General features: G+C 42.0%; 2 gene segments (V, D, J or C); one reads left to right on the top strand and one right to left on the bottom strand.

The window, feature by feature from the left end:
* Positions 1-9,014: 9,014 nt before the first annotated feature.
* Positions 9,015-9,691, top strand: LOC103255702. The segment is given in 2 exon segments: positions 9,015-9,051; positions 9,279-9,691. Coding segments are annotated over 2 exon segments (450 nt in total).
* Positions 9,692-11,739: 2,048 nt separating this feature from the next.
* LOC103255681 lies at positions 11,740-56,639 on the bottom strand. The segment is given in 8 exon segments: positions 11,740-11,997; positions 13,910-14,023; positions 14,391-14,456; positions 15,034-15,312; positions 21,202-21,246; positions 50,930-50,944; positions 56,132-56,443; positions 56,594-56,639. Coding segments are annotated over 7 exon segments (876 nt in total).
* Between the last annotated feature and the right edge of the window lie 15,450 nt (positions 56,640-72,089).

Below are 72,089 nucleotides of genomic sequence, written 5' to 3'. Positions count from 1 at the left end.
GCTTTGGGGACAGACAGTCTTGGGTTTGAAACTCAGGGCATGTTCCTTAACTTGCTGTACCTCAGTTTCCTTATTTGTGGAGTGGGGAAAATGATAACCGCTTAATGATGTTGTAAGGATTAGGACTACTGGGACACAGTGGTCCTGTCAACTGGGACACAGTGGTCCTGTTGATCAATCCCTGGCTTTATTTGCTGACAGTACAATTCTCTAGGGATTATTGACCTTAAAGATCAAAGCATCAGTAACTTTCTTCCCAGACATAATCTCTGCCTTAATAAGCATATAGCTCTTGAATCTGAGTGCTAAGAGTTAAATTCCAGGTCCTCTTTCTAACTGCACCAACTTGAACAAATTACTCAACTTCTCTGTACTTCTATAAAATATAAAATATAAAAGTGTAGAAAGTTCTCATCTATAAAAGGAGGATAATAATAGCAACAAACTCACAGAGAGAGTATAAGGATTAGATGTGATAATGGATAGAAAGAACGCAGCACATTGTCTAGCATATAGAAAGCAATTAATAAATCATCATTCTTATTTTTTTCTTAAGAAGGCAAACACATTGCCAACATTCCTCTTTACACAATGACCTAAAAATCTGAAAGTCCTTGGGCACTTCTCTTCCTCTAACTGATAAACCAGCAGGGCTATGAAGGCATAGAAGAACCAGCAAGCAGTTTAATGAGGGGGTTATGTAATTTTGTAAGAATTTAGACAAAAATCACCTCATTTAACCAGGCAGGACTTGAATATTGGTAGAGGTGGGGCCAAAAGCCACATCCCAGTTTAGTTGGGGTAAAATGGATCTCAAATCACATTCAGGAATAGGGTTCAATGCTCTCCTCCGCTTACCGAGATTCACTGTGAGCTGTGTTCCTTTTCCAAATGTCAAACCAGAGCCACTGGTTTGCTGAACACTGTGCTGAGGGGCTTTGCAAAAACCTGTGGTGTCAGCTTAATGAACCCAGCTTTGCAGAGCTTTCCAAGAACTATAATTTTTCTCCAACCTCTAAGCTTCAGAGGAAGGATAAGTAATGGTGTCTTTCTTTCTGGTAGCCTAGAGCTTCAGGTCTGGGAGATATGTCCAGAGATATCATTTTCACTTCAAGACACCAAAAAGCTCAGCAGGCCAATTCTGTATACACATTCTGTGGTCCAATGCAATCATATAGCTGGTGCAATCTATCATAGAATATAAACTCCTACTGGGAAAGAAATTAGCTATGCAAAATTTATAGGTAGTGTCTGATGGTCATATTTATTGTCTGAAGACAGGACTAGCATTTTCGTTCTTTTTTTTCCACCCCGCCTCAGTCTGCAGATGGTTGTGCCTTTTCCCTAATATCAAGTTAGATTATTGTTCTGCTTCGATTAGCCTTTTCCTTCAACAGGCACAGAATTGTTTTTTCTTCCTCTGGAACTCGAGGTTCCTTTTTGAGTTTACTAAGTCTTGGGTAAAGAATGTTTGGAATGCACATGATGCTGCTATACATGACCAAGGGCTAGGATGTTTTTTCTCCCTTGGGTCTGAGCTGGTCAGAGCTATGCATTGTCCAGGCTTTGTCCTGGACCCTGTTATCAGGATCAACTGTGTGACCTTGAGCAACTTCACAACCTCTCTGAGGTTCGCTGTCTTCATTTGCAAAATTAAAGAGGTGGGGAGGAAATCTTTAAGAACTTTCTGAGCTGAGAGTCTTTGATTTGGTTCTCTGGATTTAATTTATCCAAAAATGCTGTGCAAATGTTTTTTTGTTTCCTAGGGCATCTAATCCTCCTTCCCATTTCATAAACAAAATAAAACAAGCAAACAAAAGTAGGTCTCTACTTATTACACAGGGAAATACGGTTTTCCAAGACTACCACCTGCCTTAACATTTGTTCTTTTTAGAAGTTTGAAATCAGAATTTTGCAATCAAATCCTCAGGGAGAAGCAGTTTTGTTTTGGAACGTCCAGATAATTAAAAAAACCAAACTAAATTATCTGATACTTTTGGTTTAAAGATTTTACTTACTAAGCTTCACTCTTACTTGAGTCCCCGTTCCAAATATAAATTTCCTGTTTCCTTCCTTCCCACAGGAGCTGCTACCTTTACATAAACTACACTCTTGCTTACCCACAGGAAAGGTGGGTGGCTTGATCTTTACAGCCTTTTCCCTCTCGGTAAGATAATTCAGGATCTAGCCAAGTGTTTCAGTCATCTGATTGCTAGGTGATAGGTCCAGAGGGGTTCTGCTAAAGTTACCTCTGCGTGGAGATACTCACCCAGGCTTACAATTAACTGAGTCCCCTTCCCAAAGCTGAGCATATCGGTGCTCTTCACACCATGCCTAGGCCCTTTACCGAAAGTCCCTCTTGGTGCTGGGCTGCAACTTCCTCTCAGACCCTAGTCATGGCTCCGGTGTGGTTAGGGGTACAGGGGCAGGCTGGCTTCAAGAGCAGTCATTTGGGGTTGCCCTTCTCCTACTCACGCATCCCAGAACTCAGGCCGTGAGGACAGCAGGACCAACCATGTCAGATGGTCCAAAGTTTTCTGTCTTCACATAGAACCCATTTCCCAAAAACCTAGCAGGACTTTCCTTGTGGTTCACCCTGGCATCCAGATTTATAAGACTGTAACTGCCTGGTGGTTTGCTGCTGGATCTGACCTAGGGCGGGGAGGTAGACCGGGCGGGTTATCAAGTACACGAGGGATGACAGGCTCCCCTTTTCATTACTGGAAAGGCAAAAAGTGCCACTTCTCCTTTGTTGACTGCTGGGAGCCTAATTTCAGAAACAAGTAATTTTTAGAATTCCTTTCCCCTATAGACTTTACAGATCAGCTTACAGAAACTTACAACCGGGAAGATAAACCTGCCCTGCGAAATAATGAAATACATGCTAAAGCCAATCATAAAATAGCATTTTTGATTACTTGGTATTTTAGGTTATCTATGATGTTGCGCACATTTTTTTCTGAAGTTAAGCTACTTACTCAAGACTGTGGTTAACCATGTCTCAGTCCCAAAGGTAAATCTGTTGTCATTGTTTATCCAGTCTCTAGTGCATTGAAAAATCCCAACCTCCCTCAGCAGCCACAATGTCTTCTCAGAAACTGGCTCAGATGATCCTTAGGAAAAACAATAGACTCTTAATAAATATTTGTTAGATGGAATTGTATTAAGCATTCATTTTTTGTTCCTATTTGTTAAGGAACACTTGAATCTCTCTGACAATTTTCAGATAGAAAAAAAATTCTTCCAGATATTACTTGCTGAATTTCAAAATTCCTCTAGTCTGACTCCAAATGTCAGTTTTCTATTAACCTCATCCCCACAGAAGTGAGGACCTTTACAAAAACCAGAGGTGTCAGCATGGTTGAAAGGGATGTGGTGTCAACTTTGCTGAGAGAGACACCACTCTGTTCTCCACAGGTGTCCCATCTTGTCTGGGAGAGGGCTGCCCTCCTCCTGTCTTTCAGAGCAGAGATAGGAGGGAGCAGAGTGGATTTCAGGAATGAAGATGATAAATAAGATATCAAAATGTTATCACACTAAACAGAGCCTCTTTTTTGTGTGTGCCAAATTGATAGTTTCCCAAGAGCTGTTTTCAGCACTTTTCTTTCTCCTAGATGCAATAATAACTGAATTCCAACTTGGCATCTGGGCATGAACCTCCAGGCTGTGATGAGTCCCACGCATTACACCAAGAAATTATGCTACCCTCCGTGAAGAAGCATGTTTCCCTTTTTCCTCTTGCTGGGCAATGAAGAGTTCAAGCAACATGCACAGGGGAACATAAGTGAATAATTCTTGGGTTAGTGCTATAGCTTTATGTATTAGCATCCTAGAATGTGAGATCTGGAAGGAAATACGGCAACTGCTTGGACCAAAGCCCCCATTTTAAGGACAAAAATACTGAAGGACCTCCAAGGGGTAAATTTACTCAAGGTCATGTAGGTAGGTGGAGGCAGAGCTAGAACTAGAACTCAGGAAACCAGAGCTCCAGTCCCACCTTTTGCTGCTCCCTTCATGTGACTCAGAAGAGCAAGGACCTTCCTTCCCTGGGTGGTTTCTGTCCAAGGACTCTGTTGGCTGGCTTAGGGTATGATTATCCTGTTAAACAGAAGATAGGCCATACAGGGGAGGTGTTTGGCTTTGGAACACATTTTATGATTTTACAGAGAGTTATAGAACCTTCTAATTCTTTTAAAATATTTTATTTCTTTGGCTGCAGGCAATAGCAATTGATAGTGGGAGAAATGGCCCATGAGATCTCTGGGAAGCCAAGACAAAGATAGAGATTGAAAAATTTGCCCTTTACCAAAAGGATAATCCAACAGGGAGTTGGCTCTGATTATTCCTTCTCTGCGGGGTTCATGACAAGGAATGACATCTAGAGCAGGGACGGCAAATACAAAACAATGTGGTGTTACCTTCTGCTCCTGCTCCTGTGGTGGATATTGCTAATAGACACATCACTTGTTTCCTCTGAGTATAGATGTGGCTTCAGAATCCTACTTACCAGAGGGCTCCAGATAGTCTCTACCGATTGTCAGCTCTTGGTAATTGATATATAACCTGCTTGCTCCCCCTCCCTGGAGAATAATTGCAGAGAAGACCCTACAGATAACTTGAGAAATCTAGTTGGCATGAGTCAGGCCAGGTCCCACACAGCCCCCTCATGAAAAGTGTCACTGACCTGGTTAGACCGAGATTGTTCTTTCCATAGGCTGCTCCAGAGATGGCAACAGCAAAACCACCAATTGCTCTTTCTTCGTCATAGCTTTTCTTCAAACGCTGGCGTTGTAGAGGGAATTGGGCAAGAAACCATGGTAGTTCTTCATATTAATTCTCGCCCACCCGCAGGGCCTTCAGCAAGGTCTTTCCCCGAAGCAGAGGCCTTGAGTCATCATTGCACTGCCCCTGCCTGGGGACAGAAGTCATCTGCTGGACCTTGTCCCTCCCTGGTATGCTTTCTGCTATCCATCAGGCCAGGTTTGTCCCAGGGATCCTGGAATGGAACGTGACACAGGAAGAAAGTGATGCAGAAATCCTTTCTCTAGACCTCTTATCCCATTACTACACATTCAATTTTTCTAAGCTTTTCCTTTGTAATCATGTTTCTATTCTTTCATAAGAAGGAGATGCACTTGTCTGTATCCATCCAAAGACATTTCCCTATGTCCTCTACTGCTGCATTAGGCTTTTTGTAGACAAGAAAATGTCCATTGTCCTCTTAGGGTGATATCACATATCCTTGAGACAGTCCTCTTTGGGTGACTGGCAGGGAATGGTCTCTTTAGGCCGACAGAGAAGCAGTTGCCAGTCTCAGGGCTGAAAGGGGAATGGAGACAGAAACAGCAGCTTTGACTTAAGTAGTGAACAAAGAATGTTTTCCTTCCCTGACCTATTTTCTGTCAACCTCCAGTATGACCTACTTATGGTGATGGGATAATTAGAGCAGCAGAGGGCGCTGCAAGGTCAAAAACAAAACTGCCCACCACAAAGGAAACTGGGAGAAAAGTCCCTTACTTGAGTGGTCTGAGTGATCAAAATTCAAGCTGTGGGACAAGGGTGGCTTTGTTGCCAAATTCCTTGTCCCCCACCTGGTCTGAGGGCTCCTCTTTAGTGTCGTTTCAGGCTAGTGAAAGGCAGCCTAGCTTCACAGGTGGGTGGGTGGTGCCTGCAGGACACTCAGTGCCTTGGGCAGCTGGACAGGCCACTGACATCAATAGGTTTAAGGAAGATGGGGTGTAGAAACTCAGGGGCAAGACGTCTTTCGTGGGTCATGACATCTTGAGGTTCTCTCCTCTTCCTAAACTTTGGGGTCACTCGGTCTACACTGTGGTCTCTCATGACCAAGACTGTTACAGCTGTTGGAAGACATGAACAGTGGGCTAGAAGTTTCATTTCTCAGGTTCCTAATGCTCTTAGGGACCTAGGGGAAGCCCAGCTGGCTTGGGCATCAGGGGAGTGCAGTGCTTGCAGCACTGACAGTAAATTAAAGACATTAGTCTTTTTTTTTCTTTAACCATTGATTGCTACTACATATTTTTTTGCCAGATTTCATAACTTAAATTTTTAGATTTGCTCAGCATCTTTTCTCTGAACAGTTTTGATGAGAATGACACTCTTAGGAACTATATTCATCTGTCTATTTAATAAAAATGACGTTTTAATTAAATATGCAACAGCAATAACTGCCGTTCATAGATTGTTTATTTAGTTGGCGGATTGCACGTATTGCTTCATTACATTTTCCAACAGTCCCATGGAAAAACTATTGCTGTCTCCATTTGACAGATGGGGAAATTGAGGCTTGGGGAGTTAGGTCATGTTTAAGGTCACACAGCAAGTAAACGCTGGAGCTGCTAGGAGCCCAGGCAGACTGACTTCAGAAGCCCACTCTTAGCCTTGAGACTGCACTGCTGTTCTGAGAACTGCGCTTCCTGAAGGGATGGCTTTCAAGGAATATTGGAAGAATCCCATGGTGGGAAAGTTGGATTATGCTGCCCCAAGCAGGACTCAGTGCCTGCACCTTCTGTGTGAAGCATTAGCAGGGAGGATGTGTCCCTGTGTGTGAGGGTGAGGTAAGATGTAGCTGAGGTGGCAGTTAGAAGAGGAAGAGCAGTTTAACTTGAAGACTGTGGAAGAGTCCTTGGACTTGGGAGACCCGGATGCTCTCAAACAGACCCTCACCAGCAGGGTCTGTGGATAGAGTCCCTGCCAGCAGGTGGCAGCGCAGGCCTTGGCAGCCTGGCACATGGCCCTGAACCTTTCCTCTTCCACATCCAGGCACCCTGGAGATGCTTATGTGGGACTTTGGCCCACATAATGTTTACTTTTGGTATTCTCCATGCTTTGGGTTGCCCTATAAAATACAGGATGCCCATGAAATTTAAATTTCAGATAAACAACAAACACTTTTTTTAGTATAAATATGCTCACTTTTAAAAGTGTATGTTCCAAATATGACATGTCCCAAATACCTGTATTCCTAAAATTTTTGTTGTCATTATTTGAAATGCACATTTAACTAAGTGTCTCGTATTTTTATTTGCTAAATCTGGCAACTTCATCGTGTCAATGGTCAATTTTTAAGTGAAGAAGCTTACATTTCTTTATTGCACAAATATTTATTGGTTATCTGTGATGTGGCAGTGAAAGATAAATAATGTTTCTGCCCTCATGGAGCTTATATTATGGTGTGTGCGTGCATGTGTGTGTATGCGTGTGTGTGTGTGTGTGTGTGTGTGTGTGTGTGTGTGTGCGTGTGTGTGTGTCGAGGAGGGAGGGGAGATGAGAGAGACAAAAATAAATGTGTATAAATCAAATGCTTTCAGATAGTGATGCAAATGAACATAAGAACTGAGATGCAAATGAGGGAAGTTACAGGTGGGGTGGATGGCTAATTCAGTTGAAGTGGCCAAGGAAAGCCTCTCTGGGCTGAGATTTGTGAAAAACTTGGGCCAGAGCTCCAGGCAGCTAGAAAAAGGAGGCATAGAGAAGACTAGAAGGAAGGCCACTGCTCTGAGTGGGAGATGTAGGCAAGGCTGAGGAGGAGGTAGGGTCTGATCCTTTGCCGGTGTTACGGGGTCGGGACCAGTTAGGGGGTTACCACAGTCCTGGTCCTGGTAAGAGACGAGGGTGTTTGCAGGGGATGGCGACTGTGGAGATGGGAGAAGTCGATGGACTGGAGATATATTTTCACAGTAGGACTGACAGGTCTTGCTAATGAGTTGGATGTAGGGGAAAAGAGAAATGAAGGAACTTCCAGAAGTACTTCTAGAAACACTCCCGGGTTTTGGGGAGTGAGTTGGTCAGTTTTCTGTTTTTTACAGCAGTGCTTCCCAACTGTTGTCTTGTTGTGGCTCACATAGGAAACCATGTTTATGTGACTAGTGGCTCAGAGGGGCAGGCTTACACACACCACTCTTGGCGCCATCTTGGCAAGGTTGTAACCCACTCGTGGCAGTTCACCCACTGGGAAGCTCTGCTTCAGGGCAGAATTTTCCAGCTGGAGCCAAGTGTGCAGTGCATAGGCCCAGTGAGAAATGAAAAGTCATGGTGACAAAGTGCAAAAAACACTCTCAGGATCAGGGCACTCCTTCAAGCTACTGAGATCAAAGATTTCTAGAATTTAAATCTAGGACAGGTTTTTAGAAACAATCTTGTCTAGTTCCCTTTCCTCCCTCTTTACACAGAGGAGCAAGGGACTTGTCCATGGTGTGCATGCATTCATCTATCCTATTTACCGAGTATGACAAAACACGTGGAACTGTGCTAGATGCTGTAAGACAGTGCCACTCAAAGTGGGACAAGTGTGGCCTGGTGTGATGGCTCACATCTGTAATCCCAGCACTTTGGAAGGCCGAGGCAAAAGAATTGCTTGAGCCCAGGAGTTCAAGACCAGCCTGGGCAACATAACAAGACCTCATCCCTACAAAAAAAATAAAAAAACTAGCAAGGTGTGGTAGTACGCACGCCTGTAGTTCTAGCTACTTGAAAGGCTGAGGTGGGAGGATTGCTTGAGCCCAGGAGTTTGAGGCTGTGGTGAGCCATCATCCTGCCCCTGTACTCCAGCCTGGGCAGTAGAGTGAGACCATGACTCAAAAACAAAACAAAGAAAAAAACCAAAGTGGGATGTGTGATTCTGAACTGAAGAGCAGTCTGCAACCAGAGAATACAGAATTGGAGGGTGAACTGCTTTTATAGCAATTGGATATTCCAGAATGCCTTCATTGGGCTTTTAGTCTCCCTCCTTCCCTCCTTCCTTCCCTTTCTTCCTTTTTTTTTTAAAAGGTAATTCATTCTCACTGTCAAAAGTACTCGTTTAAGATGGATTGAGGACCCAAATCACAATAACAACAGCAGCTTTCTTGACTGGAGATACTGGCCTCAGGAGTCACAGCCAATTCAGTCACATGACTGTCAGGGCCGCCCCTTCTCCCCCACTTCCTCAGAGCCCTAAGGTGAGACCTCAGGAACTCTGTTTTACTGTATATCCTCTGTCCTGATATAAAAAGAAGATGATTCTTGTTGTGGGGTTTAGCCTTTTGTTTTTCTGTAAGTAGATTCATTTGTTTACATTCCTCTTGTTCTGTAACCCCATTTCCCTTTTTCTGACTTTTGAAGCCTTGGCTTCTTTCTCTTGCACGCTTGGCTTTTCAGTTATTCTCTGCCTTTGCCTTTATTTCTGTGTCCTTCTCCTGCCTTTGCCCTTTGAGTTCCTGTGAGCTGGGCATGTGCTGGGAGCGCCAAATTCACTATTTTCTCATTTATCCTCTTCACAGACAAGGGCATGTTATGTGTCAAGATGACTCAGAGTTCCCCGGACCAGACAGTGGCAAGTGGCAGTCAGGTGGTACTGCTTTGCACTTATGATGCTGAATTCTCAAATCCAGATTTATACTGGTACCGAATGGGGCCAGATCATTCTTTTCAATTTGTCCTTTACAGGGATATCAGTAAATCTCTAAATGCAGATTTTACTCAAGGTCGGTTTTCTGTGAAGCACAGTCAGACCCAGAAAACCTTCCACCTGGTAATCTCCCCAGTGAAGACTGAAGACAGTGCCACTTACTACTGTGGCTTTAGCACAGTGACGCAGGTGCCCGGGAAGTCTGCACACAAACCCTTGGGTCACAGCTCAGTGGAGCTGCCTCTTAGGGCAGGTCACTTCCTGGACCTGGCATCCTTCTCCTAGCCATTTTCTGGTCTTAGAGGTGCCCTACAGTGTCTGCTTGGTCACATTCAAGAAGCACCCTGCTGCAGGGGAGCAGAGCATTCCCCCACTTCTGACTCAGTGACTCAGGGTAATCAAGGGAGAGCTGCACATTTGAGGAAATATTGTCTTGGTGTCCCCAGTGCCCAGGTGGCACTTGATACAGAGTGGGAGTCTGTGCTGAGTTTGCTGTGAGGGTATCAGAATTGTTCAGGTGGCCCAGTCTAAGCTGAGGCCATCAATAGTGTCTTTATTTTAGTTTCCATCATCATTTATCCATTATTGTGACTTGGACTGTTTTTATTTTAAGAAAATTGAACACAAGTTTATTTACTCAAATTTTTCCCCTGATTTACATTTTTTTGGTGTTTAAAAAAATATCCAGCTACCTTATTTCTCTGACACTTCCATTTTATTTACTTTATGCGGTGAACACTTTTCTTTCACTGAGATCTCCTAGAAAGTTGTCTGTGAGTCCCAGAATCCCAACTTCCATGTCCCTGTGTTTGGAGCTTAGTAGTGTCTCCAGCTGAGAAAATTTCCTCTAGGGAAATTGACTGTGTGATGTTGAAATAGATACACCCTCAGCCCCTGGGACACAGTCCCTCCTTCCTCTATTTCTATTCACTGCCTTAATAGAACTATTAGAGTTATTAGATGTAATCTTAGAAAGGAAAGAGGCCTTAGATGTTATTTTATATGAGATACATTGCAGCCCAGAGAAGTGGAGGACCTTTCCATGGTCGTATAGCTGGCTATTGATGGAGCCAGGGATGCGGTGTCGCACTTCTAATGCTCTCTCCTGCAGCTGTGCCCCAAGAAGCCTTCTCAGTGGGTAGTTTGGGCAGCAGTTTGACTGTACTTCAGAAAGCCTTGGCAGAGAGTAGCCACGATATGGAGCAATGGAAATAACATGGGGTGAGGGAGCCAGAGACCTTGGACAAGTGATTCACCCCCCCCGGGGGTGGGGCCTCTGTCTGTTGCCTGCTGTCCCGTGTTCATCACAATGTCCTCATGTGATGGCCCCAAATCAGAAGGCAGCCATGATTCCCTTGGCGCTTGCCTTAAGTCTTTCCTGGAGGCTTCTTTTGGTGGAAGAAATTCATGGTCTTGTGATATGCTAGAATGTTTTTTTTCCCAGGCAATCAAAGTGGGCCAGAGAATGGCTCATTTATTTGCAAAATATAAGACAATCCTGAAGTTCAGTGTAGTTGGTATTCACATGGGCACCTTGTCCTCATGTGGGGGGTACAGTGTACTCTCGTAGCATGAGCTTTGGGCTGACAGTTTTGAGAACTTGGTTCTGGTCTTAGAAATACCCTGACTCATTGAATGACTTCGGATAAAGAATATACTTTTTTGAAAGATGGCATGATTTTTTTTTTAAATCGGAAAAATGAGGATGTGATCTTTTTGTTCTTAGCAACTTCAGAGAAACATTCTAATGTTACACAAGATAACAGATGTGAATGTTTTAGAAAAAGGCATTCTTTAGCATCCAAGGTGAAGTTATATGGAATCTTTCATTGTTGTACCCTGGAGGGACCTGGCTTATCCATCTAGATTGTCCTAAACCTATTGACTCTTAGTGCTGCTGCCTCCTTTCTCTTGTAGAGCGGTGAAGGCATGATGTGGGAGTTTGCAATTAGTGATGGCAAGGGGAATTGTTGGTGATTGTTGCTCTTTCACTTGTAACCCCTAATAACTCTCCACAGGACACCCCACATAGGGCCTGAGGAAACCACAATAATGGGTAGCCAGGTGCTACCTCCACGGGTGCTGGGCGTCGGGGGAAGTTGTGGCCTTCCCCAGGCAGAGGAGCAGAGATCACGGCCAGATAGAGGGTGCTGCAGGAAGCCTAGAGCTGGGTCCCCAAGGCAGGCGCTGTGTAGGCCTGGGGCTCAGGAAGCTGAGGTGTGATCTGTAAGCTCAGTTTAGCTTTTGGCTGACTCATCTCGAGTTCACAGAGCTAACTTTCCCCCTGCTATGGTTTGTGACAGGTAAACTCAGAGGCGAGGTGCACACAATGCAGTTTAATAAATGCATCAGAGACAGGGGCTGAGAAGAAAGGCAGAACACCTTCAACATCAAAGACCCACACAAAAGAATCAGTGTCCAGGGCTCTCAAACTCTCTGTACGCAGATTGGCAGGCAAAAGACAGTAAAATATTGTTACAGAAAAAGCTAGGGGTCTCATTCCTATCCCTCCCTCCAAAAACACTTGCACGGTGAGTTGCTTGAAGGCAGGGCCCATGTCTTCTTTGTACTCTCAGGACAGTGCCTGAAACCTAGAGGGAGTCAATTTATGTAAATCACTTAACAGAAAGAAGTGCCTTTCCTCTGCTTTTTATTCTGATCATTGCTAATAGATTGGAGAGTATTTAGATGAGATTTTAGAAACCCCATTGCCTGTTCAGAGAGCATTAGGGAGTTCAAATATAATCTCATTTGTGCTGAAACTTTGTCCCCCTCCCTGCCGGCAAAATCTCTAGTGTGGCTGCTGCAGTGAATATAGAGGTTGGGACAAGCCACGGGCAGGGAGGAAGAGGATGATGCTGATCTGGGGCAAATCTAGTGCTCAGTTGAGCAGAGAGTTCTATGCTCACATAAAAGGGTCTCTGCTCTTCTTCCCCCAGGGTCTATTTTCCTCATGAAGAATGGAGCTGGAAACCTGTTGATTCTCACTTTCTGCTTTCTAAAGGTAAAGAAAGTCAAAAGGAATGAAACATCATTTTCGAAGTGTATTAGTTGTAGAAGTGAAGAATAAAGTCCCATATCCTTTTACATTCCTCTATCTCTTTATAACGGAGAATATAAAGCAGTTAGGACCATAAACCCCCCTACTTCCCAGGAAGATAAGATGGGTTTGCTGCTTTCCAAGAAACACTAATTTGGCTAGCAGCCATTTAAATAAAGGCTGTAACAGGTCAACTTGAATCCCTACAAGTTAGAAACCCAGGAAACTGCATCTTTGAAAGCTTTTGTTTTCTTTTATGGAGTGTAGACTTCTTGTACTGATCAGCCTGTAAGTGAAGAAAGTTATGGAATTATAGGCCATCTGGACTGGAGGGGACTGTAGGGATCATGGAGTCTGGAGGTGGGTGGTACGTGCTATGCTGTGCCATAGCAGATATCATGAACCTATCGTGGCACATTTCTCTTCTGCACATAACAAGAGTTCAGCTAGTTCAGCTATCAATGTTGGCATAAGTCACGAAACCCATTTGCTTTCCTTTAGTCATTTTTAACTTCTTAGTTTTACAGATGCAAAAACCCAGGCCCAGAGAGGTGATGCAACTTGGTAAGGTAACATAGTGAGTTAGTGGCAAAGTCAGGGCTGAAATCCAAATCTTCTGACTCCCAGTATAGCACTCTTTTGATCCAGCCTCACTACCTGTGTCTTTGGGACTGTTAGTAAAATAGCCGGACACCTATTTGGGAATGACTGGGTTAATGTTTACAATCTGGATCAGATCAGTCCAGCACTGTAAATCTATGGTTGTTCCTAGAATAGAAACTGGGGCTGGTGAGTATTTGAGGGTGTTGGAGAAGAATTAAGGGGAAGGAGCTTCACAGGCAGACCTAGGCCCTGGCTCAAATTTCATGTATAAGATTCCCTGAAAAGAGAATGCAAGCAAGAGGCAAATAATGGACATTTCAACCCCAGCTTTGTATGCATATTGAGTAGCTCATGGTGGGCTGTCCACTACTAATAGGGGTGCAGGCTCTTTCCAAAGACAGGCTGGTCTTGTGATTAAGGAGTGAGAGATGGTATTTCTTTTACCTAGGCAAAGATAAGTTTAGTTTTCTCTGAATATTCTACAGGGGAAGTTATACTTATGGCCCTGCAAATAACCCATGGTCTCTTGGCCAAATAAGCAACATAGCAGTTAAGGGAGATTAGTTTACCTTATTTAGCTTCTATTTTATCCCTAGAGTGGAGGAAGGGATTATTGGCTGGTATATTAGAAAAATAATTCATTATACTACCTAATGGATTTTGAGTCTGACTTAAAGTGAAAAGATTACAGGAGATCTTTTGTTATGCTGAGTATCTGAGAAAGCCCACCTTATTAATTCTAAATATGTCTCTATTTTCCCTTACCAATGCTTACTGGTTTCTTACCATTTCTAAACCTCTTCTCTCCACGTACAGAATAGTTTGGGTAGAGGTGGGAATAAGAAGCAGCTAATTCTTACCTTAGAAGAAAAATAACTTGGCAGTCAAGAGAAAATTGACAGCAACGCTCTTGGCAAACAGCATTCGTAGCCCCAGTACCGTGAGGGACATCATATTCACTTTCTCGGCATGAACTGTGGTTGAACAAGAGCAAAGAGGGTAACTTCAGGGAGATACTAAATTTCCTTCCAGAAATTGGGCTTACGACGGATGCCATGCCTGCCCCACGTCTGCACAGTTCTTTCTAGCCCGCAAGCCCAGTGTGGTGCCAGACAGCCCTCAGAGACCTCAGGCTGCTGCTCACACCCAGCCAGGCAAGCTTGGGAAACCCAAGCCCACAGCCAGGCAGGGTCTGCTGGGAGAGTCAGAGGCTCACGGGAACCGCTGGACTCAGTATGGTTTTTGTTTTCTTTTGAAATCTGATGCTTTTGGCCCCAGTTGGCAATTGCAGAGTTTGCGTTACACTTCAATGCTGAAGTTGGCCCTTTGATTTGAACTAACCTTTGGGTTTATGGCAGCTCTCTGAAGTTTGCTTCGTGTTTTCAGCTTCTGTTACTTTTAGATTATCTGGAACAAACAGCAGTGGTCAGAGTTATACTGGCAATCAAGAGACTCAAATAATTTTAGGATTTTAAAACTGGAGGAGACTGTAGGCAAGTGAACTGAGGACCAGAGGGTGTGACTTGGTTAAGGTCACACAGCTATTTACACATTCAACATGCTTCCCATTCTAGACATCTTCATTGTACCATGAGGCCAACATCCAGGCATGCCTCTAATATATAGGAAGAACTAGGATTCTTAACCCATGACAGGTTGCGCTGCCCTTTGTTTTGGAATTTAGCACTGGATGAGACTGCACATGGATTTTTAATCCCAGAGTTTAGTAGTAGAACAGTCATTTCTACTGTATGAAAAGTATAGTGGTTTGTGAAGAGGAGAGATGGGCTTTATCTTAGATTCTAGCTTAGGAACACAGAGAATTTCCTTCCCAGTCAACGGCAGGCTATTGTTGGGCCTAGTCCTGTTTCTAGAATGATGCTATATTGAGCATGATCTGTCCACAGTTTACATCTCCAACTTCCCTTTCCCCCAATTTTCGTTCTCCATAACCTCCAGCCCCTTAAAGCTTGATACGACCTACCTGAAGAATTTGTCTTCGGCTCAAAGTCAGTGGAGTGCACAGTTTCACTGTTGTGTTGAACTGAACATGTCACTGAATTTGAATCTTGATACTGACCAAGCTTAACAGCACTGTACTTTCCACTGGGAGAGACGACAATAGCAGGGTCAAATTCTACTATCTTCATGGATGACTTGAGACTTATGGTTACATCCTTGGGGTAGAAGTCCTTCACCAGACAAGCAACATTTGTTCCATTTTTCATGACAAAAACAGATGGTTTGGTAGGAGGTTGATTTTCTGCAAATATAATCAACTTGTTTTGTGAGATGATTATCCACAACTTTGTGAGAGTCAAACAGTGGTGATTACCTCAATTACCCTGGGGCTAAACACTATAACCCAGACCTCCATGTGTCCTTTAGTGATCTGGGTTTGTTAGCAACTCCATGACAAGATGGCCAAGGGGAGCAGAATTGAAAGGCATTTTGACTTCTAGTTAAGGAGCTGCTAAGAGATAAGGCTGCAAGCAGAAACAGAAAATAACCACTACAAAGAAGTTTCTGGATATCTGGGTTTCGATTATCTATGTGTTATTAATCAATCCCCTAGACATTCTGGGTCAGGCTGAATATCTGTCTGCATCAGTTGGTTTATTTTAAATGCATGAGCCCTTGGAGGGGGATCAGGGCAAGTCCTCATGCTTTGCATTATCAATTAAAGAATTAAGGGTCTCAGGAAGACTGCATAACTGGCTCAAACGCTCTGAGGATGGCAGTGTTGGGGTCACTGCAGTGTGTCATCCCTATTTTATGGACTTAAAGGGTTCTGCTGAGATGGTACATATCTGCCTTTAGATGAATATTCATTCTTTTATAAGGGACTGAATACTGTATAGTTTCCTTTGAATCTTTAATCAGAGAATGACAACTATCATTCCCAGGAAATCTTTTTAGACGTAAAACTAGTTTAAGCTCATTTCTTCTTGTTTTATTTTAAGAGAGGCAGTTGGAATGCGCGTCCCAGTAAGTGGGTTCCTTCGTAGCCTTCTCTTCTTTCATGCTCACCTTGGACTATCATCTGTCTACTCTGTATATGTATTCTTTCATTAAAACCAAAGTTCTCGAAGCTTTGAGAGAAGTAGTAATGATTCTTTTACACTATGCCTTATTGAAGTTTTGGAATTGTGATACATTTTGTGTCCATGGAGACTTGGATTCTTAGGCTCTCTTCAAATAACTGCTAAAAAAAAACACCCCTAATAATATCTGAAATCAGGAAAGACAACCAACCTGTGAATGGCGATCTGAATATATTTTCAGTCCTGAGTTTAGTAGTTGATTTTTCAATATTAATTGCTCCTATAAATACGGTTCTTAGTAGTTAAAACTTAGGTGAGTTTGATTTCCTGATATCAAATGAAAAATATTTTGAATTCTAGTGTACTTTCATCTATTATGGTCTGCAATCAAGACATGAGGTATTGCTGAGCCATAAGTCGGTAATGAATGTACCCATGGAAAATAAATAATTTTTCTAGTGCTTTACCCTGAATCTGGATTTGTGAGGCTCATGGAAGTAGAGTCGCAGTAAACTCAATTGGTTATATCTGGATGAGAGGGAGTAAATGCTAGTCAGGAAGTTCCTGCTGATCAAAACTTTGTGAAGGGACTAAGGCTAATCAGGGCTTTCCTAGGTAATCAATTCAGAGAAGCCCTTTTATCACTACCATCCCAATTCTCCATCTCTTCTCTGTTGAGAAGCTCAGCCAAAAGACTGATGCTGTTCCAGTCGCTCCTGGTAGGAAACTCATTCCTAAGAATCTGCTTCCTCTCGTATTTGGGGTTTTTTAGTTCTAGACGAGGGAAGATTGGGAATTTTTCAAAGGGCTTTCCTGGAACCTGCTTTCAGCCTGCGTGAGAAAACCTTCTGTTTTGTTTCCTTGCATAGCTGAAGCTACTGATAACAGAAACTGATAACCCTAGCACTAACGGCAGGAAAACCACATGTGTTGCTCACTCACCTCCCTTCATAACTGTGGTATCTCTTGCTCGCCATCCTGACTTTGGTGTGAGATGTATTCTGGCTGACTTTCAAAGGAGTTATGAATTAAAAGTTAAACTTGTCCATAAGAGAAAAACAACCCTATCTCCTTGTTTAGTTAGTTAGTTAGTAACCCTATCTCCTTGTCCATAAGAGAAAAACAACCCTATCTCCTGATTTAGTTGAACAAAGAAGGCTTTCTGGGATTTTAAAATCTAAATTCATCAGGCAGTTTCAATGATCACTTTGGATTGGGGAGACTAGGTCTGAATAATTTGAACAATGTAATATAGCTGACAACACAGATGTCTGAAGAAGGTCATGCACTTATGATATTCAGCTCTGAATCTATTAGTTGGCGTTTCAGATAAAGCATAATGCATTGATGTGGTAAAACGTTTTTCTCAGATCCACTGTCCAAATTAATGTCTACATGTTCAAAACAGTTGTTTAAAAGAACACTGTTTTAACTAATCCATTCATTGCTATCTTGGTATTTGATTGAATTAGACTTAAAAAAAAAAAGAATTGCATTCCATATAGTTACCATATGCATCCTAGCCTATTTTATATTTGACTTAAACCCAAATCTGAAGTCATATAAAACCAAAGTCCAAAATTTAAATTAGAGTTTTAGATTGAATGACTTATCTTTTGAGAATTTTCACTCTTCTTGGTCCACAAATGTAATTACATTTCAATATGTGTTTCAAGTGCTATTTGTTTGGACAGTTGTTTATTTTCAGATTTTCTTTTTTTATGAACCCCAGTACAATGCTAAAGTTATAAGCTGGTAAACAATACAAAAAGAAGTGTATATTCTTCCCAAACAATCTTTCTTAATTTGTAAACTTAGAAATCATCCATGTTTTGGATTCACATGGAGTCCTATTGATCTCCCAAGAATTGCAACATCTATCATAAAACATCACTCAGAATTTCAAGACTTCCTGCCAATATGGGATTTAACTTAAACCCTGAAATAAAAGTTTGTTCTACCTGATTACTCTGACCATGCCAACCCTTTCCCCAGAATCTTCCTAGCTTCAGAACATTTGTTTTCAGTTTGTAATGAGGCAGCTTAACCAAAGAGGTATGTATGTAAGGATGAAACAGCTTCCTGAGGAAGTATGGTCGAAGTATCCCTGTCACTGTCTCTCCTGCACCTGAATGCTCCAGCCCTTCTAGATTTCTTTGTGCTTTCTGGGCTGTGCTGAAGATTCCTGAAATAAGTGGGAGCTACAGTTTAAATATACGGTGTGTGTGTCTGAGTGTGAGTCTCACTCTTTCACACATGTGGGAGTGCAGTGGCACACTCATGGCCACCGCAGCCTTGACCTGCTGGCTTCAGTCGATCCTCCTGTCTGTTTTCCAACTAGGTAGAACCACAGGCATGCAACACCACTAATTTTTTAAAAAATGTATTGTAGAGACGAAGTCTTGCTAAATTGCCCAGGCTGGTCTTGGACCTCTGGGCTCAGACAATCCTCTCACCTCTGCCTCCCAAAGTGCTGGGATTACAGGAGTGAGTCACCATGCCCTGCTCTACAGTGTGTATTTAAAAAAATAAAAGTAGTTACAGAGCTTCTTCAGTGACTCAGTCTAGTGTCTTTGCTCTGGTCCACCTCACATCTGCTCTATCCCATCTCCCCATTACAATTTCATCTACTAGTTATAATTTGTAATGCAAACTGGATGATGGCCTCCATCCCAGCACTCAAATTATCCCTTGAAACATAGAAAAAAGATCAACTCACGGGGCTCCACGAAGAGTTTGATGCCAGTTCCAAAAAAACATCTGTCGGGTGTCCCAGGAGCACATTGTGAAGCTGCCTCACAGGTAACCAGCCTGATGCTGGCCCTAGGGCTTCTGCTGAAACATCTGTGCCTTGCCTCCTCAGCCTCATGTCTCAGCCTAGAGACCCCACAGCTCAGAGAACTACAAAGCTGCCCTTCATGAGACTAGGGGGCTGAGTACACAGAGTTTCTGTTCCCTTTGAAGCTAATAATAGTCGAACTGCTAGACAGAGATAAGAGCATGAAGTCTCCATCCAAGAGATACTCGGACAGGACTGAGACAGAGCAAGAGGGTGACAAGTGACCGATAGCTGCCCTCAAGGTGGAAGATTGGGCTCCCAGTTTATTGGGAGGGCTCTCCAAGAAAAAAAACAGTAGTTTGTGGGTAGAGATGGGGCACTGAATGCTAACATTTCTTACAATGAATGTTAGGTTGAGAAGAGGGGGGTTTAGAAACAGGTTCCAATCTCATACTTTGGTTCCCTTCTCTTGGGTTATAAGTGCTGCGTTTTGATTAGAAACTTAATTTCCCCTCATCATTCAAACTCAGTCTCACAATAATAACAAATTTGCTTTCTAACTCCCTGAGCCCAGGAAAAGGCTTTCCAGGGCCTGAGGGTTGAACAAGAAATTGGTTGCCATTGGGGAAGCCCATTGGTGCTGGGTGTCACGGATTCAGGTCAGAGAAGCCAGTACTTGCTTTGGGTTGATTATTTTTGTTTTATAATTTCTTCTGACTCTGGATCCAGATGCAAGTCTCAGGAGTATCGAGTAATCACATGAACTAGAACCCAAAGACCATATGAATTAATCTGTCTCATCACCAAAAATCAAGAACCTAGGGCGAGAGCCAGGCAAAAGAGAATGACAGTTGTGTAGGGCTATTATTCACTGTAAAAACTTTAAGGACGAGAGTCTTGATTGGAAATTCTCACATCCTCTACCTGAGCTTCACATCATCATATTACAATCCGTCATTGCAGGAGAAGAAAACCAAAGAAGCAAATTGAGTGTCTTTGGGGAGCGTGGTCAGCGTCCTGGCAGAGGGGCTAACCATCCATTTCATCAATTTCCTTCTTCCTGAAGACTCCCAAAGGCACAGCCTCAAAGATTTGATTCTAACACTGTAGATAATTCCAAATTTCAAGTGGAAATGATTTAAAGGGAAAATGAAACACAATACTTTTTGCTCAGACGCAATTTGCTAAACATCAATCAGACAGCCATCAGCTACTATTTCCCTCCTTTTCATTGCTTTAGTCTCTCTCCCCTCAAAGATAAGAACACTCATCAAATTCCACTATTTCCCTGGCAGCAATAGGCATTGAAGAACGCCTGTAAGCTGATATTATCCCTGAGAGGCAGAGACCATGTTGACAGTACCAGTCACTTTTAGGACCGTCAGATAGCCCCACCACTTTCATGTACCTTTTCCCACTTGTTTTTATTTTCTCTGAATCAACAAGATCAATATCTAACCATGTAAGAGGTAAGGCCTGCCTCACTAGACTTGGCATTTTGGAAGGTGCCTGAAAGACTAACATTTTCTGGACTGTTCCCAGTGACAGTTGGTAGCTTATCCAAACTACCTGCATACAGATATACAACTTGATTTTCAAATGCTGGAGCAGTGGACAGTATCTCTCGTAGAGTACCATGACTTCTCTATTGTCATTAAGTTGGTGGCTGCATTTCTACATTGGATAAGGGTTCCTAAACCCTTGTGTGGAGTCCCCAGATTCAAGGCTACGAGGGGAGGGAGCACATAACTGCTCTCAGTAAGCCCAGGCTAGTATGGGACCTTGAGGACCATTTAATCTAGGCCAGTCATGTTATTTTAATGGAAATTCTCAGAAAAAGGCAACAAAGATGAGACTGGATTCTTGTCATCTGAGAGAGAGAGAGAGAGCGAGGGAGAGAGAGAGAGGATTCTCTTGATTTAACGACTACTTCTTTCATAACATTTTTTCTTTCTAACTCTCCCTTTTCCTATACCATGACCATGACTCTTATCCCTCATAAATAGTGGAGAGACCTTCCTCATCTGGAACTTGCCTTTTCCCTAGTCCTAGGGAAACCTGACCCAGGGTTTTTTGTTTTTTTTTTTTGGTAGTTGTAAAATACTTATCAATACTAAGCCTCAGAACAGAGTTTTCAAACATATACATAATGCTTTCTTAAGAGAAATTTGATGTATTTGCTTCCAAATTTTACCCCTACTCTTTGCAACAAACAGTGGGTTTCCCATTCAGAACCTCCTGACTTCCCAAGAAGCCCCAATCCTTTAGAAATACTCTACAACTCTAAGGAAATATTGCACACTGAGCTGTAGTAAAATGCATAACTTACTTGGTTCCACGATGAGTTGAGTCCCTCTTCCAAAGAAGAGCTGTGCTGTAAAAGCACTACCCTAGGAATCTTTACAAAAAACCCTCACTACCTATTTGCCTCCCTCAGTCTAGTTCATCTGAGTGGAAGAGGGTGGGAGGAGCAGAATGGGTGTAACACAAAACTGGCACACAGAGCTTTGCAAGGATTTCTGAGATCTGAGCATTTCATTTTGGCAGATTTTTGAGACTTGTTATATTCTGAGTGTTGACATTGAGAAAGTTTCTAGGGTTTTTTGCTATTATCTCCTCAACCCACCATCTCCTACCCCTGGATTTTACTTCAGGGTCATATTTTTCACATAATTTGCTGAGAATTGCCAAATGGCCATTGTCAGCAGAAACTTAACTGTAAGGCTCAAGTAAATCAATCCAACAGGACCGTGTCTTAGAGGTGGTAGGATATGACAGATGGAGCAAGTAACCTGATGAAAAAAGGGTCATAATAATCACAGATGACTACCATTTGTATAAATATCTTTCCGTTTAGCAAACAGTTGGTGTCTATACTACCTCCACAAACGTTATTGTAATAAAATGTCATGGGGTAATATTATTAGATCCATCTTGCAGATGAAGTCACAGAAACTAAAAGTGGTTAAATGAGTGGTTAAGCTGGGCCTTACTCTTAGGTCTCTGGACTCTTGTTTCCACAAGTTGAATCAGAGTAATAGATAATAGGTCTGGAAGGAGGCTCAGCTGTCACTTTTCCAAACCTCTGTGGTCACGCAAGGGTTAATTAATAGATGCACAAGGAGAGTTTTGTTTCACTTTCCAGTATTTTCCATTAAGCCACAGGATTCCTACTGGGTCATAGGACATTCACACCTTTGGATTTCCTTTCTTTTCCTAACAAGTTGTCCCTAAGAATTGGGCTGGAGGATAATGGGAATCATAGTGGGCTAGGGCTAGAAGACACCTTGAGAATCCTTCAGTCTAATTACAGGGAAAGTAGAGTTCAGTGAAGTCAAGTCACGAGTTCATGAGTCAAGGAGAAGGACTGGAAGTTGGTCTCTGAGTCACCGGATTAGTGTGCTCCTCATTTTACATCACGTCCACCACCAAGAAGGTTGTAGTGTGTATCTGCTCATGGTCATGGCCTAGATCTGTACATGGTGGAAGCATAGATGTTGAGTAAGCTGCTTCTCTAGAGTTAGTCAGGAAGAGGGAGGGCACTGGAGACTCCCTAGGAAGGACAGTGGATAAATAAGGCCAACTGAAGCACATACCTCATCCTGAATTTTATCAGAAACTCAGTCCCTGTTCCTCAAGCCACCCCTTGCTAAATTACCTGCTGGAGAATTTTTTCAGCAACCTGAGAACTGTTTCCCAATCTCGTGACTTAGGAAAATATTTTACAGAGATAGTTGCCAAACACAGTGGTCATTGGAAGGAAAAGTGAGTTACTTCGCATGCTTCTACCTCAAGATGGGTTCCTTTGCCAAAGATCAGTGGATTGGCACAGCTGATAAGCCTAATCCAAAAGCCACTTTGCTTTTCTCTTTAGGTTGCCAAGTCATGTGATATCCATCAAATGCGATTTTCTGTCCCATTCGGCCTAAACTCTTGTCTACTCAGTCTTAAGTATTGGCTGTCCCTCAGGATAGAGTAGAAGGTAACTCCAGTGTCAGATAGAAACCCAAGCTGTTGCCCATTTTGCAATCTGACAGAACTTGTGCTCTGGATGAGAGAGAATGAATGTAGACTGCAAGAGAGTTTCTTTGATTTGATCAGGAGTAAAGAAAGGTAGGATGTTGGTTACAGAGTGGTGGTTCTCAGCCTTGGGGCTACACTTACGTGGGTCAAAGATGTGGTGGCCGATGTACACCACTCATTCCAACCATTTAGGGGAATTCCATTCTATATCCAAGAGTTTTGCATCATTGTCAAGTTTTGTGCAGAAGCCAGACTTCTTAGCACAAAATAGAATTGGATTCTTCACTCCATTTTAATAGCATGGTCATGAATACCAAATTTTAGCAAGCTTTAATGACACAGTCACACTTAGAAGTGACAGTTAAATTAGTTTCTGTCATATGTAAAAATTAGAGTCTATGAGATTGCCTGTATGTCACTCATAAAAACCAAGAAGGGAATATGCATTTTCAAATCAGCTTACAACCCATGAAGGACTGCAGATCATACTTTGAGAATCATTAACATGAAGGGTAGTTCTTAGCTGTGGTGAAGTAGAAAGAAGGCACAAGATCCAAAATCTAGTTGGTTTTTTTTGGACTCTGTTTCTTTCCAAGTTCATAATCTTGACCAAGTCCTTAAACTTACTGAGTTTTATCTGCCTTTTTTATAGAATGAGGATAATACCTTCTGTATTGGTAGGTTGTAAGATTAAATGAAAGAGCATATAGAAGGTATCTGCAAACTAGAGAGCCTCGATGTAATTATTAGGGCTAGACTTAGAGAAAATAAGTTTTACTGAAAGCAAGGGGGATATAACTTCACTGAGAGTAGAGTTCTCAGGAGGAAGGGTTGCTGGGAGGGGTTGCTGAGAGAGAACAGAAGCCTAGTTTTTGGTGTTCTGTGAGATGAGGAGGGTGCCCACACTTCAGGGCCATGGATGAGGACTGGAACCCAGGTTTCTGTCTCCCTGGCTCTTTTCTCTAGGTCAGCTGTGACCTCTATTCCATTCTCTAATCTTACCTCTCGAATCCAAAAGCAGAAGTTCTTACAGTGTCCTGCAAGCTACCCCCTCCCTAGGCCCGTCACCAATCCGACTTCATTTTCTAATTCTCTCCCCATCCCTCACTCCCTCCATCCAATATGCCTTCCTTACTATTCTTCACGCACCCCAGGCAACCCTGTGTTTCCTCTGCCTGAACATGTCCTTCCTCCAGATGTCTGCATGGTTTGCTCAGCCTCCTCTTCGGGTCTCTGCTCAGCTGTCACCTTTCCAGTGAAGCCTTCTGCGGCTCCTCTGTTTAGAATTGCACACTGCTCCCTCTCTCCAGTCCTCCTTATTCTCCTCCCCTGCTTTATTTTTCTTTGCAGGGCTTATTACCACTAGAGTACATATCTTTTATTTATTTATTTAGTTTACCATCTGACTTTTGCCATCAGAAAGCAAACTTCAATGTGGCATGAATTTCTGTCTGTTTTGTTCATGCTCATTCTGGAGGCACCCAGAATAGTGCTTGGCACATAATGACAACACTTGTCACAGGTTGAGAGATGGTACTTAGACTTGGTGCTACAGGTTCCCAGCTCGCTTCTGTTACTATTTCCTTTTGCCTTACACCACAGCTGACTTTTCCTCCGATTCATTCATTCACTTATTCACCCATCCAACAAACACTTGCTTCGTGCCGTCAATGTATTTGTAGATACAGTAAGAAACAACTCAAAGTCCTTATTCTCACAGAGCAAGGGAGACAGGCAGTAAATGAGCACCAGGATTTCAGGTGGACCTGAGGGTTATAAATAATAAAGCAGGGAAAAGGGTCTTCAGAATGACGGGGGGCGGGGAGGGGGTTGCTTGGGAAAGGCCTCAACGGAGACGTCTGAGTAGAGACCTAGACGAAGAGAGGAGGGAGAAAGCTATATGGGTTCCTGGGAGAAAATAGCTCCAGGTAGAAGGATCTGCAGGCGTGAAGGTTCTGTTCTGGGAGAGGCTCACCAGGAGTGAGAGGGAATGCTAAAGATGCCAGGCCAAGGGCCAGTGGGCTGGGAGGAAGAAGAAGTCATCTCTTGGCATTTGGGAAACAGGTTGATGAGCCCAGAATTTTGTGAACTCCTCTTTCTTGGGGGAAAAGGGTGATGCTGTGGTCATCATCTGGACCTTTCTGTTTTTAGGGACCCTCAGTCTCCAGGGGTGTAATGTGGGCCTCACCTGACGCCTCCTGGGGAAGAAGAATGCCTCTTTGGGCAACTAGTTTTGGTGTGGGCACAGAAGCTCTTCCTGGGTGAGGGTTGTGTTGGGGATGGTGCTGGAAGGGAAGTAGTACAACTGTTGTTTCAGAGTCAGCTTGGAAAGGAGCTCATGAGATGCCTGAGGTGGAGGCTGGGCCATGCAGGAAAAGCCTCTACATGTACCTTAGCTGAGCTGCAGCCCCTGCAGAAGAGCAGAGTTCTTAAGAGCACAGATCCTGCAATCAGATAGATGATTCAAATTATGACTTTGCTGAGCTGTGTGATGTTGGGGAGCCCCTCTGAGATTCAGTTTCCTGACCTGTAAAATGCAAGTAATGGTATCTAATTCCGCATGATCATTGTGAGACTAGAAGAAAACCACCTTCATTAAAGTGCCTAGTCCAGTGGTCTGATAAATGGTAGGCCCTCAGAAAGTGGAAGTTGGCATAATGATGGCATATAGTAATAGGTAATGCTCCAAGTGGCTCACTTCCATGCAGATGTTCCTGGCCACCGTGGTTCTTTTCTAAGCCTCTGCCACCATCACTGCAGAAGCATGTATTTATATTGCTTTACATTTACTGTTTAGTCCTGTTCTCTGGTTCTGATTTATGAAGCTAAGTGGTGTCCCCAGGCTTATTCTATCCAGAGGGCTAAAATGTGTGGTGGGATCTGCAGCAGTGGGTTGGTAGAGACCTGTTCTGTTAGTTTTGTGCTACCCGGGAGCCCTACAAGTAAGAACTTGAAAGAAACTCCTGAGGAAAGAAAGTCTCAAAGGACTTCTGAGAAGATAAAGGCCCTGGGTTTGCAGTGCTGCCTCTTTAAACCAATATTAGTTGGCTAAAAAAGGAAGGCACTGTTCAAAGACCTGGGTCCTGCCCCCTCTGGATGCCCCTCATTTTTTCACTTCAAAGGATGATGGCAGGCACTGGTTCAGTGTTTCCCAAACTTCAATCAATCACATCTCCTTTTGTTTTCTTTTTGTCATATCCATCTGTCATAATTTGCTTAATATTTAAAAAAAAGTATTCATTTTTAACTTAAAATATAATTAGGGAAATTTAAAGTTACATGGGTTTGATGACCTAGTTATACTGTGCTGATAACCGTTAAAAAGATAGAGTCACTAAAATGAAAAGAAAATCTGTGAACCATCTAAATTCAAGTGCTATGTACTCCACACGTAGGAAAATACTGGACCAAGTAACTCAGTAAACGGGGGAACTTAATTCATTAGGAAAGGACTTGGTGAGCAAAGGGAAATTAGGGAAATCAATCATTAGATTTGTCTTTTTTTTTTTTTTTTTTTAGAAAGACCTAGTTGAATCCAAATGTCACTTAAAGGACACAAAAGACGCCTTCTGTGTTGAGCACAATCCTTTAACAACTTTAGCATCGATCCTTTCATACCAGTTAATTAGTAAGTGTGGATAAAATATTATTTTAGTGAGAAGTTTTAAAGGCAAGGTCCTGAATTAGCTGAATTTTCAAAATCTTACTAAGATTTAGTTTTTTAAAACAGTTGAAATATCTCTGCTCTGACTCCGCTGGCACAGTTTTGGGTGTCTCTCTTTTCTGGAGGCAAAGCCACTGCCCCTCTCCTTCTCGCAGTGTCTGAGGTCCAGGGATGTTCCTGCTCATCCTTCCCCTTCCTTGGTCTCCTTTTAGTCTCCTCGGCACACACCTGTCCCCATTTAGTCTCTGAGAGGAGCTCACCCCATCACACTCTTCCATTTTATCTGTAGAGTCTTTTTTTAAAAAAAATATTGGAAAACAGATTGAATGCCAAAGCCGTAGGGCAGGACATACTGGTTTTTTTTTTTTTAATTTAGTAGCCAGTTGGGCAGATTTGGGGCCACTGATGCCTATTGCTACACTTCACTAGGACCTTTGAAATGGGTTTATTTCATCCTCTGGCTTAAGATTAATATGCACTATCTAACTGGAAGCTGCTGCCAGGTGGCGACTACTGTCTTTATTTTTTTAACCAAGACATAGTTGAATCCAAATGTCACTTAAAGTTGCCTTCTGTGTTTAACATGATCCTTTAACAACTTTAGCATTGTTTGATGCCTACCAGTTAATTAATGAGTGGTACCCTATCCTCTTTGTGAAGATGAACTCTATGGGTCCTTAGGGGACCTCTCCTGGCATTTCTGAGTTGGAAGCATTGCACATTCACTTTGTTCTGCTTGGAATCTGGTCTCAGTGGGAATCAGAATTTTCCATATTTCTCACTAGTAACCTAGTTTCCATTTACAGCTCAAACAATTAGAAACAAATGTCTGGAACAGGTTCTTTTCCTCTAAAGAGAAATAAAACAACTCCAGTGACTACTTGCTCTGGCCTCACCCTCCATGCCCAGGAGATAGATTCAGTTCTGAGCACTCCCAGGAGCATGTGTTTGGCCTCAGGAAGGTCAGAATTGTTTATGTCTGGAATTTCCTTGATAGAATCAACTGGACTCAGGTCAGCCTCATTCTGGGTCAGTTCTGCTTGGGGAGTTGGGGCTGGTTTCTACAGACTGATTTGGATCCCATGAACTGGACAGAATTCCCTCAGTTTCCTCTGAGCTGAATGGGTTCCTTCACATCCCTCAAAGTCTATTTTTTTTTTTTTTTTTACAAATATCTCCTCCTCCCCAGTTCCTGTGGAGGGGATTAATGATAGTCCAACTCTTCCCAGGAGTCCTCCTCAACACTACATCGGTGCTATTTTTTTTTTAACCCATATCTCATTTCCCAATATTTCTGCCTCCTTAGCTAGAGGATGACTTAACCTCAAAGTTCAGACAAATAAATGAGTTACTTACTTGGCTCCACAGTCACACGGGTTCCTTTTCCAAAGATGAGTTTTTCTGTATCACAGCACTTGAGGGCGTTCCAAAAACCTCAGCAGTGCTCCCACCTCCCTGTCTTCTTCTTATTAGGACTGAAGGGCCTTTAGGGCTTGGCTCCTTGAAAGATGGCACTTGTTGCTTATCCAGCTGGTTCATGATGATTCAGTCAACTGCAGATAGAGATAGACTTGCTTTTAGCACATATTCCTAAGGTGGACCAGCACCGTACACTTTATGAAGTGTTCTGAACTGCTGCCTTCTGTTGTTTTAAATTGTTTTTGTTTCCCAGACCCACACCTAACTTTCCATCTCAGCAAGTTGGCACCTTCAAGGTATGGGTCTTGCATCCATGACTACTCCACGGTCAAGGCCCTCCACGGTCAGTGCTGCTTTAAAGGGAGATAATATGTGGCGCAATAAGAGAAACCAGAGTGGTAATTTAAAGAACAGTCAGTTTTAGTATGAGCAACTGTGGCTGGTGATTGCCTCCAAACAAATCAATCTCTCTTCAAATCCATCTTCCCAAACTGCAAAACAAAGCACTTGGGTGAATCTCTCTAGGGACTTGGATTTAGAAATTCCGTATGAGGTGACTTATATAACTCTCTTTTGCAATAGAATCAACATGAAAGCAAGACAAGAATAGTTTTTTAAAGAACACCTTGTTGTATTCCCCAAATGTGCTGTAAGAAAATGTTGGCATGCAAGTGTCACTCAAGAGAGAACAGCAGCGAGTGAGAGGCCATCAGCTGAGGGTCATCTCCCTGGTCCAGTCAACTTCCTGGCATTCCTTCTGGGCCACAGTGCAAGGAGGGAAGCTGTCTGCTGTGCTCATCCCTGGGGCATTGGACTCAGGCTGAGGATTGCCCAAGGAAATGGCACCTTTTCCCCTGTAGTTTTTGTACAGGTCTCTGTGGGTTTTGTAGCACTGTGCGTATCCCCCCAGTCACAGTGCTACAGAGCTTTACAAAAACCTCCCCTTGGTTTGATACTATGTGGCCTCTGAGAACCTGGAGGCAGATGTTTTCTCCAAGTCAAACTCTGGCAAGATCAAAGGATTTTGGCAGTTAGGTCAGTCCAGGCTGGCTCAGGTGCTTCTGTCTGAGGCTCTTCTGCTCTGCTGACTAGATCTGCCCTGGGGTTTATGACTAGAATGGACTTTTAGAAATCATCACGTCCACTCCCATTTGTGTTTTCTGGCCAGTCTGCCCTCAAATGGTCTCTCACTGTGGAGTTTGTCAGATACTTAAATGTCTCATGTGGATTCTACACGCTGTGGGTTAGGCAGAAAAATGTTTGTGGTCAATGTAATTTCTCCTGTCACCTGCTAAGTTTCTGAGTCACCTCTGCCTGCCCTGCTTTACACTTGGATGGTGTTATACAGTTTATAAAGGGCTTTCATGTACATTTAAATTGTATCTTATCCACTGACCTACCAGTTGCTAAATTCAGGGCCAGTAGCGCATAAGGTACTTTGTGCAATTTAGAAAAGGTGACCCTCCTGAACAAAGAGACAGCCCCTTGGGTTCAAGTCTGGCAAGCAGCACTTTTGTATGCTTTATAAAAGGCATCCCTTTCTCAAGATGATGTGCCCTGTACAAGGGTCTTGGCTGGCGGCAGTGCACACATTGAATTTTAGCCCCACTTGTTGTCTCAGCTATGCACCCTTGTTCAAGACACAACCTGGGTAACTGAAGGCAGCAGCTCTGGCCAAATACATTTGATGACTTTTAATATAGCCTTGCTTGACCTCTGATTTTTGACCCAGTCGTTTCCTTCTCAAAAACTTTCCTTGGGGCTCTCAAGACACTGGTCTTGTTTGCCTTTGATCTCTGTTTCTATCACTGTGAAAACAAAGCAATATGATCGACACAGCGAAAGTGACCTCATTGAAGTTAGCTGTGAAAGGAGAATATGAGTTTTGTTGTTGTGTGTCAACAGGAAATAGAATTTTTAAAAGGTTGATCTTCATACTTTCCCTGGAGATCTTATCCAAATCCATGGTTTGATTTAACTATCACTATTTCATGTATGACTTTTGTGATGACTTCTTACCCTACATGCAACTGGATCCCTGTTCCATAAACTCCAGGCAGCTTTATCTCTATATATGAAATCTAGCATTCTTTTGCTGATGAAAAAAAAATAAATAAAAAGACCAAATAGGAAAGATAAAAAGAAGAAATGTTATGGCCTCAATAACAGACAATGTAATGGGATGGCATGGGGCCAAAATCCTCATGAGGAGAACCAGACATAACTAAAGAACTGTGATTTGGACTCTTGAGCATAGGTGACTGTACCTACTAGTCTTTGGAATGGCAACAGGTAGGTAGTTACTGTGTTGAAAGGTAAGCTAAGTGTCTGACTAACCCACATGAGGCTCATTGACTTGCTTCTAGTGCTGGTGAACAGACTTTCCGAAGAAGCAGCTGTCAGAAACTGGTCTGAATACAACTGGTTGTAGGAAATAAAAAGTTGGGGGCCCTGATGAGAATGCAGCTGTTGTGGTTCCCAACTCTTCATTTCCTCCCGATCACAGAAGAACATATCCAGTTTCTTTGCCACATGACTTCTATAGGCAGAATATATGTCCTACACTACACTCCGGATTCATCACATTAGGGATTCATCAAGCTCTGATCCACAGAATATGAGCGGAAGTGACAGGGTGCTGACTCTATGTGGAGGCTCCAAGAGGCATCACATTGTGGGCTTCCACAAACACCCTTGAACCTTTGTTCCCTGAGATGGGGAGAGCATGCTCCAGGGAGTCAATGGTGCTTCAGCCTGGGTCCTAGAATGAAGACACATAGAACTGACCTGAATCCAACCCACCTCTTGAAGCCAAGACCAGCTAGCCTGCAGACCAGTGAGCACATATGATATATGCTTGCTATTGTAAGCAATTGAAATTTTGGGGCTGTTTGTTATAGACTATAATCATAACATAAATAGTTGATTAGTATAGGTGGTGAGTCTTGGGAGAACCCTAGCTTTCATATGCTTTTAACTCTATAGCTCTGGCTATTATGAAATTACATGCTTAAAATTTTTGGTGGCTTCCCATTATCTTCAGGATAAAGCAGAATGAAACACAAGGACTTGACTTTCTTGCTCCCTTAAACTCAGTTGCATTTGAATTACTTGCTTCCTGAATGCTTTTTGGTCTTTTATATAAATGCCCTTTCCTTCTTCTATCCCCCATTGGAGCCCGGCCTGCCTCCTTAAATCCTCTTCATTTTCCAGATCTTAGATTAGCTGTTGCCTTCCCTGGGAAGTCCTCAATGACTATGCCAGACTGATCTGAGATATTCTTTGAATTTTCATGGCATCCTGTGCTTATCTCTATCACTGCACTCAAAACCCTTTCCCCTTTCCTTCATTAGGGCAAGACTCTTGAGGGAAAGGATCTGTCTTTTTCATCTTAGTATATATACCCTGTGTCAGCACAGAGCCTGCCTCAGTGGGTGCTTTCGAATGCATTTTAAGGATGAGGTATTTTAAGTTCAGAGGAGATAAGCTAGTAGGTGGTGGAACCATGGCCAGATCTTCCCAATTCCTAGTCCCTTCCTCACTCTCTGGCCCCAGGCTGCCTTATGGAATACTACCCTGCATTTGGTTAAGGGTACACAGCACATTAGTTGTAAACACATTGATTTTTTCTTTATTTTTAAAATTTTATTTTATTATGGGAATGTGGGGGTACAAGTGAGGATCAACTACCTAAGTAGGCTGCATTCAGGTGAGGTTTGGGCTTCTAACTGGTCCTCATTCCCCCTGGTAATGACCCAAGTACCCTTTGTGTAAACACATTGATTTTTAACATTAGTCTGAGTTAAGCATCATTGGAAAGATTAACTTGTTGTGAATTGCTCTGTACTACATAATATATGCTAAAACCAAACAGAAGTGAGTTTCATGTTGTCTATGTATATTGAGTATTCAAACCACATTTTCTTCCACTAACATGGGTAATCAAAGATCAATTGCATCTCTGGAGAGGAATCCTAGAATGTCACAGCTGGAAGACACTTCAAAGATTATATATTCTCTCCCCTGGGTTTGCAGATGAGAGTGTTTAGAAAGATCCAGAGGGGTTTCACAATGTGTCCAAGCCACCCAATTTCAAAAGAAAGTACAAGAAATGGAGTATTCATATCCCAGTGTAATGATCTTTTCTGTAGTCATCTTTGGTTTTTCATTCCAGCATTTAAGATTAGAAAGTGTTTTGGCCCCTCAACTGATCTTTCCTAGAGTGGCCATAGGAAGATCTGAGCAGCCTAGCCTCTTCTTTCTCTTTGGAACTTTTCACTGTTGTATGAGATTCTCTTCTGTGGGAAAAAGGAAGGGCAGGCACAGGGTAGGTTTAACTCTTCCTGGAAGGAGGCTGGGTTATGTTGTCAGTGTCAGGAGAACACATTTTCAGAGGAAAGTGTCAGTGTTGGGAACTGGGTTTACTATGTATTGTCCAGTACTGGCTAGGATCAGGCCTCCTGCTTGGAGACTCAGAGTACCTGGAGCAAATGTGTAAGGTACTAAACCAAGAAATGAAATAGGGATTGAACAGGGGCATCCTCCAGGCTTGGAATATTTGAGATTGTGGACTTTGAACTAGTATTATTTATCTCTACCCCCACTCCTGGTATTAACATGTACAGTTTGAGAGTTGTAGACAAACTGCAGTGTATTTAAAAAAGGATGCCAGGCTGTTTAAGAGATTTCAAACCATGTTCAGGGATGAACAATTGAAATACATGGGGGACTATAGACCAAAGGAAGGGAGATACCAGGAGAATTTAAACATAGACTTCAGATATCTATCACAGAAGAACTGGCTTATCAGAAGACGGTTGGATTCTCGCGTCTGTTTATGCATCCTACCTACTGCAATATGTTGCTTTGCTTGAAGTATATGAGAAGAATCTGGCCTTACTCAGATATGCAGTTTGAAAAGAAGGAGGTATTTTAACAGTCTTTTCAGAAAATTGTAGATACAGCATTCTTAATATTGACAAGAGATCATTTCCTAAAGGTTAGTTACAATGTGGAATCCGAAACTATGCCAATGAACTTATCACATTCTGTTACGTTAAAACAGGTCTGTCTTGCAGTTTGGATAGAACTTTCGCCCATGCATAGTTTTGTGACATCATCTGTTGGTCATTTGGGAAATAATTTGTTCATTGAGTTAAGTAGCTTCCATATGCTACTTATATAGCACCAAAATATTATAGTAGTTAATATCTTCCTTGGTCTCTTTAAATCAGAAAAGTTTTAAATATTGGTGAGCTATCTAGTTCACAGTGGCAGATATAAATTTTCTAAAACTCTAATTTTTGCCTGGAAGTATATTTTATCATTAGCAACAATTATCAGTTGTTTATCTTAATGTGACAGGCTCTGTTCATTCATTTTCAAGGAAATTCCTGCCAAATACCCAAGTCTGAACAACCCTAGTTGTCTGTCCATCATTCTTTCAAGCAAAAATAATGTTTCATGGAAAACATGGCTAGTTCAGCTTAACTCTCAAACAATTGCACAAGTGTTTCCCCTTGAGATAGCTATCATAATTTGGAATGTAGCTGAAAGGCTCTATATATACTTCCCATTTTGTCACACAGAATACTAAAAAGATGTTTGCTCAAGGGTTGAGATTTAATAAAACTAATGGTTTTTACTGTTTTGTCAATGTTGGGCTGTATTGTGTCTCCCCTGAATTCACATGTTGAAGCCTAACCCCCATAACCTTAGATTGTGACTATATTTGGAGCTAGAGTCTCTTGAGAGGTTATTAAGTTAAAATGAGGCCATTAGAGTGGGCCCCAAACCAATCTGACTGGTGTCCATTCAAAAGGAAGAAATTCAGACACTCAAAGAGAAGGGACACCAGTGATGCACATGCACAAATGAAAGACCATGTAAGGACATAGCAAGAAGCCTGCCATCTGCAAGCCAAGGAGGGAAACCTCAGAAGAAACCAACCCTGCCAGCACTTTGATCCTGGACTTCTAGCCTCTAGAACACTGAAAAAATATATTTCCCTTGTTTAAGTCACCCAGTCTGTGGCATTTTGTTATGGCAGCCCTAGCAAAAAAATACCATCAATATCATTTTTTAAAGTGAAACTATCATTTTTCCCCCCCTGCAAATATGTGGCAGTGAAGAATACAGTAACTGCTTATGCAGAATTGATGCCAGTGCCTTGATTCATGCTAAGGCATCAGTACTTTTAACCATCATTATTTTTGCATCATTAGTGCAAATATTGACACAATGAAAAAGAAAAATAATGTTTTTGTATTCTTGTAAAAATAATTCTGAACTCATGTGCTCCCTGGAAAGATCTTGAGGCCCTCAGAAGTCCATGGGCCATATGTTGAGAACCTCTGTCCTAATTTTGGTTGTTTGTACTGCCAAAGCTTCAATAGCAGCAGTAAATCCCAAGCTTCCTCTACAGCTTTACAGCTCTCTATCTGCTTGCTAGTGATCAGAAGATCAATTGTATCATATACTTTGAGTGATCAATGAGTACGTGATCAGAAGCCATCTTGAGCACTAGCCTTCCAGTTCTGTAGAAATGACAAAATTGACCCACACACTTTGGTTGGAATCACTTAGAGTCAAGGACCATCCATTTGTATGTTGTCTGCACCTAATTTTTTCTTCTTGGTTGTACTCTGGAGGTCAGATGCTAGATCTATATGATTATGTTTGGTGATAGAGGGAGGGCTCAGTGATGGCCTGAGAGTCTGACTACATTATCTTCAGTACCCTTACTAAATATCTGTGGAATACTTCAGTCTTTCCCTTAAAAATAATAAATGTTTACTTGTTTAAGTGACAGGTACTCAGAGCAGTAACCTGAGATTTTTGGAAAACCGTAAAGAGGAAGAATAGACCAACATGGCCTGCAGAGTTAATGGGTCAGATAACATACTTAGAAACTGGACAGAAATGAAAAGAGACCAAGTTTTGAATGGAGACTCATGTAAGGCTGCAAGAGTGTATTAGACCTTATCAGTCTCTCTGCACTTGAGGGGTCCAGACACACTTCAGGTTTTGTCAAAACCTTCCTGTAGCTACTCTATGATGCCCAGCCACCTGAATGAGAAGTAGCTTGACAATCAACTGAGTATTCATTAGTACAACTGCTGAATTCTGAAACTACCCCCATCCCCACTTACACCACATGTGGAAGACTTGATTTTGAGCCATTATCATTATCTCAGATCTTGAAAGTCAATGATTTTGAGATACCTCAGGTATGTCTATGTCCTGAAAAAGAATAATAGGAATCCAAAATGTGCAGCAACATTATTAGTGGTTTTCTTATTCATTTTATCAGTATGGTCATTGACAGAATTCAGTGGTGTCTGTAAATTATGTTATATGAACTTGCAGTTTTAATTTGTTCTAACCCCTGTAGGTTCAGTAAGTTCTCTGAACAGAGCAGTATTCTTTAAGAAAGTGTGCTAATTTTTTTTTTTTGAGTTGGAGTCTCACTCTGACGCACAGACTGAAGTGCAGTGGCACGCTCCCGGTCACTGCAGCCTCGACCTGCTGAGCTCCGGTGATCCTTCCACCTCAGCCTTCCAAGTAGCTGAAACTACAGGCGTGCGCGACCATGCCTGGTTAATTTTTTGTTTTATTGTAGAGATGAGGTCTCACCAAGTTGCCCGGCGGGCCTCGAACCCACGGGCTCAGGCAATCCACTCACCTCAGCCTCCCAAAGTGAGGCTTGGTTGGTTGAGCCACCAAGTCTGGCTTGAAAGTGTGCTAATTTTCAAGAAACATATTGTATTTCACTTTTTTATTGTTTAAATCTGCTGTAGACTTGTTGGCCACTTAAAAATGAAAACTTCAAAAAAGTATTTTATTATAACATTTCTGAAACATTCCAAAAGAGATAACAGAATGAGTATTTATAGAATAATCACCTACATTTAACATTTTAAAATATTCTCCATATTTTCTATTTATTTTGTTCAAATATTTAAGGATATCATTAAATATTTACAGGTATCATGATAATTCATTTTTGCATACTTTTAAAAAATAAAAATATTTTTCTTTTTCTTTTTTTGTAGAGATGGGGTGTCACTTTGTTGCTTAGGCTGGACTCAAATATTTGACCTCCAGCGATCCTCCCACCTTGGCCTCCCAAAGTGCTGGGACTACAGGTGTGAACCACTATGCCTGGCCAAATAAAAAAAAAAAAAAAAAAAAAAGACTATTTTCCTACATAACCAGTATACCAATTCTCACCTGAAAGAATTAACAATAATTCTCTAAAATAGTGTAATAGCCAGTCCACAGTCAAAAATTTTCAATTCCCCTCAAAATGTCTTTTATGGATTTTTTACAAAATAAGAATTCATTTGAAGAGTCAGCATTTCATTGGTATTAAAACTTTTAATTCTCTTTAATTTGCAATAGTTCCGCTTCACTTCTTCCCCTTGATTATGGTTTGTTTTTTTTTCTCTTTTAATTTGTATTTTGAAACTGTGGGGTACAATTCAGGGTTCGGTATACAAATGTTCATTGTGCAGGTATCCTTATTGATGAGGTGTGTCCCCCCTTCCCCAGGCGGATATTGACTACTGTCAATCCCCAGCCACCCACCCCCCACCCCCTCCCCGCAGTTTCCCATTACTTTCTTTTCATGACATTGATTATTGAAGGAACTGGCCTATTGTCTGATGGAATGTCTCACCTGCTGGATTTGTCTAGATGTTTCTTTGTAGAAAACTTTAACTTGTTTTTCCAGCTTCCTGTGTCCTGTTAGAACTAAAGGTTTGATTAGTTTTAGCTCATTATTTATTTTCACCCAGAATACTGTGTAGATGATGTTGTGCCCTGTGTACTGCATCATGTTGTGATAGACATAATGGCTTGATGAGAACAAGATTGATCACTAGGGTTAAGTTGGTGACAGACAAATCTATCTTTTTGTGGAGCTACACCTTCGCATTGTAGCCAGAAAGTAATCTGAGACTTTAAAATGTTTTAAAACTTTTTTCTTTTTGGCTTAGAATATTTTTTTCTGTGTGATTTCTTTGTGTGAAGCAGGAAGCTAGTCATATTTTTTCTTTCTGTAACTGTGAATGCCTACAGTCTGCTATACAAAAAGAAATGCTATAAACTCATCACTGTATGTTAAGAAATTAATAGCTAAAAGAGTTTTCACTTTTGGAAAGTAAGTAATTTAAGGATGTTATGTTTCATTTCTGCACTAAAAATGAGAATTTCATTTAAAAATGTTACCTCTGTAAATTGTTTTATATTCCCTGAAAATGGGTTGAGTTGGTTTTCTTTTGATTGGGTTGATGTATTCTATCCTTGAGGCCTTAAATCCAGTTACTTTGGACATTCTGGGGAGGAGTCCTAGGCATAACTTTCTTTCCCTGTTTATTGTTTTCACTTTCCTAGATTTAGAAAGAACTATTGGACTTGGTGTGCTAACTGGTGATTGTAACCCCAAGATCTATCCCCATGCTCTTAGATACAACTCACGCAGCGTCAAGAGAAGAGTAAAGGAGAGCCCAGGCCTTGTAAATTCTCAAATTATGGTATTAACACTGGTTGATCCCGAAGTGAGCAGAAATATTGCTACATTCCCAGGAAGTGTCTTTCAAAAACACATAGTTCAAGTGGATGGAGATACGTTGTATCTTTGCTCAGGGATGATGGGACTGCTTGGTGGCATTAATCAGAGAGGGAGATTCCTTTCTCATAGCTCAGATTTTATTTTTGAAGAGTCTGTACTTTTTATCACATCACTTGTCTCATGCTACCTTCTTGCCATCACTACTCCCTCATGTGACAGTTTTCTCCTCAGAGCAAGGCAAAGGACATGTTAAGATTTGGGTATTCAGTGTCAGAATTTTACCTTGGGGGTCTACTTCCAGTTATGGTCTTTAGAAACGTGTTATTTAAAAAAACTGAGATTCTGCAAGCATGTCATATTCCAATAAGATGGATCCAATTCACAGTAACCATTTTTTGAACACTTGCTGTATTTTGTATTAGACATTAAGCTCTTTGAAGGAAAGAATTATGTAAATTAGACACATCTGGGTTCATTGTCTCACTTCACCATATACCACTGTGTGACCAAGTAAGCAGCCCTTAGTCACTGTTAGTCCCATTTCCTTCCCTCTCCCATGATATTCTCTTCTACAATGCCATGGATATATATCACGTTGAGATGTGTGGTTGGAATGATTTATCACTGATGACTTTGGGGATACTCCTTCACATTCTGAAACTATTGTAGTAGATGATATAGAGTAAACCTGAAGAAGGGAGTTGGGGTGAGGGGCAATAATGCTCGGATAGCATTTCCCATGACACTCAGAAGACTCTTCCCAATGCTGAGACATGCATCGCAGATCACAGCTGGTGTTTTTGAACAAAGGCTTAATACACCTCAACCTCCGTGGTATGTCGTCACAGTGAAACACATCAGTACAAAAACTCTCTTCTTCCTTTTTTCCTTTCCTTGGCATTTTGCCATCACCACCCTCTGCCATCCACAATACCTCCCTAGTCTCCTTTCACCAATGCTGTTATTGTGGGTAAATGCTATAAAACTCAGCTGCAAAATTATTGCAACCACACAAGTCAATAAATAAAACACCAAGAACCTCAACAATAAACGGGTGAAGGACAAAAGAAGAAAGTTAATCATCAGTTAACAAACTTGGAAAATGTTGCAAATAAAGCATTAACAAATCACCTCTGGGGACAAATATTTAAGTGATATTTTTGCTAGAAAAGGTGATACTCCAAATGAGGGCAAGTTGGTGGTAATTTATAAATGGCTTATTTTTTATTGAAAGACAATTAGTTAATGTCAAAAGAGTAAAAATATTGATACAAGTTTGAGCAACTATTTCCAATTTGGGGAATTTACTTTTTGAAAAGAAAATACCTTTTGAATATAATTTTGAATATAGAGTAAGGCTTATTTTTCTCAGAGAAAAGGAAGTTCCTTATATTTGATTTCTTATGAAAGTTACGAAAAGTGATATTACTTTCACTTAATTATTTTATTTTGAACTGTTAAGTACAGTTTAGTGAAGACACGTTAACCTGGAATATCTCAAACAATGCTAGTTCATGGATGCTTATGGAAGTCAGCTGATGGAATTAGTGAAAAAAGATGACTAAATATAGTTTAACAAAAACAACTACTTTCGGGTCTTCCGACGCCTTCAAAATTGCAATTACTGGATATTGTTTTAACAAGTCTTTCAAAATAAATGTTTTATTGTGGAGATTATGAATATTCACTTACAGGACAAATGGCAAAACAACGGTTCTAAAATTATGGAATAGGTATGGTGTTTCAAATGGAGTTATTATAGTAGGTTCATATGTAGATTAATAATGTGTTATAATTCAAACAATTTAGATAAAAGTGAGTTTGATATACTCCAGAAAAATGTTTGAGGATAAAAAAAAGTGGCTCTAGTGGTGACAAACACATTGATTCGAGATGCTTGTAAAGATTTTGAATAAAATTACTTCACAAACTATGAGAATGGAAAAACAATATTCAAAATTGAAATGTTATTTTATACAATGTGTGATTTTAAATATGTACATGTAGCTCAATTAATAAATTAAAAAATTTAAAGTAGAATTTGATGATTTCATCTACAACCCTAAGGATTTATATATTCAAGTTGGCCAAAATTCTTAATTTTCAATCTTCTAATTGGGGTAAGTGGGAGCTTACTTTATTATATGTCTCTCTAAAGTTTCCTTATACACATATATAATAATTTTAAATAAAGAAAAAGTATGAATGTGTTCATCACTGCAATTTTTATAGTAGGAAAACTGCTCAACCATAAGAGAACTGATTGAGTAAACTATAGTACGTCCCTAGATAACAATATGAATGCAGCTCATTAGAAATACTGATTAGGAAGGAAAGCTATCCAATAACATAGAAAACTGATTGTATAATGTTAAAGAGGAAACGAATGTGTATATGGAGTATAATGCATATACAGAGTATGTAATTGGCAGGCCTGATTTTTTTTCAGCATAGAATTCTATGGTGAATTTTAGGGAGGAAAAGAGCTCAGGTTATTAAGTGTAGCTCCCATCTAATGTAGACAGCTTTCCCAGTGTAGTCATTCACTGAATTCACCACTAACAAGGATGCTTGCTTCACTATTGAATGGCTGTCAACTATTACAAAGCTTGTCCTACTATTAAAATGAAATCTCTTCCCAGGTTTTTTTTTTTTTGGCCCTAATTCTGCTCTCTGCTGTAATGCTTTTCTCCATTGTCAGGCTAATGTTCTTTTGCTTGTGTGCTATTGCTGGGCTTCTTCCTGGACACTGGAAAAGAAGAGCCCACTCTGGGGGGCTCCAGGCTCTCCCTTTACAATCTGCACTGAGCCTCCAAACAAAGACAGAAGAAACTTCCACCTCTAATTCTGGGCAGCGTTCCTCAAGCTTTGAAAATTCTTCCGTGGTGGTTTGGGTTCTTTAGCTTATAGTTATTATCTCCAAAACAGTGCTCTCTTCCTACCCTCCCCTCAGTCTCAGAAAAGCTAAAGCCTCCCTCTATTTCATCCCTCAAACGTTAGTATGAATTGATTTCAGGTCATTTCTTGAGATTGGGTTTTGATGGAAATAGAACGAAAGCCTATGAGGGATGTGATGAGGGGGAGGGTCCAAGAAAAGGGCACAGATAGATGAGAATGGGAGCCATGGATGACCTATTTTACAGTTTACAGAGGGCTGACAGCTGGCTGTCTCCCTTAGATTGCCAAGACTTCAGATAACTCCAGCCACAGCTAAGCACTTTTTTTTGGTGCATGGATTCTGCAGTAGAACTCCTCAAATTCTCATATTTTCTTTCAGGGACCCTAAGAAAATATACATCCTAATACTGACCTTGACATTTTCTGGGGAGGTCAGGTTAATATCAACTCACATGACAAATACTCTGAGTCCAGAGTAATATTTTCCCTGGTACTAATGTCTTTGTTTTTCTCCTTGTACTTTGGGCCTTTCTTTCCTATCTGTCTTTTTAAAAAAATTATTTTAAAGATGTGGGGTACAATTCAGGGTTAGGTATATAAGTGATTATTGTACAGGTAAAGTTTGGGCCTTCCTTTGGTCCCCACTTTGCCTGGTTTGAGACTGGGTACCCTTATTGATGCTATGTTCCCCTCTTCCCTCCACCGGCAGTGTCCCACTACTGCCAATCCCTTTCTTATAGTGTTATAATAAATGTTCAGGGTCCGCTTATGAGTGAGTACATGTGGTACTCAGATCTTGGTTTCTGTGATAAATCACTGAGTATGTTAGACTCTAACTCCATCCAAGTTGCTGCAAATTCCATAATTTTGTCCTTCTTTATGGCTATGTAATATTACATTGTGTATATATACTACATTCTTTTAATACAGTTCACTTTCAATGGGCAGCACGATTGGTTCCATGTTTTTGCTATTGTTAATAACACTGCAATAAACATGCATGTGCAGGTATTTTTTTAATAGAGTGATTTGAGTTCCTCTGGGTATATTCCCAGAAGGATTGCTGAGTTGTATGGAAGGTCAATTTTTAGATCTTATAATTGCCACACTGTTTTTCACAGAGGTTATACTAGTTTACACTCCCACCAACAATGTAGAAGCGTTCCCTTTCTCTGCATCCTCTCCAGTATCTATTGCTTTTTGAGTTATTGATGATGGCCATCCTGACTGGAGTTAGGTTGTATCTGCTTCCTATCTTTCTTAGCTTTACTAAGTAGGTAGTGCACAGCAGGGACCATTCTCTTGGAGATAAAAAGTAAAATAGTCTATAAACTTAGAGTAGCCAGGGTACAATCTCTTACAAACAGTTATAAGAAAAGAACATCCTTGAAAGGCCTGGCACAAACTAGCAATGATCTTCTGATACGTTGAGTCCCCATCCCATTGTCCTATACGTAGAGAGAGGTAAGGTCTTGCTGCTCATGGCTTTGAATGCCTATCCAGTGTATGATCATTATCTGGGACTCAGGGAAGGAGACAGGCAAGGTCAGTGATACAGGAAGGAATCATGTCAATGTTAAGGATAAATCTGCAGATTTTCTTAACATACATGTAAAGTTGTAATACCTACTTTCCAATAATTTCCTTAACTCTTTCTTGGCCTTCTTTAATCTTATTAACAACTATAGTCTCTTAATTCCCAACAAAATAAATTAAATCCCTGCAGATGCTTTGGAGAAAATCTCCTAGTTGCCCTCTTTGAGCAGGTGTTAAATGATTGATGGGGTCACAAGTATGGGAATTTTTAAGAAGCAGATTCTCATGCCCTGTTCTGGTAGATGCTTCCTGGGTAGTTGGCAGTTATGACCCACACCTGTTGTGCATTGGCTCAAAGCCAGCAGCTTTTGTTCTCTGAATTGGAAAGGAACTCAAATGTGGGGTGCTAGGGGTACAGGGTACCACAGGATGTGGACGTTCTGGGTCTCTGGTGCCCCATAAAGAAGATGCATCTGTTGAATCAAGCATCTGTTGAGAAGACCAAGTCAGCAGCAGGGATGAACAGTTTCCCGGCATCTGTCCCATCTTTTCCCACTTCTCTCTTAGAACACGAGCTTTTCCAGGCTTATTAGCTAAGCAGTACAGTCATATTTGACTACTAGTATCAGTGCGATGGTGTAAATACTGCTGAACAAGATGATCTTTCCTCCAGATATGATGGAGACCAGATGGCTTGGGGTGTGGGAGACAAAGCCATGGCAGTATTATCCTAACTGCCCCAGGCAAGCAATCTATCCTGAGAGAAGGTCATAGTAGGAAGAAAACCTTTCTATTACTATTCTCCTTAAAATAGAGGTTAGTAATTCTTTTTTTTTTTTTTCATTAATCAGTATTTTTTATTATGGTTTTGTGGGGTACAGTTAAGGGTTAGGTGTACAATTACGTTTCATTCAGGCACCCTGTTGATAAAAGGTGTTTTCCCATCCCCTGACAGATATTTGCTACTGTTAATCCCATCCCCCTCCCCCCCATAGTTTCCCAGTATCGTCAGTCATTTTCTTATAGTATTGCATTGGATGTTCAAGGTCCATTATATGAGTGAGAACATGTGATATTCAGATCTTTGTTTCTGTGAGAGGTCACTCAGTATTATAGACTCTAGTTCCATCCAGGTTGCAGCGAAATTCATGATTTTGTTCTTTTTTATGGCTGTGTAGTATTCCATCGTGTATATGTACCACATTTTTTAATCCAGTGCTCTTTTGATGGGCAGCATGGTTGTTTCCAGGTTCTTGCTATTGTGAACAACGCTGCAATAAACATACGTGTGCAGGTATCTTTTTTATAGAGTGATTTGTGTTCTTCAGGGTATATTCCCAGTAGGGGGATTGCAGGGTCATATGGAAGGTCAATTTTTAGAGCTTTTAAAGAATCGCCACACTGCTTTCCACAGAGGTTGCACTAGTTTACACTCCCACCAACAGTGTAGAAGTGTTCCCTTTTCACCACACCCTCTCCAGCAGCTGTTATTTTTTGAGTTGTTGATAATTGCCATTCTGACTGGAGTTAGGTGGTATCTCAGTGTGATTTTGATTTGCATCTCCCTGATGATTAGTGAGGTTGAGCATTTCTTCATGTGTTTGTTGGCTGCTCGAATGTCTTCTTTTGTGAAGTGTCTGTTCATATCTTTTGCCCATTTTATAATGGGGTTGTTTGTTTTCTTCTTTTCAGTACGTTTCAGTTCCTTGTAGATCCAGGATGTTAAGCCTTTGTCAGACCTAGAGTTGGCAAATACTTTTTCCCAGTCTGTAGGCTGTCTCCCTGCTCTCTTGATGGTTTCTTTGGCTTTGCAGAAGCTTGTCAGTTTAATAAGGTCCCATTTGTCTATCTTCTCTCTTAAGTCCTGTGGGTTTTGGGTTTTGTACAGGAATTGGATGCCAGTTCCGATTTCCATGAGAGTATTTCCTTCCTTTTCTAAGGTTCTTATGGTTTGAGGTTTTACATTTAGGTCTCTGATCCATTTGGAGTTAACCTTTGTGCATGGGGATAGATAGGGGTCCTGTTTCAATCTTCTGCATGTGGTCATTAGTAAATCTTAATGCAAAATTTTCTCCTCTCCACTATCCCCTTGACTGATCGTTAATAGTATATGAGGACAGAGTTTCCATTTTTATCACTGAATTCTGTGTATGCAGAAAACGATGTACAAAAACTTGGAGAAATATATTCAAATGGAAATTGAGTGATTTAAGACTTGCTTTATACATAGTCTCTGGAGTCTTTGCATCGGAGAGGAGAAGGTTTTTCTCTGGAGTCATAGTCACAGGCTTTACTTTGGACCTCCATACAACACAAGGCTGTATTGACTTGTTCTAGGTTATTTTTGAGTAGACTAGACCTGCCATAAATACTTTGTAGGATGATGTGTGGTATTAGGAAAACAAAAGAACACCACAGAGTTGGAGTTGTCTAAGATGATAGTGCTTTTTCTTTTATCGAAAGCATATGATCAGGATATCTTTTATTAAATCATTCCACAGAATTGGTGTATTCAAGTCTTTGCTAGGGAACCATATAGGATCTGTACATCCTGTAGTATCTAAGATTCAGTTCTGAGCCTTTACACAAGTGATGTGTTGACAAGTTAAACTTTTCCAATAGCAATTCACAGTGATGGAGTAGCTGGACCTGGATTTAGGTAGAAACTCCCAAGTCTTTCTGAGCCAGGCACCTCCAAGGGTCATGTCAATGGAGTTCAGACTCAGTCTCAAAATGTTGCTCTGGGACAAGTGTCTGAGAAAAATGCCCACAAATGGCGCAAGGTGGTGCTAACTTCCAGGTTTGCATGAGGTGGGGTAGGAAAGAGAAGAAAAGAAAAAAAAAAAAAAGCCCAACTCAAAAATCAGGGATAGGAAGGGACTTGTTTTATATCACTTCCCTGATGAGATGTAAATAGTCTTGGAATGATCATTGGTGGAGGGTGAGAGAGACTGGAGAGAGAACCGAGACATGGAAAATTTGTAGAGAATCAATAGCCTGAGTAGATTTTTTTTAAAAGTATGATTTTGAAAAAGGGATATGTAAGGATCAAGAATAGAGATAAATATTTCAAAATAAATGCTGCAGAAGACACTAAGTGAACTGGGTATAGATTAATGACATGGAGTTTTGTTTTTTGTTTTTTTTTCCTGACTGGGTCTCACATTGTTACCTAGGCTGATATGGAACTCCTGGACTCAAGTGATCCTCCTTCCTGATCCTCCTGAGTAGATGGAGAACATATTTTACTGATGTACTGTTCCATGGCAGTCCAGACTTAAACTCTTTGCTCCTGATACCTACCTGGGATAACAGAGAAATGAAAGAAGACATCTCTTTAGAGAGGTTTCTGAAGAAATTCAAAAATTTAACTTGTGCATTGACTTTGTAATGGAAATGAGAATGCTCAGGAAAGCCCTTGTAGGAGTTAGCTTCAGAAAGGGAATACTGGGAGATAGGAATAAGCCATGGCACTTACAGAAAAAGTGGAAATTCCGTGCATAATAAATGACCAGATTTAACATGGCTTGGAAATTTTCCACTGGAAATACTGGTAACAACATTTCACTAAACTTGGATCTAGATGCCTTATGTTGAGTAAAAATCGTAGCTGCTATTTTGTGTGAGTTTAATCAGGGAGACACAGGGGACAACTGGTCTGGTCCCTGAATCTGTTGTTTGGCAGAGCCTCTGGCCTGGAAACATACTGACATGTCTTGTGCTTTCAGGTCTTTCATTTTTGAATACTCTTCAGGGCTGTATTGGTACCTTTTTTCATTCTTTGTATGTATGAAGTGGGACGTCCCATACGGGAAACACAGACAACTTATTGAAAGCCTTGCCTAAGACCTAATTAACAGCAGTGTCTCTAGTAGCTTACAAGATTAGATTATGAGGCTATATTATAGGATTTCCTGGTCTTTATCTTACTGCCCCCAAATATAACCAGATAATCCTCTGTCTGGTTACTTGAAAGCCAGCTGTATCTTACTTTCTTGCAGGAACATTCTAAAGAGTTCCTTTAGAAAACTTGGCAAAGTGTAAGACTAAAGACAAACCACAGCCCGAAGCCTAGGCTGCTGACTTGAGCACAGATGGGAGAATGTTAACAGCCAAGAAATATGAGGTCTTTGGCTCTTTTCCCAGAACTGCCAGGCTAAGACCTTGGCTGAGACTCAACAGGAAACTGAACTCTATTTGCATATCCTTTTATACATGGGAGATTAAAAGCTTCAACCTTGAGTGATCACAGTTTTTGAGAATCATGATGAGGCATTAAAGAGGAGGAGGAGTGTCCCGGGGGAGGTGAGCTGGAGGCGATGCAAGGTAGGTGTGAGGTTAGCCATGACTTTCAATCCTCTTTGTTAATCATGAGTGTATTTCATTTAGTTCCCTTTCGATTTTATCCTTATCGGGTCACATAAAGGAATCAGCTAGGCAGGAATCTGTGCTTCCTAAATCTTAGGAATCTGTCAAATTTGATCTTCTTTGTCCTATGGCTGCTTCCTTCTCTTTCTTGCTGGGATAACACCTATAGCTTGATGGTGCTGAAGGAAATTTAGAGATAATCTAACATGAACTTGTTGTACAGATGAGAATATGAGGTGCAAAGAGGTTAACTGACTTGTTCTGAGTCACACACAAAGTTAGGTGTAACGGTTCTGATATCCAAATAATTTTTTTTTTCAACAGGCTGCTAGGTCTTTTTAGCAGGTGCAAGTTTCCTCAGATCTCAGATAGCTGCTTTTCAGTGTGTGATTTGGCACAGATAGACTCCTCACTATCTTCTCCCATCAGAGCATGCATTTCTGGCAATACAGTGGCTCCGATTTCCTGACTTTTTTCCCCAGTTCCTCTGGACTAGGTCCCCGTAATTCTTTAATGGAAGAAGCTAAAGGGCTGGAATGAGGATATTTATTCTTGGGATTCATGTAGAGACACTTGATTTTCTTGGTCAGGCACACAGGAGAAAGTAATTCATGTAAATAAACAACATGGACAGAATGAGGATAGACAACTGACCTTTCACAGGTCAGTAATTAACTTTATTTTTTAACTTATTATTATTATTATTAAAATATAGGTAGAGGCGAGGTCTTGTGAGGTCCCAGGTTGGTCTTGAACTCCTGGGCTAAAGCAATCCTTCTACCCCAGCCTCCCAAAGTGCTGGGATTACAGAAGTGAGCTACCATGCCAGGTCAGTAATTAACTTTAGTTTCCTTTTTTTTTTTTTTTGAGTTAGAGTCTCACTCCGTCGCCCAGACTGGAGGGGAGTGGCTGCTCCCGGCCACCACAGCCTCGACCTCCTGGGCTCCGGCGATCCTTCCGCCTCAGCCTTCCAAGTAGCTGGAACTACAGGCACACACTACCACGCCCGACTAATTTTTGATTTATTGTAGAGATGAAGTCTCACCAAGTTGCCCAGGTGGGTCTCGAACCCGCGGGCTCAGGCAATCCACTTTTTTAAGGATAGGAAAAGATCTCTATTCTTAAAAGGGTACATTAATTAAACGCATCTTAAGATAAGGAAGGCCCCATAGAAGAACATCCCTAAAGCTGGGTAAGGCTGAGCTTTCTGAAATTTGGGACCCCTTTGCCTAACTCTTATCTCAGACACCTGAACCAGGCCTGCTGGAGAAAGTGGTATGAAAAATTCATTCTCCTCGTTTCTACTGGTAAAGTTGGTGAAGATCAATGAGAACACAGTATCTTATTGTGGGGCTAGACTGGGACTTTAACTATCATTAGTGCAGGGAAAGAATTTAGAGAGGTTGTGTGGGAAATATACTCATGATGAAGTGTTTTCATGAAAAATGTGCCGACAGCCCACTTAGATTTCTCGGTTTGGAAAAAACGCTGGTGGTCATTGGTCACGTTCCCTCCCATTCTAGCTCCTTCAGTCTTTTCTGGATGTGCCACTTTACTACTTAAGGCTGTCAGGTGTTGAGGGGAATGGAGTAGGAGCATTATCGAGCACCTCCGGCATGGTAGTCAGCCAAGTGTGCCTGGTGCTTACTAGCAATCATTTAATTTAATCCTGTTAATAATGCTATGAAATTATTATCCTTATTTTATGGACAAGGGAATAGAGGTATAGAGAAGTTAAGTGATATTTTTCAAGTTTTCAGAACAAGTGAGGAGTTGTAATTCTCACTTATTTTTTTCTGATTCCAGAACCCATGCTTTCTTCACTACTACATATGAAAACATATAAGCAGTTTATAGTCTAAATTTTTTATTTTTGTAGAGATGAGATCTTGCTATGTTGCTCAGGCTGGTCTTGAACTCCTGGGCTTGAGCAATCCTCCCACTTCAGCCTCCCAAAGTACTGGGATTACAGGCGTGAGCCACCGTGCCCGGCCTATAGTCTAAATTTTTAACCTTGTTCATTTTAAGATAGGTGAAAAGACTTTGCCAAAAGTTAGGTACAATTTTCAGATCATGGTTTTTTTTTTAGTTCAACTCACATCAAGGTTTTTGTGAATAATTAAGCCTATTTATGCTTGTATATCACTTACCTTATCTGTACTACACTGTCACCTATTTAAGAAAGGAAAAAAACACCTATTTAAATTGTGCCGTGGAACTTTTTGTTGAAACAGTGAGATAGTTCACACGGACCTGCAAGTGTAGGAAGGATTACAGGAGGTAGTTGTCTGGAACCCCCCAAAACGCCACTTACATCTCTCTTTCTTTCACTTTGGCACAGTCACAGGTTTGCCCTTTCTGTCTTTTCTTAGCCTCTGGCTTTTAGGACATTGGAGGAAAGAGACAGAAATACAGTATATCACTCTATCTGCTCTATGCTGTGTGATGGTGAGAGAATCACTGAATTTCTCCATTCCTTAGTTTCTGCATCTTCACTGATGTTGTGCCACCTCTCTGATTTGAACTTATAGTGCCTGTTACGCTTGTCCCTCTGTGGTTCTTTGTGTCCTTATTTATAAATGAACTTGGTGCATGAAACCCTTTACCTCTTCAGAAGACTGAGGCAGCTAATCCTGTATAAAGCACTCATGATTGTAACACAGGTGCTATGCAAACACAGTGAGGTCTTTATGCATGAGGAGGCCTTTGATGTGATAGAGCTATGACAACACACACTCAGGCACTGTCTCCTCGGTACTGTCCCTGTGGATATGGCTTTCCTTCTCACTGTCTCTGAGTAATAATCCTCACACCTGGCAGGTGGCAAGTAGAGATGGAAACTGACTCTGGAACTGCCCGGGGCCTTGTGGTCCCAGCATACTCAGAAGCCTTGGAGGGTGAATCCCTCAGGCTTTACTGGGGATCATAAAGGCCCTCCAGCCTTCTCCAGATTCACTCTGAATTCCTCTGTGACTGGCTTATTGGGGAAGAGCAGAAAATCAAGAACCTCACTGAGGTGGCCACATGATTTATTTCAGCTTCACAATTGATTGGGACAGTTTCTTGGGAGGCACACTCATCTGCAAATAGAGATGAGACTGCAGATTCTCTCCTGGGGCTGCTGGAGTACCGTCACCTTGGGACCAGTGAGCGAAATGCATCATCCGCTTTGTGTTCTTTCCTTTTATGACTGGGAAATAATACTCATCAGTCCACAGAATGTGGTCACATGAATAGAGAGTGTCAAGGCAGAGGGCTTAAAATTCCATGCCCCATTTTCCATTTGTCAGTTATCACTTTTGCCACCTTCCTTTTCATGTTGTAAGTTTTGACCTTTTCAGGACTGCGTCCTTGCCACACCCTCCCGTCCTCTCCGACACACTTTGTGCTAATTAATGGAATTCTATCACTTGGTCTTGAAACACGAAAGTGTGAACTACTGGTGAAAGAGCCCTTAGCAAGATAAGAAGATAAGAAGGAAAAATTGTTTCCTATCCCCCCTGCCACCACTCTACAGAAAAACTGGCATTATTATGTGTCTTAAGACCATATGTGAAAATGTTATTTCTAACAGGGGAGTCCAGCAAATATCCAGGCTCCAGATATTGGGCTCCCTGCCTACATGCAGGCCTTTGATGAAATATCACCTTCTCATTGTAGCCTTTTCTTGACAACCTGATTTAAAATTATAATATACCTCAGCCTGCTGACAACATACTCTCTCTCTGCCTCCCTGCTATTCTTATTCATAGCAATAATCTCCGTCTAACATGTATTTTACTTACCTATTTTATTTTGTATTTATTTCCACTAAAATATAAGCTCCTGAGCTTCTGAGAGCTGTATTTCTAATGTGTCTAGAAAAGCACGTGGCACACACTGGGTACTTAAAAGATTGTTATTGAATGAATACACAAATGTTGTTATAGTCTATGAAAGCAACTTTAATCTCCAAAAATCTATACTTTGGACTGGTTTCCCTTCCTTCCTTCCTTTCTTCCTTCTATCCTCTCTCTCTCTCTCTGTTTCAGTCAGGGGTCTTACTTTGTCACCCAGACTGGAGTGCAGTGGCATAATCACTGGTCACTGCAGCCTCGACCTTCTGGGTTCAGATGATCCTTTCACCTCAACTTCCCAAGTAGCTGGGACTATAGGCATGCACCACCACGCTTGGCTAATTTTTTTGATTTTTATAGAGACGAGGTCTCAGTATGTTGCTCAGGCTGGCCTCGAACTCCTGGGCTCAAACAATCCTCTTGCCTAGGCCTCTGGGATTACAGTGCTGGAATTACAGGCATGAGCCACTGTACCTGGCAGTTTTCTTTCTTAATCATTTGTTTCTTCAGTAATATATTTATACTGATATTTCTTTTTCTGCAAGTTATAAATACTCATGAGGTTTTGTCTTTAAGCCAGGAGAAGAAAATTTAAACTTCCTTATCCTTCCATATCCATGCAGGTAAAAAAGAAACTCATGACCATTAGATTTCTTATTTAAACAGAGTTTGAGAACTTGTCTTTATCAAAATTGATATGAGCAACCGTATTTTGGCTTGTCTTTCTGTATCCTGTCACCAGGTCTTTTTCCTACTGAGCATTGCACGTGGTTGGCACACTGCTCCACTGGCCGACTGCTGCCTTGGGAGCCCTGGAATATCCGGGCCTCACCTTCAGAGAGTGCCTTCAGGATTTGATGTGTACTACTGTACAATCTTACCGTTCATGAATATATGTGTTTGTGCATGTGTAAATTGCTAAAAAACCCAAAGAGACCCCAAAGGATTTTGTATTCTTAAAGAATACCAAAATCATTTGGCCATGGTCATGGTAGGCTGAGAGGGAGTTAGGAATTGCTCTTCTGTTTAGGAAAATGTGTTATTGTGGCTTTTGACTGTGAGATAGTGTGTGCTAGCCATTCTATTTAGAGAGAAGGTTTGCAAAATTCCTTTGTAAAATGGAGTACAAGTGTTTAACTTTTTCCTTGACAGTCTCAGACTCAGGGCTTGGGGTCTGGAGACTCAAAGGAGAGAAAATGTGAAGAAAGGAGAAAGCCTGCCATCTTCTTCATTCTGCGCCTGCGATGGGGCGGGGGGTGGGGGATGTACAAGGAATTTAGGAGCAATGATGTCTGCTCTCCAGGAGTAAGTTATTTGGTGTTCTAGAGTACTCTATTATCAACCCTTCAGAAAATCTTGTTACAGTCAATCCTCTTTTGTTAGTGGACCAATCAGGCTTGGAGAGAGCATCAGAGAGCAGAGCCAGCACCAACCTCATGTGACACTGAGTCCCCAGCATCCAGCACAGTGCAGTACGTAGCCCTCATTCACTGTGCTTTTCATTCACACACTCATTTAATACATTTATTGAGTGCTATTATGGACCAGATTTGTTCTAAGTGCTGGAGTGAAGGCAATGAACAAAACAGACAAAAATCCCTGCCACCAAGGATCTTGTATTCCAGTGGAGAGCCAGGCAACAAATAAATAAACAAGCAAAACATATAGCACATCAAACAATGATACATTTACTTATGGGGAAAAATTAAGCAGATATGAGAGATGGTATTTGCTGGAAGAATGAATAAAGTACACTGACAAAAAATTTTAAGCTGTTTAATCCTATTATTTCAATTAACATTTTCAGGAATGTGTTGAAGAGTTGGAAAGAAGCCTTGATGCTGAGTTTGTTCACCTTGTCAGTCTGGAAAATTTATCCGTCAGCACGTATTGTCTGAGACACAGCAGCGGGCTAAAACCCTATCTAGCAGGGAAGGTTTGGTTAGAAATTAATTTCTATTCTTTGCACAGTGGCTGCTACACCTTAATTCACCAGAGTGTTTTCTGGTGCCTGTTGTTCATTTCTGAATGCGGAGAACTGTGGCTGTCAGATCTTGAGCATTTCTGCTGCCTCAGTAGAAGTGATAAGTCAGTTACAGTGGAAGAGACAGATTTGCATATTTTGTCTCCCAGTATATATATATATGGGGTGAACTTGACAGAAGCCCATAGAATTTCCCCTGCTTTCATAACACCCGTGGAAAAGACAGTGAATCCATGAGCACCCCTAGAGACTCGAAGGGAGTCCATAAGACACTACCCTTGACAAGCATCAGAAAAAAAGGAATGTGTGAGTTCATTTCCCACACATCCTGGGAGAAAAGCTGCTGAACTCAGGGTGATGCTCAGGAGTCGAAGTGGCAGTGGCTGGGTGGCAGCTGTCCTCCTTCAGCCTGGGGGTGGGGGCAGGCATCTCGGGAGAACAGCTTGGAAGTCGAAATTGCAATTGGTGTTTCAAAACAAAGGAAGGAGAGGAGGGGGTGGAAGAAGTTGGATACCCCAATCTCATTCTCTCTTCTGGAATATGGCCAAGGAGTCAAAAGCATCCTCTGAACTTCACACACCTGTTCCCAGCCATTCTTTACCTGAGATGTTGCTAGAGGTAAGGTATTTTTTGAGTATATCCCATAGCTCCTAGCCCAGTGCCAGGACAGTCAGCCCTCAAGTCAGACCCAGATCCTGGCTCTGCTTCTGTAATCGAACTGTCCAGTCTCTGTGAAGCTCAGTATCCCCACCTGTAAAACTGAGCTGATAATAATGACCTCACTGTGTTGTCACAAGGATAAGTGAGTTCATACCTGCAAAGTGGCTGCATTTAGTTGGTGTTCAGTAATTTAGTTCACCATCTTTTCAATTGTTCTACTTTATAGTTTGCTTTTTTTATAATAAGTAACATTGATTGAATAGCTATGTGCAATGCAATTTATTTACTTTTTATCATTAGACTTTTAATTTTTTTATTATTTTATTTTAAAAATGTGGGTACAAATGAGGGTTAAGTACATACGTGGTCATCATACAGGTAAAGTGTGGGTACCCTTATCTATGTTATGTGTCTCTCCCCACTACTGCCAATCCCTTTCTTATGGTATTTTGATAAATGTTCAAGGTCCATTTATGAGCGAGCACACGTGGTACTCAGATCTTTGGTTTCTGTGATAAATCACTGAGTATTGTAAACTCTAATTCCATCCAAGCTGCTGCAAAGTTCATAATTTTGTTTTTCTTTATGACTGCATAATATTCCATCATGTAAATGTACCACATTTTCTTATCCAGTCCACTTTCGATGGGCAGCATGGTTGGTTCCATGTTTTTGCTATTGTGAGTAATGCCTCAATAATCTTGCATGTGCAGGTATCTTTATTATAGAGTGATTTGAGTTCCTCTGCGTATATTCCCAGAAGGGGGATTGCTGGGTCGTATGGCAAGTCAATTTGCAGATTTTTTGGAAATCGCCACTGTTGTACTAGAGGTTGTACTAGTTTACACTCCCACCAACAATGTAAAAGTGTTCCCTTTCCTCCACATCCTCTCCAGCATCTGTTGTTTTTGAGTTTTGATGATGCCCATCCTGACTGGGGTTAAGTGGTATCTCAGCATGGTTTTAATTTGCATTTCTTTGATGATTAGTGAGGCTGAGCACTTTTTCATGCATCTGTTGGCTGCTCATATGCTAAAAATACTTGCCTAAAATGCCATAGCTAGTAAAGGAGGGCAACAGGTTTCGACTCGAGTCTGCACAACTCAGGAAGACGGGGCACCCACAGAGGAGGCCTTCCCCAGAGTGTGTCAGGAAAAAAGGACTATAAGGACTGTGTCCTCAACATCAGACCTGCTCAAATGAAGCTCCATGACCATCTGTCAAAAAACTGGAACAGAGCAGTGGTCCCAAATGACCTCTCAAGTGTTTTCTAACTGAGATTGTGTGATCTTGACATAAGCTTCACTCTGTCTTCTGAAATCCTCTGCATCTCATGTATGAAATGGGGACAATGAACTTCATTCTTGAGATGCAGAGGATTTTAGAAGACAGGGTGAAGCTTATGTCAGGATCACACAATCTCAGAGAACACTTGAGAGGTCACTTGGGACCATTGCTCTGTTGTTCCAGTTTTTTGACAGATGGTCATGGAGCTTCAGTTTGAGCAGGTCTGATGCTGAGGACACAGTCCTTATAACCCTTTTTTCTTGACACCTCCTGGGGAGGGCCTCCTCTGTGGGTGCCCCGTCTTCCTGAGCTGTGCAGACTCGAGTCGAAACCTGTTGCCCTCCTTTACTAGTTGTGGCATTTTAGGCAAGTATTTTTAGTTTTTCTGTGCCTTAAGGTTCTCATTTGTAAAATGAGTATGATAAAAAATGAATCATAAGGTTGTTGTGAAGATTAAACCATGTGATATAGGTAAAGTGCTTAAAATGGTATCTGGCTCAGTAAACTCTCAACATATATTAGTTATTGTTACAGCAAATGTACAGTTTTATGGATTTGTCCAGATATATTTTCATCTCCTTCTCCTCAAAGACATTCTTCCCAGTCTCTGTCAGAAGGATTCACTGGGTTTCTTACTAGAAATCTATCTTGCATGCCTTATAAAACCATGACTTCACACCTTAGACATCTGTCTAACTAGCCGCTAGATATTGCCTGAAGTAGTCCAACAAGGCTTTAAATAATTTATTTTAGATTTTAGCAAATATTTTTACAACTTTGAGGCATACTTGATGTGAAATAAACTGTACATATTACAGTGCATAATTTGATAAATTTTGATATGCCTGTACATCTGTGAAATCATCACCACAATCAAGTTACTGAACATACCCATCACCACAAATTCCAGTGAGGCTATTTAATAAAGTTAATGGCAGATTTTCTAGATGAGGCCAGAGGGAAGGCCTGATTCTGCCACAGGTTCATCCTTGGAATAGAGAGCCTTGTCAATTATCTAAATCTGGAGAAACACACTTTTCAAGATTAAAGAGTAGTATTTTAAAAAAATTAAATTAAAAATTAAAAAATTTTTATTTTAAAGCTGTAGGGTAGAATTCAGGGTTAGGTATACAAATGGCCATTGTACAGGTAAAGTCTGGGCCTCACTTTGGTCCCCACTTCCCCTGACTTGAGATCAGATACCCTTATTGATGAAGTGTGCTGCCCCTCCCCCAACAGTTTCCCACTACTGCCAATCTCTTTCTTGTAGTATTATGGTAATTGCTCAGGGTCCACTTATGAGTGAGAATATGTGATACTCTGTTAAAAGTACAGTAAAAATTGAGCTGTCGTCCAAAGAAGGAAAAGGAAGTGCCAGTAGAAGCAATTTTTTTCATTGTTTTGTTTCTGGCGCATATGGAAAAGAAGTAAAAAGGTAGAGATGGAACAGAGGGCAGAATACCATATTCAGTAGTCATCAGAACAATACAGACTGCTAGAGATGGAACTTTGCCCTCCATGTTGGGCAAGATGACAGGCAGTGCACCTACCTGATGCTGAAGAAGAGGACGGGGACTCCTTGTCTTTCCAATCCTTCTCCTCTAGAACATCTAGGTTCACAGTTCATACAGTTGGGGAGAAGTTGGATGCCACCCACAGTTGTACCTTGGAAAGTGCCTCATTAATCTATGCTATACCCTAAGCATGTTGAGTCTGTGGCCAAATCTTTTATGAAGCTCCAAAAAAGTTGTTACAGTAGATGCTACAATTCATTCCCTTGGCTCCATCTCTCCTCTCTTCTGCCCACACTGGGCCACGCCACCTGGGGCTGTTTTTCTGCACACCATGGGAGTACATGGGCAAGCCAAGGGGAACTGAGCCTGGAGGAAAGGCAGGAACACTGGCTTTTTCTGGCCTCCATTTTTTACATATTAAAGATAAAATCATGATCTTGTTGGAACTGCTGTTCTACATGGATCTCAATTGTTTTTGAGCTGCTCAGAAGTAGACATGAAGCAGGGTGGTAGTCACCGGCACAGTAATAAGACCCTTCATCTGTCTCTGATGCTGCAAGGATTGTGAGTACAGCCTGGTTGCTGTCAACCTCAACTTTGCCCTGGAATCTGTCCTCAAAACCAGGGCCATAGATGTTCTGTTCTCGGTATATGAAAGTAATTGTGTTACTCTGGGTCTTCCTGTACCAGTTTACGTAGTAGCTGGTGATTGCCTCTCCTTCCATGGAGCACCTGAGGGTGGTAGACTCTCCCACAGGCACAGTCACGGCTTGTTCTTGAGGCACCATCACAACGGCTGACATAACTCCTGAGAGAAAAGACACAAGAGAGGATTCAATGAGGACTGGGGTCTGAGATCATTGAGTAAGGGACACTGCTCATGAGTACCAGAACTAGGAGCCCTGATGCTTCTTTGCTGCTGAGTCTTGCTTGGTTGAGGTTCTGGGGTCTGCCTTACCTGCCCAGAAGAGGGAGAGATGGATGAGGGAGCAGAACCTCTGCATGGCTCACTCAGGGACAGCTCTGCCTCCCAGCTTGCCTTCTGGCTGGCTCCTCCTCTGAGTTGACACTTCTGTGACTCACTTGTGCTTGAGGAAACTAATCCCTGTTGGCAGCTGTTCTATTCTCCAGAGGAGTCTTGCTAATCACAGGAGGCATGCAGGGCTTGCTTCTTGTTAGTGGAATGACAATGCTACCTTCAAGACCGATAATGTGGTCCAGGTGGTAAGTTAGACCAACTGAAAGGAGATTAAGGCAGCTTATTTGATAACAAGGTTTCTGCTTCCTGCCCTGGGAGTTAAATTTGACATTGTTGTTCCATTTCCAAATTAGATTTACACACTGGACACTATGTGGTGATGTTAACAGTTAATACCAAGAAGAAGAATTATTGACATTTCCAGCTGTAATCAAAAGAGCCATCAGACGAGGAGATCGATAGTATGTGCACAAAGACTCTGAGGATGTTTTAATGATTGTTGTGCTCACTGCAAACTCCCTCTAGGCAAAGTTGGATAAAGGTGATTTACCCATGTGTAAAAGAGCAAGCTAATGGAATGTTGTTTTCCAAATTTGAGCCAGAGTTTCCTGATCTTTACTGAGCTAATCTATCTTCTTTTCTGAAGAGTTCTTAGTTCACTGATGTTGAGTTACACAAAATAAAATACCGTAAAAAGCTTAGAAACCACCACTATATCCCAACTCAGTATAGCTCAAATTTATATGTATTTCAAAAAAGGGCAGTGTTTGGATTTTGGGGACCTATGCTTTTGAACTAAAACCAACAGTCTTTGAAAATTTGAAATCAAACAGTTAAATTAGTAAGGGGAACTAGAGTGTGCATTAGCAGCCGGGAAGAGGGTCACTTCATAAGCAAAAAAAGTAAGGATAAAGGTGGCATTCCATCTCTGAGGATGGGTCCAGGACCTAAATCCCTGTGTGAGTGGAGGAGTGACCCACTAAGCTTTCTTGATTTCCTCAGTGAGGTTAGGACCAGACTGCCCTGAAAAAATTTAGATAGGAACAGCTCAAGTGTGCTTGATCCCATGGTGGTTGCTGTCCCCATCCACCTCTGCCTTACCTCACTTTGCCCAACTGCTCATCCTATTCATGGCTCCCGGAGGACTGTTAGCAAGTACTCAAGGTGGTCACATTCTCTGATATTCTAAATTGCACCGTCAGTACCCACCTGTATAACATAATGGTACCCATTCTCTATAGCTCTTTGAAAGTTGCCAAGGACAACCTCTTTGGACTTATATGCTTGATTTTTTTTTTTTTAAACATCAGGTTACCCAGATCTTGGCACATCCTATAAATCTAGGTATTCTTACTATGTGCCAGACCTGAAAATTCACTGATGAGTGACAGACATGGTCTTTTCTCTTATGGAGCTTATTATGTTCTAGCAACAGGGCCAATCATCACTTAATAATCTGCATAATTGATTCCTCCATTGCACCTGTGATGAGTATTCTGCAGAAGCGGAAGGCTTATGAGAGCATGTTACAGGGACTGAGTCTGGTCAGGAGGTTATGGAAGGCTTCCTTGAGGAAGAGACTTTGCAGTGGAGACTGAGTCTCTTTACTCCTTCACATTCACTCTCCTTCTTACTTTAGGAGACTGACCTTAATGGACAGCATCCACCTGTTTCCCTTGCTCTCTGGCATCTTATTTGGCTTAGCTAATGGGTGGCATCCTCAGGACACTGGAGGGAAGGAGAGTGAGTTAGGTTATCATCACAGACTTCTACCTGCCAGGCTGCAGGTTGGCAGTGGCTGCCTTCCACTACTGGAAGCCACAGCTCCTCTCCTACAGTTACAGATTGTAGTAAGGGCTCCTCCTCTCCATGCTTCAGGCCTAGGATGGTAGTGGCTCTCTGTTGCTAGTTCCTGGGTGCTTCACCATCTTCCTTAGATTTCCCATAACTCTTCTGTATTAGTTTCCTACAGATGCTTTAACAAAGTACCACATAAATGACATACAATTATTGTCTCAAAGTTCTGGAGGCTAGAAGTCTGAAATCAAGGTGTCAGCAGGGCTGTGATCCCTTCTGAAACCTTAGGGAAATTCTTCCTTTCCTCTACCTAGCTTCTGGTGGCTTGCTGGCATAGTCTGATGTTCTTTGGCTTGACTTGCAGCCGCATAACTCCAGTTTCTGCTTTCATTTTCACATGGTGTTTTCCCAGTGAGTTTGTCTCCCTGTGGCTGTCTTATAAGGACACCAGTCATGTTGGCTTAGGGTCCCACCCACTTATTCCAGTGTGACCTCTTGACTAATTACATCTGTAATGACCCTATTTCCAAATAAGATCACATTTTAAGGTCCTGGGAGTTATACTTCAACACGTTTTTCCTTGGGGGACACAATTCAAGCCATCTACCTGCCCACACCTTTGTAAATGTCCCTCTCATTATACTCTAATCACCGGACAGTGCCCTCTGTCTTCCTGCTGGGACCCTGACTGAAGCACCAGGGGTGGGGGCCCGTGTAGGGAAAGAACATTCTGCATAAGAAATGAAGACATATTTTAAAAAGCCCCAAGACAGGAAGAGTACTGAGGGCTTAAAGTCGTATTAATATCAAAAGAATCGTTAGCAGGGCTCACTATCCAAAATTACTCAGGAAATCATTTTGAAAAGTCCCAAGAATGTGTATTATGTATGTTTATGACTGTGATTTACACCTACTAGAGGTTAGAGGCAATTTTGAGAATTTATTGTTAATGGCCCCAAACAACCTTCCTCTAGGCCTAAGAGAGAGAGCTGGTATGAACAATAAATCAAAGCCAGAGTAGAAGACAGCATAGGAGAGGACAGGTGATGATCTGGTGGGAGTATGAGGCAGAACGTGGCTAGTGCTCCACCTGGTCAGGGATAGTCAGCTTAGCCTGGGCCTTCGGCAGGGGCAAGATGGAACTTGAACAAAAATATAGCCTGTTTCGAGGTGCCCAGGCGGAAGGTAGACACATCTGCCAGGGCACTACCATTGGACTCCACCCTCTTCAGGCTCTGTGCAGACCGTGTTCCCTGTACTCAGTCATTCCTTCCTTCTGTGTCAAGGCTAGCAATTCGGTCACAATTTCCTTGACCTTGCCAAGGATATGTCAGTCGCTTCATGTGACTTTTAGAAAGAACTTTTTTTTTTTTTAAAATTCTGTAAAATGGGGGAAGATAACTCATAGGGTTTCTGTGAGAAATAAATAAAATTATTCCTGAAAGTACTTGGTTCATTGCTTTACTCTTTGTTAATTTTCTCCCTGCCGTAAGACTGACAGTACCCGAGGCTTGAACAGTTAGTAGGAGAGGCGTGAGTGATTTGGGGGGCTTTATCCATTCCCCCTGATAATCTCCATCAGCCTCCCATTCTTTGATGTTTTTCCTAATCTTATGTGCTATGAAAATACAGCCTCAAGGCAAGGTCCTGAGGCATCTTCCAGCCAGGTTGCTATCCTTAGCCCCTCACTTGTAGAAAGTCGGAAACTGCCATTGTATATTATGTTGCACGATTTGTAAGTACTGCCTCACACTTGTTATTTGGTCTGTTTTTTTAATTTCCTGTGTAATCCCCCCAAAGCTGAACTCATACTGGTTTTCAAAAATGCTCATGGGAGTGAAACGATTTCTTCTGCCCACAGGATGTCTGACCTGAAAGCGTGTTGCTGTCCACTACACACGAGAGCAAAAGAAGAGCTGGAAGGAGCTCGCTCCTGAGACCATAGCCACAGGAAGGACCCCAGCTCTTTGGGCTGTGGTTCTAAAGACAGGCCATGTCATCACAGGAGCGTCTGCTCCCTTCAGCCTTACCAGACAGAGGAGGGTTAAGAAAGGAATGGCGGACCCTGATACGCAAACCGTCAGGAATGCTTCATGCTTGTCTGTTAGCATAAGATGGCTAGCAGTGGCTGTGAGGCTGATGTAGTTAATATTTCATGCTCAGGACCAGGGTGCTGGCTGGGAGTACCAGGTAAATCAACCAACAGATTAAACAGTGATGGAGGGAGCTGTTTATGGGTCTCGCTGGGAACAGAAGGATGAATGAAAGATTTTGAGGTAGAAGGGATGGTAGCAAGTCTTCTGATCCATGTTTCAGTCCTCACTTCCTCAAAAGAGCAGGAGTGTTGCTTTCCCTGTTCTTCAAGTGAGTTCCCTGAACTCACATTCTATCTCTTTAAATTTGTACAGACTGTAGAGGGACAGGGGACTGGGTAACCCTACTTCTCAGACAAGCCTCAGAGAGAATATTAGATAGACGACTGGGTTGGAAGAGATTCTGGAACTTGGGGATCCCCTTTCCTCTCTCACCATTTACTCTAGTTGTCAAGAGAAGGCTATGCTGTGGTAAAGACCACTGAATTTCAACTCGGAATATCTGAGTTTATATCTCACTCCACACTTCTTTCTGCAAGTCACTTCTCCAGGCCTCAGTTTCCTGGACAATAAAATGGGGATAATACTGTCCCATGTGGCTGTTGGTAGTCATGAAATTATGCATGTGAGCACACCTCAACAGTCTGTGCAAATTTAAAGAGAGAGTGTGCTGGGGGTCAGCTGACCTATGCAGAAAGTGGAAGGGGTGGGCTTCAGTTTGTGCCCTACCTAGAGGCAGAGGAGCAGCACCATGGACATGGTGGCACTTATTAGTCCCCTCCTCTCTCACTGTGGCTTTGCGAATCTCCAGGGAGAACTGGTTTTGTTGAATTATCAGCTCTACCAGGAAAGGCGTGCTGGAGGCCAGGGCCATCAGAATCTCCTTGTTGATATACAACGCTCAGGAAGTGATCTTGGTTCCTCTTATACCAGCACATTATGTAACTATTCATTTCCTCCCCTGTCATTTGGCACTGCAAAATCTTGCTTAAAAAAACCAAATGCCTTTGGCTTTTGTTGCTCCAACAAGGTATCTGGATTGATTCCTAAAAAAGAAAAAAGAAAAAGAAAATCAAGGTAAGAGGAAGATAGAGAAATTGAGGAACCATATCAGAGTGTCAAGGGACTGAGGTACCAGTGCGGCATCTGCTTTCCTTTCTAGTCTTCTCACGATTTCCCCAGAGGTAATTTCATCAGGGTAGTCAAATGACTTGGCAACCACTTGGCAAGCATCTGCTGGTTGTATGGTGTTCTTGTGTCTGGGCTGGACTCTGTGAAGAAGAGACGCTTTGGGCTCTCAGGAGCTCACCAGACTCAGGAAGCTGCAGGGCCTGTGGCTCTGAAGCTCCAGGGCCGCTCTCACCTGAGCAGCGGGACAGATCCCCTGCATGGCTTCCCGGGAGGGCTGCAGTGCTCGGCTTCCAGGACCCCTACTGGCCCTTTCTTTCTCATCCCAACCCTCAGTGTCTCAGCGGCTGGCCTGTGTGCTTTTGGGCTTGTCTGTGGATAGTAAGGAATGAGCCCAAATCAGCAGATATTCTGTCCCCAGAGAAAGAGTCACTGGTTGTACAGACAACCTGGGTCCTTTTTCTTTCTGCTACAAATGGCAGCCTCTCCCTCCTACAGCGAGGCCAAGAGTTTGGCAGAGGAGATGTTGATATTTAGTTTTGGACTGCTGTTAATGCTTTCCCGCCTCATATTTGTGAATGCTTCTTTTATATTTCATTGCAATACACTTACTTTGGATCTTATATTTATACACGAATGCAGCTGCTTCCTAGGAAGAGAGATACACTTCACCAAAATGCCGATCTTCCATAACTCAAGAGCCTATAACTATAGCAAAGGATTTAACAGAAAATATTATTGTATGTGATGTAATTTTAGTAGCAGCTAAGTGCCCGTGATAGGACTCTGCCCATATCAAGTGCCATGTAAATGTTGATGCTGGATTTAAAAAAAAAAGAAAACAAAAAACAAACCAAACATAATGGAAGGGATGGAGTAAGTATAGCGGGCAATGAAAATTAAATGAGAAAAAAAAAGTTAATGCATGGAAAAAGGTTTAATGGAGCAGTATGGAATTTTCTACTGAAAGGACAAAGTAGAACAAACAAAAAAAGAAAAAAGAAAAAGGAACTATAACAGCTCAGATAAGAGGAAAGTGGAGGCAGAGAAAAGCTGAAGAGGTAATTAGGACAATTACCTCTATGCAGCAGTTCTCAATCTTGGCCCCACATTGAGACCACCTGGGGAGTTTTAAGAAATACTGCAGGTGCCACCCCTGCAGTTTGATTTAATCAGTCTGGGGTGGGGTCTGGGCAACAGCGTTTTTAAAAAACCTCCCTGGATAATTCTGAAGGGCAGCCAGCGTTGAAAACCATTATGTAACAAAAGGAAGAAGAATTGTAGTGCAGTAAAGGTTTATTATAGTGTTGTCCTCAGGGGACAAGGCAAAGGTGTCACCTATGACCATGAGGGCTGCCGTAGGATCAAGTTCTGCCAGTTTTCTGCTTCTGGTCCTTCCTTCAAGACCAGTGTGGACCCTTGTAGCTCTCCCGCTAGTAATGGCTCACTTCTTACAAACCAGAGGGCATGAGGATCTGCTTAGGTCAGCACCAACTATCTTCCTGTTTCCTAGATCTCCTTCAACAGTGCTGGGTGCTTAGTAAATATCTGCTAGGTGCTGTTTTTGGCCTTCTGGATCCATCCGTGTGAATGAAATGGGCTAAGTCTGTGTTCTTGCTTCCTTCTCCAAATCCTGCCCTGAATTTTTAGATCTAAATTCTGTCCTATCCAGCTCCCTTCTGAGAGGTAGAATTTAGCCAGGGGAGCCCGTTAGCTGTAATTCCTCACACTGGACAACACATCACTGTGTGTGTGAGAGGGAAAGGTAGCCTGTAGCACACCAGGCACAGGCTGTAATGGGTTCTTGCTTTATTTTACCTTTGTGTTCTCTTTTCCTTTCTCCCTCATCCCCTCCCCCTCCCTCTCCTTCTCCTCCTTCCCTCTCTCCTGTCTTCCCTCCCTTCCCTTCTTCCTCCCTTCCTCCTCCCTCCCTTCCTTCCATTTTTGTCTTGTAATTCCCAGGCTCACAGCAGACCACAGTAATCCAAGGAGACCTACCATTAAGAGTGAAAATGTGTCCAGTTCCCTGAAGTGGCCACCTGTTTTTGGAGGGAGATAGATTACCTTCTGCTCTTCTGGAATTGCAGATTTCACAGTGAAGATTTGCTGCCACACAGAGAGCTGTGGGTAGAATGTAAAGTTACTGCTTCCCTGGAAATCCTCTTCGATTTGCCCTGCTTGCTGGAAGACTGCAGGGGCCTGGTGGTTCTCAGAACATGGAGAAGCCATAACCGAGGTTTTCATGCTGATACTAGAATAAATCTTATGTCTTTGTTGGTAGAAGCCCATTTATAAAAAATAAATAATAATGTTGCACTTCCATTCAAAATATTCCAATAAAGAGGTAAAAACTGGAAAAAACCTGTTGGGGGCAGATGGATAATGAATTTAAAAGAGCCTGAACAGAGAAGTCCCTTCCCCTTTGTAGTGTTCTATGTATACAAGAAAAAGCACTCCCCACTTTCCTCCTCTGAAATGGAGAAAATAATTTTGCTCAAGGTTCTTGGTTGGGAGTAGGCTGAGGGGATAGGTCAGGGTTAGGGAGAATATAAATGCTTTTTTCTCCTCTTTTGGTGGTGGGACACACAAAAAAGTAGAATGTGGATGCTTTAGTGCTTATAGGGAGCTCAAATTTTGTAGCTGGAATCATACTTCTGTTGGGTAGAGATGTTAATATATGGATCTGTTATCCCCCCAACCTGCCAATTGTTCCCTGGGGCACAGCATGGTGACATGGCTGGGCTCTCCTGGGAACCCAGGAGGTTCCCAGCTTCCTCTCCCATGGGGAAGCAAATAAAGGCCCTTCATCCTTCAATCAAAGGGAGAGAAGTACAGGAGCCTCCCTGGGAGGGATACCCTCCTTACTCCACCTACAGCGGAGAGAATGAGAAGACCCTGTCTTCTGGACTGGGTCTATGATGCCATAGGTGAGGAGAAGACAGATTGAGGAGACTCATCCTCTTTTCCTTGGGAGACAGGTATGATGGGACAGGCCCTCCATGCCAGGGGCTCCCACGGCCACTGATATAAACTCGCATCCTCCACAGTTCCACAGATGCCTCCCATTTCTTGGGCTCAGTGCTAGCATGGCTATTACTTCTTGTTTAATTTTATTACAGATTGGGAGGAAAGAGAATCAAGATGGAAGGTATGCCAAAATATGGAGTCAGAGTTAAGTGAGGAAACAATGGGATAGAGACATGGAATCTATGCTGGGTACTTTGGGGAGGGAAGGTGATTGTGCAGATTTTTAAAAAGTGGCCCCGATGCTGGGCTCGGTGGCTCAGCCTGTAATCCCGCGCCTTTGGGAGGCTGAGGTGAGTGAATTGCCTGAGCCCGCGGGTTCGAGACCCTCCTGGGCAGGTGAGACCTCATCTCTACAATAAATTAAAAAAAAAAAAATCAGCCGGGCGTGGTAGCGCATGCTTGTAATTCCGGCTACTTGGAAGGTTGAGGCGGAAGGATCGCCGGAGCCCAGCAGGTCGAGGCTGTGGTGGCCGGGAGCGGCCACTGCACTCCAGTCTGGGCGACAGAGTGAGACTCCAACTCAAAAAAAAAAAAGTGGCCCCGAGAGTAACTTTGATGGCTAGAAGAAGTCCTAAACCATTAAGTGGGGAAGTTGGTACAGTACTTGAGTGGGGTCTTGGACCTATAGCACTTAGGCCACTATAACCCAGCGTCCTGGTCATGTCCTAGGAACCTAACCGGCTCTGTATCTGCTGCTGCTCCATTGCCATGATCTGTGTACCTCAGACATTCTCATTGGTTACATAGGGTTTATAGTGAGTATTTGGTGATGAGCAGGGATGGGTATAGGGACAAGGACTGGGATAAATACAATTTGTTTACAACATTCACTGTGGCTTGAGACACTACGGTTAAGAGTGGTTGTTTTATACTCTCTACTGTGCCGCTGTGTTAAAGCCTAGTTTAGAATGCAAAGGCTGTTATATACATCACAATATGACAAGTTAAAGGGTTCTTCACATTGAGCGTTTTTATGAATTCTTAGTGTGAGCGAATGAAAAGATTATTGAGTAGAAACCCAAGCTGTCCAGTTGTCAGGGCTGGGCAAAGTAGTCTGAGAGTTAGCACACGTTCACAACTGAGTAGTGACTGTGGGAACTTGGGAAGTTACCAAAGGAGGGAAAAGGAAATAGTATGTGCAGCAAGACTGCCCTTGCATGGTGAACAATCTCAGCATCTATCAAACTGAAATAACACTGTGAATGAAATCACGGTACATGACAAAGCACACGACATCAATCTAACCCAACAGCAGTGTCCAGGCTGTGATGGGAAACCAGGGAGGCAGGATAACAAAAGATGCCTACGAAATGGCCTACATCGAGTAGGTGAACTAGAAGAGCCCAGGGAAAGAGGATTGTTGGAAGTCTCAACTGACAATAATCTCTCCCTGTCAGAGTACTTCATTTTTAAAAAATGCCAGTTCACATCCCTGGTTGGTGACCCAGAGGCTGAGTGCTGAGAGTCACAGCTGTAGCATGCTAGGATAACTATTACCTTTATTCACAAATCTGCTGTGCTTGTGTTGACTCACAACTTAGTTGGGGGGGCTCAGCTAGACAGCATACCAAATGCCAAGCAGAAATTTCCAAAGCTACTGCCTGCCTAGAGTACCCCTTGTACCCTTAATACACCTTACAGCACAGACTATATGATTATCCAAGGAAGTGTGACAGGGGAGGGATACCAGCCAAAAAGGAAAATACAGTTTAAAATGCGATGGCAGTTGAGAAATATTTATTTTTGCTGAAGAGGTGCAATTGAGACAGTTTTTCTCTTTTTTTGACAGACTAAACTCGAAGCTTTAAGTATATGGAGGACAAGGAAAAACTTTTTTAGAGCAAGCAAGGCGAAAAAAAACAGCCTTGAGGGAGTTGTGCAAAGGGAACTGTGTCCATGTTATAATCAGGGCCTCCCTGTGTGGTAATCGGGTCCCTGATTTACTCAGACACCATTCAGCACAAAAAAAGATCTTAGTTTTTCTCTGGATGATAGTTCGGGTCTCTTTTCTTCTAAGGGCATATAAAAGCTTGGCTGATTTTGACTGGTGGAGAAAGCCTTGGGAGAGGCTTGGAAAAGAACAAGGTTAAAATTTAGATGAAGGACCAGAAGTGCAGTTGCCACATGTTATTATTAGAACTGCCAGTGAAACATCTTTCTGTAGTCTGGGGAGTCTTCCTCTTCTAACTTCCACCTTGGCCTTGAATCCAAATTGAGGAGTCAGCATTATGCGGTTGAATTGCCCTCTGATTGGGTGGGAATGTTTTAGGCAAGTCCCTTGTTGTCTTCTTTTTGTCTTTTCATTTTAAAGTAGAGAGTAGATCCAAATGAGGGTTATTGTGACGAGTAAGTCATCCATGGCTGTAACATGCCAGCATCGCCAGATGGGGTACAGGAATGTAGGCAATTTATAAAACCTTGCGGCAGCTTCTGTGACTACAAGGGATACACTGGCTCGATTTAGCATTTTTAAACTTAAGTATTCACCTCATGCCAATGTATGTAGCAGTGTTCTCTCATTTGAGGTTGTTCATTTGGAAATACAGAAGGACGAGGCATTATTTCCTTAAATGAAATATTCCCTTTCATTATATCTGTGTCTCAGTGATCCCTAAAGCAGAAATTCAGTTCAAACATTAAATTCAATAATCATATATTAAACAGTTATTCTGCAATGCACTGTGGAAACTGAAGATGAAACAGATCCAGGATCCCTGCCCTAGAGGGGTTTATAAATTAGGAGGAAGATGAAGTATCCAAACAGTCATGGCAAAAGAGAAAACACATGAAATATCTCAAGATAGGTAAGTGCTAAGGTTGTTCAGTTGGGGGGGGGGTGTTATATCTTCAGAAGAGAGTTTTTCATCGAATGTATGAATTTGGGAGTCAAAAGTACATATGTGAAATTAGTGCTGCGAGGGTGAATGAGGAGAGACAGAGAAGAGAGAGCCAGGCAAAGGCTCTGGGTACTCCAGTATTTAGAAGATAGAACAGGAAGAGCCAGCAAGGGCGACTGAGAAAGAGAAGCCAGTAGAGGAAATTCAACCAAGTGTGACATCTCAGAAGCTAAGCTTGGACAGCATTTCAAGGAGGAATGGGTGGCCAGCAGTGTAGCACAGCTCAGGGAGGTTGTATGATCACTGGCTATTTACTTGTGTGCTTGTCTTATGTCTATCTTCTCCTATGATAAACTGATAAGCCCACGAGGGCAGGTCCGTGTCTGTTTTGTTCACACTATGCCTGGCACAGTACTTGGCACAGAGTAGGACTCAAGATATATTTCTTGCACAATGAAAGGAAGGAATAAAAGCCAGTCTGAGGTGTTTATACTTAATTCAGTAAGCAACGAGCAGTATCTGAACAGCATTTTCAGATTTCTGACATTGAGTTTGGTCTTAGCAAGAAACGCAAGCTTTCTTTTAAAGGCCCTTGCTGAGCTGTGGGCCTCATACTTACCTCCGCTCAACATCATCCGGTGGGCTTGAATCTGGATGCACGGAAATGAGGAAACAGCAGGGATCTATCCGACTGATTCTCTCGTAATCCTTTGGGACAGTGTTTGCCTCTAGAATTTCATGAGATATCAGTGGTTGTGCACTTACAAAAAGAATTCTGTGACCCAATCCCAAGTTAAATTGGTATCTTTACAGCAGGGGTTCTCAGAGCATTTTATATGGTAATAAGAACTGTAAATATTAAGAGTGGCTACTAATATCTAGCATTTGCTAAAATGATCTGACCATGGAATTCTTTTTAATTATGTAACAACTGTTAACATCTTGAGGGACAGTGCCATTCTGAAGAACAATTTGGCCACTATTACCCTAGAGTTTTGTAAGAATTCTAAGAAGAAAAAAACAACATTTAAAATTCCTTTTTAGTTGGCATCAGGAGAAACTCCACACGATGGAGACAAATTGCATGGTGTAGTTAAAGGGTGTGGTAGGTTGTAATTATCATTCCGAAACATTTAATTCCTTCTTCCCTGTAAAAGAATTATCAATTCCTACCCATTGCTAAGTGCCCTGCAGTGCCTTCTATGGGAGGAGTGTGAGTCCCTGCCCAGTTGATTCTAGGCGTGGGCATGGAAGGACTTTGGCCAATGAATGTGAGTGAGCATGATGTCTGTCATGTCTGAGCAGAAGCTTTAAGAAACATCTTGAGTTTCTGCCCACAGCTCTCATGTTCTTTTTCTTCTGACATTCGAATAGTATGTCCCAAATAATGACTTCTCTTTCATCCTGGGCTCTGGAATGGGAAGACACAGGGAGCAGAGCTTGACAGCCCACTGGTAGTAAAAGCAGGAAGAAAAAGTCAATTTTCATTGTCATCAGCCACTGAGATCCTGGCATTGTTTGTTACCACAGCAGAGCTAGCTAATACAAAGAGGAAAATATTAAAGATTGATATGAACCCAATAGCTGTTTTCTTCTAGAGCTCTCAGAAAAGACACAATTCCAGAGGAGAAGCAGAAAGCAGAATCAGAATGGATCAGTTTACAAATGACTTTTTTGTACTTCACCGGAGAAAAATTTTACTCTTGTTCTGATTAAAAACAACTCCATGAATGAAAATGCCTCAATCTGGTCCAGATGAAGATATAGAGATCTAGCACAGGCTATAAGGCACTGGCATATCTGAGAAGAAATCTCAATATTTCACACCAAATGAAATAAAAGAACACACCAAAATGAAAGTTCATAGCCAGCCCCAACAGCATTGTTTTCCTCCCTGTAGTACATGTTATTATTTTTTAAATTATTTTATTTCTTGGTGTCTCACTCTGTCGCCCAGGCTGCAGTACAGCGGCACGATCGTGGACGCTGCAACCTCGACCTTTTGGACTCAGGTAATCCTTCCGTTTCAGCCTTCCAAGTAGCTGGGACTACAGGTGTGTGCTGCCAGACCTAGCTCATTTTTTGATTTATTGTAAAGACAGGTCTCGCCATGTTGGCCAGGCTGATCTGGAACTCTTAGACTTAGGCAGTCCTCTTGCCTCAGCCTCCCAAAGTTCTGGGAATACAGGCATGGGCCACCGCTCCTGGCCGCACATTACTTTCTTTTTTTGAATTGGAGTCTCACTCTGTCATCCATACTGGAGGGCAGTGGCACGCTCCTGGCCACCGCAGCCTTGACCTGCTGGGCTCCGGTCATCCTTCTGCCTCAGCCTTCCAAGTAGCTGTAACTACAGGCATGCGCTACCACGCCCGGCTAATTTTGGATTTATTGTAGAGATGAGGGCTCACCAAGTTGCCCAGGTGGGTCTTGAACTGTGGGCTCTGGCAATCCACTCACCTTGGCCTCCCAAAGTGCTGGGATTACAGCCTGAGCACGAGCCTGGCCCATATTGCTTTCTTAATAGTCCCTCAGCAGGATGGGGTGGAGGCCATTGCTCCAGCAGCACCAAATAGTCTTTAATAAGAACAAAAAGTTAAAGGGAGTGATCATGATTCAAGGAAATAATGTCTTTCTTTTCCTCTCCCCTTTCTCTTTGCTTTTCTTAACTGTTTATCTTCAGAACTCATGCCACTATCATTTTAGCTGGTCTGTTTTGTGGCTTGTACAATAGTGGCATTTTGGAAATATCTAAGATTTACTTGGCTAATAAGGGGTTAGCTTCGTACTGTAATAATGGAGCCCCTAAGAAAGCTCTGATATACATTCACTTCCCCACAAAAAGAAACTGATTGTATCTATTCTAGGGCTCAGTATCTTTCCATCAAATTTCAGTTTAATTACTTTCAGTTATTTAACTGTGAGCATTGTAGATGACTGTGTGTGTGTGTGTGTGTGTGTGTGTGTGTGTATGTGTGGTGTGTGTGTGTGTGTGTGTGTGTGTTTGTGTGCATAACTGTCAAGGATGCTCATCTTCCTTCCTGGGTATCTTAAGGAACTTGCAAGCATACCTTATAACCTCAGGGAAGCAAGTGTTTTCTTTGTGAGGAGCTCACGTCACCTCCTCTGAGAAACCTTTCCGGCTCTAGGCCATCACTTCCTTCTTTATGCCATCACAACTTTTTGCTCCTTCTTCTGTTAGTAAGTCTTTATTTTCATGTCTGTTTCTCCCACTAGAAAGAGCACCTTGAGGACAGGAATTGAGCTTTTGTTGCTTTTGTAACTCAGCATGTGGCACAGCACCAGGAATATTGTACATGCTCAGTACATATTTGAGGGATGAGAATATGTATCCCCATAATTATAGACTTGTGTATTTTAATGACATAGCTATGAAAATAGCCACACAAAATAAAAAACACCAAAGGGGCTCATCATAAGCCCAGCCAGGAGCAACTGAGAAAATAATAATTTGGGGCCCTTCTGCTTTCCTCATAGCTGGCTGGGCTCTCTGGGGAGGTTTTATTTACCTGTTCAGGGTCCCTGGGTGGCAGCTGGCTCAGACCCAAGGAGTGCCCTCTGACCCTGCCCAGTTGTCCTGTGTGTCCAAGAATAGGCTCTTGAGTGTGCCAGACAGAAGGGGTGGAAACAGTGGCCTCTGAGAAGCCATGGACTCCAGCTCAGGGTGACATCAAACTCTCCAAGACCTCTAAAAAGTGAGACTATGGCAAGACTTCGGGCCCTACTGCAACCCAGAGTCTATGTTGACGAACAAATTCTGGGAAATCTCAAAATGTGGGGGATTCATTCATTTATTCAGAAAGACATATTTATGCAATTTGTCAGGTTTAATAATAAACAAAAACAGGCATCGCCCTTGATCTTCCAGAGCTTACAAACAAGTGAGAAAATAGGCATAATCAAATTAATAAAATATTACAAACGGATATATGAAAGCACTAAAACAACAACAACAACAACAACAAAGAACCTGAACTTGTCAGGAGATTTCAAGATGCCTCCAAGGAACTGAGGTGTAGATTTTAACTCCTATTCATCTTTTCAGGCGACTGTAAAGTAGGAGAAGCAGGCCATAGGGAAGGAATGCTATGTGCAAAGGTCCTGGGGTGGGAAGGCCTCTGGTACATTTGAGTAGCTGGAAGAAGGCATGATTGACAGAAGCATGAGAAATGAAGGTGGGAGGAGTGGGAGGCATGGCAGAGAAGGAAAGGGGTCAAACTGTGCAGGGTCTTAGAGTCCTTTTAAGGATTTTGATCTTTTATTAACAATGGGGAATAACTGAGGGATTTTTTTATTCTTTTTTTTTTTTTTTAAATTTTAAATATGTAGGGTACAATTGAGGGCTAGGCTTACAAATATTCATTATGCGAGTACCCTTGTTGATGAGGTGTGCCCCTCCCTGCAGTTTCCCACTAATGCCAGTCCCGACCCCGCCCTCCCCTGGCAGGTTCCCACTACTGCCAATCCCTTTCTTACAGTATTACGATAGTTGTTCAAGGTGTGCTTATGAGTGAGAACATGTGATACTCGGTTCTTTGTTTCTGTGATAGATTACTCAGTATTATAGCCTCTAA

Source organism: Carlito syrichta, unplaced genomic scaffold, assembly GCF_000164805.1.
Source record: "Carlito syrichta isolate Samal-C Ts95f unplaced genomic scaffold, Tarsius_syrichta-2.0.1 Scaffold75490, whole genome shotgun sequence".
Lineage (NCBI taxonomy): Eukaryota > Metazoa > Chordata > Mammalia > Primates > Tarsiidae > Carlito > Carlito syrichta.
The sequence above is the reverse complement of the archived record's forward strand: the minus strand, read 5'-3'. Positions and strand labels throughout refer to the sequence as shown.